General features: G+C 43.6%; 1 long non-coding RNA gene across 1 annotated transcript; it reads right to left on the minus strand.

The window, feature by feature from the left end:
- Nucleotides 1–15,967: 15,967 nt before the first annotated feature.
- LOC137517600 (uncharacterized) lies at nucleotides 15,968–60,532 on the minus strand. The gene is made up of 2 exons (XR_011020589.1): nucleotides 60,160–60,532; nucleotides 15,968–17,140 (listed from the first exon to the last, which is right to left on the minus strand). It is a non-coding gene; the product is annotated as an uncharacterized lncRNA (long non-coding RNA).
- Between the last annotated feature and the right edge of the window lie 11,557 nt (nucleotides 60,533–72,089).

Consider the following 72,089-nt stretch of genomic DNA (forward strand, 5'->3'; position numbering starts at 1 on the left):
AAGTTCGATTCGCCCCATAATGCTCAATGAGGGTCACAACAGCCATCACTTCCCAAAATTGTCAGGACGTGGTTGACTATTTAACACAGAACACCTCATCTCCCACAGCCACCCGCGCTACTAGAAGCACCACATCCGCTGCATTTGACACTTCGCAGGAGTTATTTGGTGTTGAAATCACTGATTCACAGCCAATACTGCTACAACAAGATGAGGGCGCTAAGCAAATTACACCACCTCATAGATCTGAGTTAGGTGACGATCGTATGGACGTAACGTGTGAGGAGGGGGATGATGAAGTACCTGGTGTTGGTGCAGATTTGGAGGTGTCTGAGGAAAGTGAAGCTGGGCAGGAGGATTATGATGATGATTATACGGATGCCACGTATGTTCCCAATAGAGGAGATGACCAGGGGGACAGTTCAGAGGGGGAGTCAGAGAGGAGTAGGAAGAGACGAGTCCATGAAAGAAGCAGAGGGAGCTCGTCCTCAGAAACAGCTGGGGGCATTGTCCGGCACCATTTATCGCCAGCTATGGACAGCCAGCCAACATGCCCTTCAACGTCAGCTGCTGATACCACCATAGTGCCATCATCCCAGGGGGCTCAGCGGTTTGGAAATTTTTTAACGTGTGTGTCTCAGATCGGAGCAAAGCCATCTGTTGTCTCTGCCTCCAAAAACTGAGCCGTGGAAAGGCCAACACTCACGTAGGGACAAGTGCCTTATGAAGGCTCCTGGAGAAAAGGCACAAACAGCTATGGCAAGAACACCTGAGGAAAAGCAGCACCCAAAAGACAAGCCACCCTCCTTCTCCTCTTCCTCCTTCAGGTGCATCATCTTCAGGCACTTTCTCCCTTGCACCTTCACAGCCACCCTCCTCCACACCGCCTCTGCCCTTCAGCGGTTCCTGCTCCTCTGCCCACTGCAGCCAGGTGTCCGTGAAGGAAGTTTTTGAGTGGAAGAAGACAATTTCTGCCAGTCACCCTCTTGCCCGGCGTCTGACAGCTGGCGTGGCGGAACTATTACCATACAAGCTGGTGGAGTCAGAGGCTTTCCATAAATTTGTGCCCATTGGGACACCGCAGTGGAAGATACCAGGCCGCAATTATTTTTGACAAAAGGCCATACCCAAACTGTACCATGCAGTTGAGAGGCAAGTGGTGTCATCTCATGCGAAGAGCGTTAGGTCAAGGGTCCACCTGACCACGGATGCCTGGTCTGCCAAGCACGGGCAGGGCCGCTACATTACGTACACAGCCTATTGGGTCAACCTGGTGACCGATGGCAAGCAGGGAGTACGTAGCTGTGTAGCGGACCAACTTATGACACCTCCACAGCTTGCAGGCAGAAACAGTGTTTGTAGTTTTGAAAGTTCGCCGGCCCATGAAGTCTATTGCGGTTAGCATGGTTCGCGCAAACGCAAACTTTTGCGGAAGTTCATGTTCGAGGTTTGCGAACCCAAAATCAGAGGTTTGAGCCATCTCTACTGCTAACAATCATGCCCATGCAAATGAATATGATAAATATTGCAATCAACATATCATAAATACACCCAATACGCAAGTTGTATATGAGAAACCAATATAAATGAACCAACCTAATGGGTTCCAATAAGGAACCAACAGGTTGATGAACCTGGGTTCAATAAATTGCTAAAACAAGGGATTAGCATATACCCTTCAAAAATATATATTTAGTGTAGCTATGACAATATCCATATAATAGACCATGAATAAAGTGCTATCGCGCAAAGAAAAAACACACAATCCTGTACCAAAATGAGCCAAACTGCATATTACACATATAAATAAACCTATGAGCAGCCTGTATAGATAAAGTGCATAGAGAAATAGAGAGCGTGTAATAGGAGATACTTAGCCCAGGAAGGGTGAGCAGATATGGGCAGTGCAGCAAAGGAGTGACTGGGATCCCCCCAAGACAGTGCTACTAGTTCTGTGGCCTGAGGCTTAGACTCCTCTTCCAACCGCACATCCCATCTCCCATTCCGGGAAACGATATTATGATGGAATGCTTTACTAGTTCCATGGTGTATCCTCTACACAAAAGAAAGTCGCTATTCACACTATTCAGCAGTACTTCAAGCGGAATGAAACCCAGCATTTCTTCTTTGCTCTAACAGATTATTTACAGTATATTATATACAACCAGCATTCAAAGGGTTAAACACAGGCCTTAGAAGCTCCCCTGCAGGGAAAGCTGGACAAATCCGAACTAGAGATAATGTTATCTTGTGTTTAATTATATCAAGTGAGAAATGTAAACAAGCCCTTCTATGACACTGCAAACTCTCCTGAAGACAGCGAGACAATCAGAAAGCATCAGAAAGCATTTCTGCTTAAGTTAGAAGGATAAATAAAGCAGTTATGAATAAAATGCAAAGTCAGCTTTCAGAGCAAAAAAAGTGTACTTTGGGAGCGTATAATTTCTAAATGAATAATAATACTTATGCACAAAAGCAAATATGATAACCGTAAGGCACATAAAAAGTAGGAAAACATGTTTTTATTGAATATTATGTCAGGTATTTATACCGCTTTGAATTCCACTCTTGGATTGCTCACTTCCTCACTGACAGAGGTTTACTTCAAACTGTGATAAACATTACCATGCTTCCATACATATTTTGATTAAGGACCCTTCCCAATATCTTTAGCTTTAACCTCCCTGGCGGTAGCAATTGGTGCTGCGTGGTGGGACTGCAGCCTTCTCTCCCCGGCTGTCAGCTTGTCTCCGGCCGCCAGGATCCCCATGTCCCTGCTCTTCTTCCTGACAGCCAATCAGATCAGAGGAGCGGCGGTGCAGCGTGACATCGTGGGGGAGGTGCAGGAATTTTTAAAATTTTAAAGGTAATTGGCCCTAATTTGCATTGTATTGGATAAAAATGTGTCAAATACATTTGTATCCAATGCATTGTAGCCATTTGGTTCCCAGCTGCTTCTGAGCAAGTACTTGTGTGATCTGCTGATCTCTGCCTTACTCTGATTATCTCTTACAAATTTTTGCCTGGATTTCAACCATTCTCTTTGCCTGCTGCCTGTACCAACCTCTGCTTCGATTTGACTACTCTCTGTCTGTCACCTGCTATGGTGTAAGCCTCAAGGCGTCTCACATCGGAAGTGCTGATGGAGTTTGAGGACAGTGATCCTGAACTGCAGTCACTGGCGGACTCGACTGACAGCAACGCACAGAGATCTGTGATCTGACTCGGGTAGCGAGAGCGACAGTGACTCCGTCACCACCGAGGTTAGTGATGTCCGCATTTGGTGCCTAATTGACACTAATCAGGCTCCGTCACTGCCCCCATGTTTCCTTTTTACTGGGGAGCCTGGCCTTAAGATAGACTGTGAGCACAACCCCCTGGCCTACCTGCAGCTCTTATTCAATGATGCTGTCATTGAAAAAATAGTGATGAAGACAAACTGCTATGACGCAGCAGGACATGGTAGCCGGTCACAAAGGAGCACTTGTGTCTTTTCTTCTGACTAATTACTCTGCAGGGGGTGGTGGGGAAGCCCCTGCAGAAATGGTATTGGTCAACTAACAAGATAACTGCTACCTCTTTGTTTGGTACGGTAATGTCTGAATACCGTTTTGGACTCATAATGAAATATTTGCACTTTTCACTTTCAGACAACTACACCTTCGATGAGTCCACCCACCCTGCTGAAATAAAGGGGTTTATCAGCTGGTAGTGGAAAACTTACGAAACACTTCTGTTCCCCAAAGGGACATAAGTGTTTCTGAAAGCCTGATTGCCTACAAGGGGAGACCGAGTTGGATTCAGTACATCGCATTCAAGAAAGCCTGCTTCGGTGTGAAATCCTACATTATCTGTGAGTCAGCAACCGGATATACAGTGGGTTGCAAAAGTATTTGGCCCCCTTGCAGTTTTCCACATTTTGTCACATTACTGCCACAAACATGCATCAATTTTATTGGAATTCCACGTGAAAGACCAATACAAAGTGGTTTACATGTGAGAAGTGGATCGAAAATCATACATCATTCCAAACATTTTTTTGGTGCCACTGAAGCTTCCCAGGCTAAAAACAGGGTGCATTTGGCCTGTTGAATAGGTGGTGTAAGCTGAGAGGATGGCGAGAGGACTGGAGAATATGCAGTGGTGGGCAACAGGCTAAGGATGCAGGAAGGTGGAAGGAGGAGTGAAAATGTTTTGATGCTTTTTCAATCATGTGTAAGTATATTTTTTGTTATGTTTAAAACTCACCTCCCTCCCGCCTCTCGTAGAATCCCACCAAACCCCCAGCCAAGATTTAAAAGTGCTCTGAACTCCCCCTACACTCTCTCCCAACCTCCAACCTCTATTTTGTTTAACCATTTCAGCCCGCAGGGATTTTTCACCTTATGCAACAGAGCAATTTTTACCTCCCATTCATGCGCTAATAACTTTATCACTAATTATCACAATGAATTGAACTATATATTGTTTTTTCCGCCACTAATTAGGCTTTTTTTGGGTGGTACATTTTGCTAAGAATTATTTTTTTCTAAATGCATTTTAACAGGAATATTAAGAAAAAATTGAAAAAATTCATTCTTTTTCAGTTTTCGGCCATTATAGCTTTAAAATAATGCATGCTACCATAATTAAAACCTATGTATTTTACTTGCACATTTGTCTCGGTTATTACACCATTTATATTTTGTTCCTATCATAATGTATGGCGCCAATATTTTATTTGGAAATAAAGGAGCATTTTTTCAGTTTTGCGTCCATCACTATTTACAAGCTTATAATTTAAAAAAATGTTCGTAATATACCCTCTTCACATGCATATTTAACCACTTCGGGACCAGCACCCTCTGCCCCCTTAAGGACCAGAGGGTGCTGGTCCAATAAAGCGCCGCTTCCCGACGAATCGCCGCTAAAATCCGCCGCTCCCGACAGTCACGCCGCTCTGTACCCGCCGCAGGCTGCTCTCACTGCCGTCGGTACGACGGCAGAGCGCTGTGCGACAGTCAGGAGCCACTTTCATTAGCTCCTGACCCTGTCACTCCATGTAACCTAATGGGAACGGCTTACATAAATGGCTCACAGTGCTCTGCCGTCATAGAGGCGGCAGAGCAGCTGATTTCGCCGCAGATCGAGCCCGGACAGTGGCAGGGACGCGCGGTCAATGGGACGTAGAGATTACGTCCGGTCAGAACTGCAGCGCCCCCTGCCCCCCGTAGTTTTTTTTTTTTTTTATTAAAACATTTTTTTCCATTCAAAATTTTATTTGGGTAATTTTTGGTGTGGGAAATAAACAGTTAATCTTAAATGTAATAATGTGTGTTTATTGTATTGAAAAATGTATGTAGATGTAGTTTTACAATTTGGCCACATTCAGATTTTTTTTTTGGTCCTTCTTGCTTCCAGAAAGCAAGGACAGGAACCTTTTTTTTTACAGAAAGACCGCGGCCTCTCATAAGAGGCCGTCGGTTTTTCTGCTGGGGACTCAAATCAATGAACGGGAACCATGTACCGATTCATTGATCTCTAGGCTTCCGGGACGGCACAGTGTGCATCAGCAGCACAGCAGCCGCCTGGATGTGAGGATCACGTCGAGGCGGCATAAATGGTTAAGTTAAAGTCCTTCGAGCCCCCTCCCTACACTCTCTCCATGACCCCCAACCTCTAGGTAAAAGTGCTAGCCTCAATTTTGTTTAAATAAGTAAAATTGCTCCGATCCCCAATACACTCCCTCTTGATCTCCCCCCCCCCTAACTTGATCCCCTGTAAAATGTGCATCGGTACTACTACCCACTGCTCTCACCTGCATTAATCACGCACACTCCTCCTCTTCATTACAGCTACGGGCTACTGTTTACCGTATCTGGGCTGCGGCTTGATGACGTCATCAAGCCGCGTCCCCGGTAGGGTGAACAGTAGGCCGGAGCTGTACGGAGGAGGAGGGTGCACGAGCAACACTGGAGAGGGCCATGACGGTGAGTAGTACCGATGCCTATCTCACAGCGATGAACTGGGATCGAGTGGCAGGGGCGGACAAACAGGGCTCTTAGGGCCCATTTACACTTAATCAGTTGGTGTGTTAGTGTGCATTAGTACGCATTGGTATGTGTTTTTTCTTAGCAGTGCATTGTGAAAAAGATTTCAGTTAAAACTTGTTAAGTGTGAAAGGTGCCATAGGAAAACATGAGCATTACTTTGAAAATCAGTTTTCTTTCAGTTATTACTGAGAGCAACTGATTTCGTGTAAAAGGGCCTTAGGCCTCAGAGGCAACAAAGAGCCCCCAGTGGTGTGGGGATGCCTGCACAGAAGTACATGAATTGGGGAGGTGAATGGACTTCTATATTATAGTGCAGTGGTGCAGTGCAGTCTCCGAAGCGCTATCTTGCTAGGGGGTGAAGTGCAATGCATGATTTTAAGTTGATGTTGTACTCTGGTATTTATTCCTTCTTATTTTATAAGGGTTGGTGCAATACTTAGGGATCATATTTGTCATTTGTGTGTAATGATTGTTATTTGTACAGTACACAGCATTGAAGCAATGGATTGATCTCTGAGTCATATGCTTTTAGGAATTGTTAGTTGTGTCAGGCACAAAAACTAGGAAATATTATAATATACTATTCCAGGCTACCTATAATGGGGGCAAATATTCCAGGCTACCTATACAGGGGGCAACCATATTATGCTGCGTATACTGGGGGTCAACTATTCTAGGCTACCTATACTGTGGGCAACTATTCCACGCTACCTATATGGGGCACCTATACCTGGCATTACCCATCGTGGCTCAGCACGCCACACCCACTCCTTTTCATTTTTTTTTGGGGGGGGGGGGGTGGTTTCATTTAATACTCAGTACCCGGTGTCAAATGCCCTAGGTAATACCTCCCTTAGCTATACTGCATACACCTATACCTGTCTTAGCAATGATAGGGACACTTATACCAGTCTTAGCTATATTGGGGACACTTAATACCTATCTTAGCTAAAGTCTTAATCACAAAAATACATTTACCGTAGAGGTAGGTCTAATTATGTGAGGTAAAAGACATGCAAACATGTACCTTATTTCTCTTCAGAATTCAGTAGTGAGGTATTTTACCATTAAATACTGCATATTTTTAGTTGAAAATTACCACATAAATTACCCCATGAAATTAAATGAGGTAAAACTTTACTTAAACTACCAGAATTCAAAAGTTGATTTTCCTCATGAGGTAACAGGCAGAGTTAAGAAACTTCAGTTGTTATCTGTGCAAAAGAGCTTCTCTGAACTCTCCGACCAAGCTTGGTCAGCAACAGGGCTGGTTTCTGAAGCACTTATTTCAACCTGTCTCTCATTGTTTCTTGTTTGTTTACGGTTTTATTACAGGGAAGTTAAAAGGGACATTAGCTCAGCTGTGTTTCATAGTTTAAAATGCAGAGTGTAGCTTGTAAACTGCAAATATTAGAGAATGATGCAATGTTATTAAAAAAAAGCTATATAACTAAAAATTTAAATATTAAAAATATGATACTCTTTTCTTTGCTACTAACATTTTATGAATTATCCGTACTACACATACAATTCCTATCATAATTTTTTTTCTTCAGTGTCACTTTAATAATTGAAAATCACCTGAAATTAGACATTCTAAGTATACAATATGTATAATAACGTCTAAATGTGTCATTTGTCAGCGTCATAGCTATAATTAGTAGGCATGAGCTTCCAAATTCCACAGAATTGAAATTCCCAATCAGAGAATGCAGAATTTTTCTGCAGAAATCGGATTACAGCCATAATTTTAGACCGATCACAAGACTCAGATGCTATTGAGTATTTTTGAGTCTAGTGATTGGCCTTAAATTTTTCCATGGTTCTCCGATTTCTGCGGTATGTCACTACATTCTCTGATTGGTCCAATCAAAATGACAGAAAAGACTTTCATTGGAAACTGGTAATCGGACATCGAATTTCGGAAATCCTTGTAATCGGTAATCGGAATTTACGTGGCAGCGTATTGGAGGTAAGCACTTGGTATGAAACAGTTCAGTTCTTGTTTAGAGACACTAGTAGCAGTGGTTTCATAATCTTAGGAATCCTGCACCAATTGCACAGACCAAATGGACCTGCTCATCTCTCCCAGTCAGCCAGGTATGGTAAGAGATTGGTTAGGTAAAGGTTTGCCCACCAGTACTGGACAGTTTCCATTACTTGTATTAATGCATATTCTGTTATTGTTATGTGCGTTGTTGAGTGCTAAGATGATTCTTTGTCATCAAACTGAACAACAAGATAATGAACATTTTTATAAATATGTATGAATTGATTCAAGTACAAGTTATTGCGTATACCTGTTTTATACCAATACATTTGTATTTGATCTTAAATTTGTTTGAACCTTAGATCTGTTGTTGGTCTTGCTGTGCAAATAAGTGTATATATTGTAACTATTTGCAGTATCATTTATGCTAAGTACCAGAGATGGAGTAAGGGATAATGGGGCCCTAGGCAAGGTTGTAGTTTTGGGATCCCCTTATGGTCCGCTGAAGAGAAGCGGTCAAAGAAAATGGCAGGAGGGCTCCTTGATGCCCACTGGGCCCCAAGCACCTTTCTAGGTTGCCTGGTGAATGATCCTGCTCTGCTAAGTGCTAGTTATATTTCTTTAATCTCCTTAGCGGTAATCCCGTGTCAGGCTCAGGATGGAAAGCCGAAGTACAGGGTGGTAATCCCGTGCCTGAGTGAGTTTCATGCAGGAGCTGCTGCAGACCTCTCTGTAGTATGTTTTTCTTCTTGTTTTTAGGGTGTAAAAGCTTGTGAAAAAATGTTATGGCTTTTGGACCTTAAATCTGGAAATAATCAAAACGCCAGAGAGGTTAAAAAAAAGAAGAGCAATTGTTAAATTGCTGGCAATTATAGTAATAAAAATGGCCAGAACATACCTCCCCCCACCACCAGAGCATGCACAGATCATTCTATATAAGAAATCTTAGGATTTTATTCATAATGCTGTATCTGTGAAGGTTAAGTCTGTGGACTTCAAAAGAATCAATGAGATACACTACTTAACACCTATTATTAGATTCTATGTTAGGGAAAGACTATACTGTCCAAAGAACATTTACCAATATATCTCTGAAACCCTAATACAGTAAATGCAATCTACTATATTGTCACTCAAAGAGAACTAAAATTATAATCAATTTGGCAGAGGGACTGTTTAAAGGGAGAAATTCTGCCATACCAGGTGACCCTGATTATGGTTACATTCCTTCAGAAATTTCAGAATGTTTTGCATCACTTGTTGGAAAAAAATCCAAAAATATGTCAAATGAAGAGGTGAGACATCTCACCAAATAAATTACAGCTGTTCATGAATCCCAATTTTCTACTACTGTTTTTAGGTTTTGTCTATATATAATTTGAATGGAAAATATATTGTTAAATATACATTAAGACAAATTAATGCAAATGAAAGGTGATCAATCTACAATTATTAAAGGTGTCACTAGGTTTGTAACCCAAGTCCACAAATTTTCATTCCATTCTGTTAGGTCTCAAAAAGATCAATGATCACAACGATACAAACAACACAGGATCAACAAATCTCTCAGGCTTATTATACACCTGGTCATAGCACCGAACTGTGCACTCATTTCTAGAACATAGCACTGGCGTTAAATTTAGACCTCTCTCTACTATTGGAAGTATTTTTATTTGTGGAAAACTGAGTTTAAGATGAAATACTTGGAATGTGAACACAATACGTTATTAACTATTACATTTAGGTTTGAAATAGTTTAAAATAGTCTAGTGATTGCTTAATCAAAAATCAGCAAGAAGTTAAAATATCTAGTTTAACAGGAAAAACCAGCAGGATGTTTAAAAAAATGTGTGTATGCATGAAAAGACATATTAGTATGTTTTACTTTTCCAAGTGATTTTTTCAGAACATCCTGCCTTGCAGCCTCTACCTCTGCTGTTTAAAGGGGCCAACGGGGCATAACAAGAAAGAATTTGTCCCCAAGCAAACCTTTTGGTGGTGACCCCACCCTCACAAAAAAAATTTCTTTGATAGTATTCCTTTAAGTGCTGCATTGTAGTTTATTGCTACACCAAGGTCTCCTTTACTTGGCTCATTGGTTGGGTAAGTACTAATATGACAATTTAAACAAACACAATAGCTATTGTGGAAAATACCTGTTGTTTAAAAATGCTGAATGGTGCCCCTGGGTTACTCCCATCTGTTTTTCACCTGATAGTATGTAACCAATGTCACATGGTTTGAACATTATATAAGACATGAATGTTAATAAGGATTAGAAGCATGACTCGGGCTTGTAAATTTGGATATCCATAAGCCAACATCAAAAAGAGGATTGGGATTACTATGTGAAAATATTGGGCCTTAGTCTGCCTTACTATTTGGTATCTACACAGTGGGGATCAGATAAAAAGTTTAATGGAAATCTTAATTTGGAAGAAAAAAAATCAAAGAATATATATATACTTTTTTTTCCATATCCTTCTTTTTATATTTGATCCTATATCCTCATTACTTCTGTATACTTCTAGAAAGAAATAAGAATGATCAATGACATGCAAAACACTGATGCACATTGTATACAAAAGTTTCCATCTTGAAAATGGACTAGTCAAATGCAGCAGGGGTACAACATTTGCTTAATTTGCTATAAGCTTGATGAATGTAGTTAAATTACTGTAAAATCTGAATTGACATTATTTGCCTCTCATTGACCATCCCTGGGAAGTACACATCTTTACCTTTTTATTTATTTCTTCTTCATTGATCTTCAGTTTCTTTTGTTTAACAGTCTTCTGTTCTTCCAGTTTTTTATTTTTCTACTAGTCTACCTAAGCCCATTTAAAAACGGGCTCTAGGTAGTGAAATAAGCCTGCCGCCGCGCGCCCACCTGCCCGCCCTGCTCCCTGGCCTGACCTCCCATCTCAATGTATGTCTGTACTGCGCACATGCACATGAATGATATTAACATCTGGACTCCTAAATAAATATATAGAGGTAAGCAAGTACTGGTCAAACAGGATGAAACGCATCACCCCACAGAGCCTTTTTCTTGTGCCTTTTTGATTTACATCACTCTGAAATTTACATTTTAACCTTCACTGTTTTGTAAATAGCAGTGGAGATTACAATACTAACTGGGGAGTGATGCAAAAGGCAAAGTGCTTAACATGTTGCTTCTTTGTACAGTTTGCTTTTCTTGAGTTTTTGAAGTTTTGAAAAACATTTTATGTTTGCTAGCATTTTAATGAAGAGGTTATTTTGAAGTGGCAGATGAACTTTAACAGAACGGTTTTTTTCTGCTTTCACCATTTACCATTTCTTTTAAAAGAAAAGTTGTTCTGCTCCGGGCAGAGAAATGCATTATTTTTTCAAAGATAAATGTGCTGCATGTCTGAATATTTTACAGTTCATAAATTACAGCTGCTTGGCCTTCCCTAGCTCATTCCTTCAGGAATAAGCCTTTCACTAGCAGATCTCAGTATATTCTGTCTTCCATAGACTTTATGATGATACATAAATGATGTTTCCCTTTTACAGGTGCCACTACTAACAAAGGTTTGTTATATTTAACTGTGTTGAAATTAGTGAGGGTCTGTTTTCTCTGTATGTCTTTTTGAAAAAAAATCTGTCTTTTTAGCCATTTGTATGTTCAGCAATAAATGCCTTATTTTCTGTCCAACAGCATCTGGTAACATTAAGATTAACGTATTTTCCGCCGTATAAGACGCACTTTTTCTCCCCAAAAAATGGGGAGAAAAAGTCCCTGCATGTTATAGGGCAAAGCCATGCCGGGGATTCCCTGCCTTTATGTGCCTGCTCCCTCCCTCCCCCTTGTGACTCCAGCCCCCCCCCTCCCCGGGTGTAGTGTTAATAGCAGCAAATCACTTTAGCCATGCTCCCGCAATGATTAAAGACCTCAGTGCACCCCCCACTAGCCTGCGCTCCCTCCCTTCTGTGTCTCTGCCCCCCCGGTGTTTTTGTGAATAGTGGCAGACGGCAGCTTACCTTCACAATGTGCCCGTATTGACTGCAGACATTAGTCTCCCCTGCACTTCTCACTCTAGTGAGTGGCTTGAACTATGCGTCATCAGTTCAAGCCACTCACTAGAGCGAGAAGTGCAGGGGAGACAGATGTCTGCAGTCAACCCGGGCACATTGCGAAGGTAAGCTGCTGTCTACCGCAACTCACTAAAACACTCGGGTGGGAGGGGGGGCAGAGACCCAAGGGGGAAGGAGCGCAGGTAGGTGGAGAGCTGAGGTCTTTAATCAATGCGGGAGCATGGACAAGGTGAGTTGCTATTAACACTACAGCCGGGGGGCCAGAACTCACAAGGAGGAGAGGGGAGGAAAGGGACACAGGAGGAACCATGGGAAATACATAGGCCATACATGAAGACACATGTAGAGACATGGGGGCGCAGGACAACACATGGGGTGCACAGGGAATGGAAGACACATAGGGAATACATTAGGACATATGGGGGGCACAGAAGGACACATGGTGCAGTGTTCTCCCCAGAATTTTTTTTCAGCTGGGTGACAGAAAAATGTAGCTGGGTGGCGCAAGACAGCGAATCACATCATCTGTGCGTACACACACAGAGGTGTAGTGCCAGATGATGCTGCGGCTATAGCTGCAATAACAATAACAATAATATTTATATAGCGCTTTTCTCCCTGGGGACTCAAAGCGCTGTGACCCTGCATTATGCAGTCTCAAAGGCTAGGGAAAAGAGGTGAGTTTTTAGCCTTTTTTTAAAGCTGTCCAGAGAAGGAGCCTCTCGTACTGATTGTGGAAGTGAGTTCCATAGAGTAGGGGCTGCATAGGAAAAGGCCCGAGCACCAAATGTTAAGTGTATCCTGGGAATAACCAGCTTCATCTTGTTGGCAGAGCGGAGGGTGCGTGGAGGGGCATAAAGTTCCAATAGATCCGCTATGTATTTGGGTCCCATGTGGTGTAGAGCCTTGAATGTCAGCAGGCAGATCTTAAAATTGATTCTCCATTTTACTGGCAACCAGTGAAGAGTTTGCAGTACTGGGGTGATGTGTGAGCTGCGGGGGGCATTGGCTAGGAGTCTGGCTGCAGCATTCTGTACTAGCTGTAAGGGGCGCAGAACCTTATCTGTAGATCCGATTAACAGGGCGTTGCAGTAGTCTAGGCGGGAGGATACAAATGCGTGAACCAGGGCAGGTAGGTCTTCAGCTGGGATAAGGTGTTTTATTTTCGCTATATTTCTTAGATGGAAGGAAGACTTGACGACAGCTGATACCTGCTGTCTGAGTTTTAGATTTCCATCCAGGATCACCCCCAGGTTTCGCACAGAGTCTTTATACTGTACAGTATCTCCCGCAATTGCTAGTTTGAGGTGGTGAGCGTTTTGAACTTTATCCATCATGTGTGGACCACCTACCACCAACACCTCTGTGTTGTCAGAGTTCAGCCTCAGCCAGCTGGTGTTCATCCAATTTTGTAAATCCACTAGACACGCATTTATGGATGCTGATGGGTCTTGGGTGCCAGGCTTGAAGGACAGATACAGTTGTGTGTCATCTGCATAACAATGGTATCCTAAACCATAGTTCTGGATTATTTTGCCCAGTGGGAGCATGCAGACTGCAAAGAGTAATGGTGATAGTACAGAACCCTGTGGAACTCCATAGGCAAGTGGCACTGGATTAGAGTAGTGTGTGCCCAGACATACTTGCTGTGTCCTGCCAGATAGGAAGGTCTGAAACCAGCTAAGAACAGTACCCCTTAGGCCACAGTAATTCTTCAGTCGCTGGATTAGTATTTCATGGTCCACAGTATCAAATGCTGCTGACAAGTCAAGAAGAATCAGAATTGAGCAATCACCCTTGTCCCGTGCAGTAAGTAGATCATTCATTACTCGGACTAATGCTGTTTCAGTGCTGTGCCTTTTCCTGAATCCTGACTGAAAAGTATCAAATATGTTGTTATCTGTAAGCCTGGCTTCTAGCTGGTTGGCGACTGCTTTCTCGATAACTTTTGATAGGAATGGTAAGTTCGACACAGGTCTGTAGTTGGTTACAGAATCAGGATCTAGTGATGGTTTCTTCAGGAGGGGTTTTATGATTGCTTTCTTTAGTTCTTCTGGGAAAAGTCCACTTTGCAAGGAGCACTGAGTGATTTTGTGAAGTGCTGGCCTGAACAGCGCTGGGCACTGCATTAAGGATCCAGTTGGGCCAGGATCCAGGTCGCAGGTAGTGGGGCGGAGACTTTGAATGAGAATTCCAAAATCTTCTACACTCAGAGTGTCAAAGACTTGCCATGGTGGTACGGTAGTAGGCATATGCAACGTCCAGTGGTCAATTGATGTTGTTGGTGTAATGCTGGCACGGATGGTAGACACCTTGTTTGAGAAGAAGGCAGAGAATTCTTCACACCTTTCCCTGGAGTATGTGGTTGGGGCTTTTAGGCAGGAAGGATTGCAGAGTGATTCCACTGTGTGGAAGAGTTGAGCAGCTCTGTTGTTGGCTGTAGATATTTTGTGCGAGATAAAGTCTGATTTTTTCTTGGTTATTGCTTGTTGGTATTGTCTGAGGTGTTGAACTAGGCTAGATTTGTGCTCCCCAGTCCCTGATTTACGCCACTGTCTTTCTAGTCTGCGCCCTTTCTTTTTTAGATCCATGATGGTTTTGTCAAACCAATTAGCTTTCTGCTTTTTGGTTGCTGATTTGGTGCGCCATGGGGCAATACTGTCAAGTGTTTCATATATTGTGTTGTTGTACTGGGTTACTAGAGAGTTTGGGTCCATTTGACTGTGGAGCAGATTTGTAAAATCCAGGTTGGCAGTTATCCTCTCCGGTGTTAATTTACTCAGGGGACGGGTTTTGATTGTTTCTTTAGGGAGCTGCTTGATAGGGTGATGTTCAACAGTAAACTGTATTATGTGATGGTCTGACCACACCACTGGGGTTACTGTTATGTTACTAATGTCCATTCCGAGGTGGAACAGTAAGTCTAGCGTATGCCCTCCTCTGTGAGTAGCTGATTTTACAACTTGTGTGAAGCCTAGTCCACCCATGAGATTTATTAGTTCATTTGCATGCTATAGTCTACACCCTGTGTAAAGGTAATTTGCAGTTCCAGCGATTGCCAGACCCAGAAATAGTTCTCCCTCCGAGTTGCTACGTCTCAGATGGGGAATAGTATTAATGCCACCCAGTGATTCAGCGGCAGCAGGGTGAGTCAGTGGGCTTGCCCTGTGCCCAACTGACCGGGCAGTGTACTAATACATATCTGCGGGACGGAAATGTAGGGCTGGATACTTCCATAAGAGCATTGCCAAGGGCCTCTGACAGGGGGTGCGCGCACAAACACGCACGCACGCATGCATGCACACACATATCCATTCACACAATTCAATGATAGAAAATATAAAAAGGTTGGTTTGGGAAAAAAATGGAATACAAAACAAATCCAGCTGAAATGGAACTGCAATGTAGGTTAGCACTGCTTTATAGAATTTCTGAACATTCCTCGACCTTATAAGAACTAAAATGCTTTGGCTATGAAACATAGAACAAATACTAAAACAAAGGCTTATGCACACAATCCCTAATACTAGCAATAACCAGCAGCATAGCAAAAACTTAATCTTACAGGCATTTTAGCAGCACATGAGGAGGCGGGCCAGTTTGGACTACAGTGAATATTCATAAGGATGAGAGGTTCGCAGCTCAGAACTCTCCTTGCGTCAATGTCAGCAGCATAGAGTGTGAGGAAGATCGTCTGCTGTATTCTGTACAGCTCTGCTGCCATCTAGAGGATCCAGCCTGAATTACAACATTCAAAGTTTCCTGCATTATTGGAAAATAGGACTTTTGCACTCTGCAATAAGTGTGTGCTGGGGCTTTAAGAAACAACAGTATACTTGAGCAAAGTACTATATAGCCCACAAATTAGCACTCCACATGTATATGCATATAACACATTTTATTCCAATACTCAATAGTCACTACAATCATTAAAACCAATTAAAAAGCAAAAAATCCTCTCCACAATTGGCTACATAGGCATCAATTCTATCCCAATATAATCAAGTAATCAATGGCGTATTAATATCACCTAGTAACCTAAGGTGTTCAATTTGAGCTGCCTATAGGTTATGGGTTCACTAGTATTGCATCAGAAAAACAGTGTGTAAATGGTGCATATGAGGAATAGCAACATCATCCATTCTAGTAAACATACAAATAAAGTGCATATAGGAAGCAGTGTGTTTGATAAGGGATTGACAGGTGCAGTGATGAGGTTACTATGATTGCAAGAGCAATAGGTAGTGCAAAAATTAGAGGCAATACTATACCCAGACTAAGCTATATATGGGATTGGCGTGGAGAGGTGAAGGGAGCCCCCAGCAGACAACTCCACCGGTTCTGTCTTTTCCGTGGCGTCCAAGCCGCTTTATCAAGAGATGCTGGGAGTATCTCCTAGTTTGTTTGGCATCTAGCGGCAATATATATAGTGACAGGGATGGTCACATGTGCGCGCTGCCATCAGCCACACATGTGACTAACCAGAAGTGATGTCACCAACCAATCAGAGGCGCTTCCTGTTAGCACGGAACGGAACCACACTGGAATGCAGGAAGTAGGTATGTATATAGATAGCATGCAAAAAAAGTGCTATGTGACACTGTAAATCCCAAATTGGCCACTACTAGATAGAGAAATAATCGTTATGCATAGGTATAGATCATACATATATTTAACAAAGTATATCAAAGACTTTAGAACATATGAATATTTTTTTGCATACAGTGTATTTCAGCATTTAAAGGGACATGCATAATAATGTCCATCAGTCCATAGCAAGATTGCAGTTCCAGTCCATGGATCCTCCAGTGGTAATCAAAAGTGTAAACACTGCAGATAGCGATGCAAATGTCCCAAAAGAGTTTATCTTGTAGAGCTAAAGGGGTCCAGCCTGTTTAAAAGGCCGGCAAAATCATTCCAGAAGATCCAGATTACAGCAGTCCATGACATTACAAACTCCAGCACAAAGATATAAGAGAAGTCCAGCACAGAGGTACATCTCACAATAGGTGGTTATATACATCAAAATCCCCACATCACATTGTATATATGATATCTGAAAAACAAACAAAACAATATTAGGTATCTGGCATTATTATAGAAAAGCAGAGAATTCTAGATCCTCGTTAAGGCCCTAGGGGATTTGGTATCTAGATTGTATATCCATCTGGCCTCTTTTTGTAGCAATTTGGTCTCAATATCTCCCTTATGAATGGAGCTTTTGATTTGTTCCAAACCATAGATTTGTATATTTGCATACGAAGGATTATGTACACGTAAAAAATGGTCAGCAACAGATGTGAGTGTTTTCCCATCATTATAGTCCCTCTCCGCTAATCTGATGTTTGACATTTGTTGTTGTATGCGTTTCTTCAGGGCATTTTTTGTCTGGCCTATATACAGCTTGGGACATGTACATTTGAGAGCATAGATGACTCCAGTGGATTTACAGTTAATGTATTGTTTTAGGGTATAACTTCTAGAGCCAGATGAGTCATTAATAGATTTGTGTTGTCTCACAAATGGACATACGTTGCAGTCCCCACAACCATAACTTCCAGACACCAGGGGACTCTTCCTTTTACCTGTAATGTTTCTAAAGTGGCTAGGACAAAGTTACAGATGGAGAACATCGTTGGTTCGCGTTCGCAACCGAACGCAAACTTTATGCGAGTTTGACCCGCCCCCTATACTACATCATTGGGCTAAACTTTGACCCTCTACATCACAGTCAGCAGACACATGGCAGCCAATCAGGCTGAACCTCACCACACCCCTTATAAAAGGCAGCAGCGTCGTCCATTTTCTCACTCTGCCTACTGCTGTTATTAGTGAAAGAAGGAAGAGAGGTTGCTGCAGAGATAGGGAAAGCTTAGTTAGGCTTTTGTTAGCTTGCTCTTTGCTGATATTTATTGCTAAAAAGCACCACCAAAACAGCTCTTTTGAGAGCTAATGTTCTTGTGATGTGTGTTTTTTTGTGTGTGGCCCACTGACACTTGCATATACAGCCCTGCCTGCCGCAGCTGGCCCTTGCTAATTGCTATACTGTGCCAGCTGCACATTGTACTGTAATACCAGTCACTGTATACCTTTCACTGCACCTGTGTGACAGCACGCAGTTTTATATACCAGTCACTGCATACCTGTTCACTGCACCTATGTGACCACACGCTGTTTTATATACCAGTCTATGCATACCTGTTAACTGCACCTGTGTGACAGCTGCGCATTTTATTGTAATACCAGTCACTTTACAGCTTTCACTGCACCTGTGTGACAGCATACAGTTTTATATACCAGTCACTGCATACCTGTTCACTGCACCTATTTGAACAAACGCTGTTTTATATACCAGTCCGTGCATACCTGTTAACTGCACCTGTGTGACAGCTGCACATTGTATTGTAATACCAGTCACTGTACAGCTTTTACTGCACCTGTGTGACAGCATACAGTTTTATGTACCAGTCACTGCATACCTGTTCACTGCACCTATTTGAACAGACGCTGTTTTATATACCAGTCCGTGCATACCTGTTAACTGCACCTGTGTGACAGCTGCACATTGTATTGTAATACCAGTCGCTGTACAGCTTTCACTGCACCTGTGTGACAGCACACAGTTTTATATACCAGTCACTGCATACCTGTTCACTGCAGCTATTTGAACAAATGCTGTTTTATATACCAGTCCGTGCATACCTGTTAACTGCAGCTGTGTGACAGCTGCACATTGTATTGTAATACCAGTCACTGCATACCTTTCACTGCTTCTGTGACTGCACATTGTATTATACCAGCAGTCAGTGTAAACCTTTCACTGCACCTATGTGACTGTACATTGTTCTACCAACAGTCACTGCATACCTTTTCACTGCACCTGTGTGACTGCACATTGTTCTACCAGCAGTCACTGCATACCTTTTCACTGCACCTGTGTGACTGCATTGTTCTACCAGCAGTCAATGCATACCTTTCACTGCACCTGTGTGACTGCACATTGTTATACCAGCAGTCACTGCATACCTTTCACTGCATCTGTGTGACTACACATTGTATTATATACCAGCAGTCAGTGTGTGTGACCAGTGTGACCAGCAGTCACCTGTGTGACTGCACATTGTTATACCAGCAGTCACTGCATAACTTCCACTGCATTTGTGTGACCACATTATATACCAGGAGTCAGTGCATTTTCACTGCACCTGTGTGACTGCACATTGTTATACCAGCAGTCACTGTATATCTTTTCACTGCACCTGTGTGACTGCACATTGTATTAGTCAAGTCAGTGCATACCTTCCACTTCACTGCCCCCAATATGGACAAAACAACAGGCAGAGGCAGGCCACCCGGCAGGCCTGTTCGAGGTTGTGCTGAGGTGATTTTGTGCGGCCCTGGACCAAAGAACAGTGTTTAGAAGGCACGTGCCATCAACTTCCAAGATCGTCAGGACATAGTTAACTATTTAACACAGAACACCTCATCTTTCGCAGCTACCAGTGCTACTACAAGCACCACATCTGCTCCATTTGACACTTCGCTGGAGTTATTTGGTGGGGACTTAACTGATTCACAGCCATTATTGTTACAACAAGATGAAGGCGCCAAGCAAGATACACCACCTCATTAGTGTTGATCGAACAGTGTTTGCCACTGTTCGTTATTCCCCGAATATCGGGGTGTTCGGGTTCGGCTCAAGCTCAGCCGAACACCTCATGGTGCTCGGCTGTACTGTTTCGGGGGCCCGCTCAGTGACATTTTGGGGGGTCTGGAGGAGATGCAGCATGAGGGGAAAGCCATGGCCACAGTCGGCGGGGGAGGGGGACGGCCTCCAGCTTAAGTTAGTGCACTGTGCGGGGCAGGCAGCGGCGGGCAGATACATGTGTGGGCAGCAGGCAGCGGCGGGCAGATACATGTGTGGGCAGCAGGCAGATACATACTTTCCGCGTGTTCCACCGCGTACTCCTCGCTGTAGCGTCTGACGTCACATCTGGCAGATACATACCTTCCATGCATTCCACTGCATACTCCTTGCTCTAGCGTCTGACGTTACTTGCCGGAAGTGAAGTCAGACGCTACAGCGAGGAGTATGCGGTGGAACGCACGGAAGGTATGTATCTGCCTGCCGCTGCCCGCTGCCCACACATGTATAACCAATGCCCTTGTGAGCTTATTATCTAAAGGAATGTGTATCTTTTGCAGGTTTTACTATTTGTATGTGAAAGAGGAAGTTTGAATGGTAAAAAATAAAAATGTATGGAATATTTAAATTCCAACAATTTAGTCTTGAAAACTTGCTAAAAACATCAGCTTTTTTAAAACCAACTCTTGCAGCTTTATTTCTACTTCTTTAAGTTCAAGTGCCTCCTCACATGCATGGCCTCCTCCATTTCCCTCAATAGCCGTGCCAAACCTCAACAGATTGCTAGATTATACGATTACTTTACAGCAACCTCAAATGTAAAATAAATGAACCTAAAAATATCTCCAGACGGCAAAAAAATGCCCACATAAGCGGTTATAACAACATCCAATACTTATTGTTTCTGGAGATTGTGTTAAGATCACATGGAATATTAGTCAAAAGATACAAAATTATTCCTGCACTTACACATATTAAACATGTGGTTGCTGTATATTTTACAATATGCAATGGTTATAGCTCTCTTTGTTACTTTAGTTCTCTCATAATGATATACCAGACTGGATTCAAAGATACTTTCTTCTGCATCTGTTTGAATAACATATGTATGTTTATAATACCTCAATAAATACTAGTGTGGGGGGGAAACAATGACAGGCTACAGAAATTGAGCTGTAGGAACAAGTGAGAGCCACGAGGAAGTATAACCACCAAGGACTGCTCTTCCTACATACCAGAAGAAGGTAAATAACCAAAAAAGCATACACTCATTTGCTTTAGAGGGAAAGACTTTTCTCATACATTTTCCTCTTGTCATTGTTTTATCTTCTATAAATACTATAAACAAAAACAACACTCAAAGAAATCTATAGATAATGACCTTAGGGAGCTTTTCACACTGGGCTATTGCGTTGCGGTAAATTCATTGCACCACACCACCGGGCAATAAGGGTGTATGGGAGGGTTCACACTCCCCACATTGCGGTGTGCTGCTCCGGAAGTGCTCTATCTAACGCAAGCGCATACCGACATTACTGGGCAGCTCCTGCAGTGATCTGCGTCGGACCAGATGTCATGTAGGTCTATGGTCATGCGCCTGAAAAAGACCTGCCTAAAGACTAAGACAAGTGTAATGCACAAATAATAGACAGTAAAACAAGTCAAAATGACAAATCCATAGCAAGGAACCAAAATGAACAGTAACTAAAGACACCAAAGAGAGATAACCAATGCCCCTGTGAGCTTATTATCTAAAGGAATGTGTATATTTTGCAGGTTTTACTATTTGTATGTGAAAGAGGAAGTTTGAATGGTAAAAAATTAAAATGTATGGAATGTTTGAATTCCAACAATTTAGTCTTGAAATCTTGCTAAAAAAAATCAGCTTTTTTAAAATCAACTCTTGCAGATTTATTTCTACTTCTTTAAGTTCAAATGCCTTCTCACATGCATGGCCTCCTCCATTTCCCCTCAATAGCCATGCCACCCCTCACCAGATTGCTAGATTATATGATTACTTTACAGCAACTTCAAATGGAAAAAAGATTAACCTAAAAATATCTCCAGACAGCAAAAAAATGCCCACATAAGCGGTTATAAAAACATCCAATACTTATTGTTTCTAGAGACTATGTTAAGATCACATGGAATATTAGTCAAAAGATACAAAATGATTCCTGCACTTACACATATGAAACATGTGGTTGCTGTATATTTTACAATATGCAATGGTTATAGCTCTCTTTGTCACTTTAGTTCTCTCATAGTGATATTCCAGACTGGATTAAAAGATACTTTTTCTGCATCTGTTTGAATAACATATGCATGTTTATAATACCTCAATTAATACTAGTGTGAAAAAAAACAATGAAAGGCTACAGAAATTGAGCTGTAGGAACAAGTGAGAGCCACGAGGAAGTATAACCACCAAGGACTGCACTTTCTACATATCAGAAGAAGGTAAATCACCCAAAAAAGCATACACTAATTTGCTTTAGAGGGAAAGACCTGTTCTCATACATTTTCTTCTTGTCATTGTTTTATCATCTATAAATACTATATTCAAAAATTACATACAAAGAAATCTATATATAATGACCTTAGGGGCCTTTTAACACTGGGGCGTTGTGGTGCGGTAAATTTATTGCACCACGCCACCGGGCAATAAGAGTGTATGGGGGACTTTACACTCCCCATATTGTGGTACGCTGCTCCGGAAGTGCTCTATCTAACACAAGCGCATACCTTCATTACTGGGCGGCTCCTGCAGTGATCTGCGTCGGACCAGAAGTCATGTAGGTCTATGGTCATGCGCCTGAAAAAGACCTGCCTAAAGACTAAGACAAGTGTAATGCACAAATAATAGACAATACAACAAGTCAAAATGACAAATCCATAGCGATGAACCAAAATGAACAGTAACTAAAGACACCAAAGAGAGATTACCAATCCCCTTGTGAGCTTATTATCTAAAGCAATGTGTATCGTTTGCAGGTTTTACTATTTGTATGTGAAAGAGGAAGTTTGAATGGTAAAAAATTAAAATGTATGGAATGTTTGAATTCCAACAATTTAGTCTTGAAATCATGCTAACAAAAAATAAGCTTTTTTAAAATCAACTCTTGCAGCTTTATTTCTACTTCTTTAGGTTCAAACGCCTCCTCACATGCATGGCCTCCTCCATTTCCCCTCAATAGCCATGCCACCCCTCACCAGATTTCTAGATTATATGATTACTTTACAGCAACCTCAAATGGAAAAAAAATAACCTAAAAATATCTCCAGACGGCAAAAAATGCCCACATAAGCGGTTATAACAACATTCAATACTTATTGTTTCTGGAGACTATGTTAAGATCACATGGAATATTAGTCAAAAGATACAAAATTATTCCTGCACTTACACATATGAAACAGGTGGTTGCTGTATATTTTACAATATGCAATGGTTATAGCTCTCTTTGTCACTTTAGTTCTCTCATGGTGATGTACCAGACTGGATTCATAGATACTTTTTTCTGCATTTGATTGAATAACATATGTATGTTTATAATACCTCAATAAATACTAGTGGGGGGGGGGGGGGACAATGACAGGCTACAGAAATGGAGCTGTAGGACCAAGTGAGAGCCACTAGGAAGTATAACCACCAAGGACTGCTCTTCCTACATACCAGAAGAAGGTACATAACCCAAAAAAGCATACACTCATTTGCTTTAGAGGGAAAGACCTTTTCTCATACATTTTCCTCTTGTCATTGTTTTATCTTCTATAAATACTATATACAAAAATAACACACAAAGAAATCTATAGATAATGACCTTAGGGGCCTTTTCAGACTCGGGCGTTGTGGTGCGGTAAATGTATTGCACCACGCCACCGGGCAATAAGAGTGTATGGGGGAGCTCACACTCCCCACATTGCGGTGCGCTGCTCCGGAAGTGCTCTATCCTACGCAAGTCCATACCTTCATTACTGGGCGGCTGCTGCAGTGACCTGCGTCGGACCAGAAGTCATGTAGGTCTATGGTCATGCGCCTTAAAAAGACCTGCCTAAAGACTAAGACAAGTGTAATGCACAAATAATAGACAATAAAACAAGTCAAAATGACAAATCCATAGCGAGGAACCAAAATGAACAGTAACTAAAAAGACACCAAAGAGAGATAACCAATGCCCCTGTGAGCTTATTATCTAAAGGAATGTGTATATTTTGCAGGTTTTACTATTTGTATGTGAAAGAGGAAGTTTGAATGGTAAAAAATTAAAATGTATGGAATGTTTAAATTCCAACAATTTAGTCTTGAAATCTTGCTAAAATAAATCAGCTTTTTTAAAATCAACTCTTTCAGCTTTATTTCTACTTCTTTAAGTTCAAACGCCTCCTCACATGCATGGCCTCCTCCATTTCCCCTCAGTAGCCATGCCACCCCTCACCAGATTGCTAGACTATATGATTACTTTACAGCAACCTCAAATGAAAAAAAAATTAACCTAAAAATATCTCCAGACAGCAAAAAAATGCCCACATAAGCGGTTATAACAACATCCAATACTTTTTGTTTCTGGAGACTGCACTAAGTTCACATGAAATATTAGTCAAAAGATACAACATTTTTCCTGCACTTACACATATGAAACGTGTGGTTGCTGTATTTTTTACAATATGCAAGTTATAGCTCTCTTTGTTACTTTAGTTCTCTCATATTGATATACCAGACTGGATTAAAAGATACTTTTTTCTGCATCTGTTTGAATAACATGTATGTTTATAATACCTCAATAAATACTAGTGGGGAAAAAAACGACAGGCTACAGAAATGGAGCTGTAGGAACAAGTGAGAGCCACGAGGAAGTATAACCACCAAGGACTGCATTTCCTACATACCAGAAGAAGGTAAATCACCGAAAAAAGCATACACTCATTTGCTTTAGAGGTAAAGACCTTTTCTCATACATTTTCCTCTTGTCATTGTTTTATCTTCTATAAATACTATAAACAAAAATAACACACAAAGAAATCTATAGATAATGACCTTAGGGGCCTTTTCACACTGGGGCATTGCGGTGCAGTAAATTCATTGCACCACACCTCCAGGCAATAAGAGTGCATGGGAGAGTTTACACTCCCCACATTACGGTGCGCTGCTCCGGAAGTGCTCTATCTAACGCAAGCGCATACCTACATTACTGGTTGGCTCCTGCAGTGATCTGCGTCGGACCGGAAGTCATGTAGGTCTATGGTCATGCGCCTGAATAAGAGCTGCCTAAAGACTAAGACAAGTGTAATGCACAAATAATAGACAATACAACAAGTCAAAATGACAAATCCATAGCGATGAACCAAAATGAACAGTACCTAAAGACACCAAAGAGAGATAACCAATGCCCTTGTGAGCTTATTATCTAAAGGAATGTGTATATTTTGCAGGTTTTACTATTTGTAAGTAAAAAAGGAAGTTTGAATGCTAAAAAAATTAAATGTATGGAATGTTTAAATTCCAACAATTTAGTCTTGAAATCCTGCTAAAAAATCAGCTTTATTTCTACTTCTTCAAGTTCCTTCTTCAAGTTCCTCACATGCATGGCCTCCTCCATTTCCCCTCAATAGCCATGCCACACCTCACCAGATTGCTAGATTATATAATTACTTTACAGCAACTTCAAATGGAAAAAAAATAACATAAAAATATCTCCAGACGGCAAAAAAATGCCCACATAAGCAGTTATAACAACATCCAATACTTATTGTTTCTGGAGACTGTGTTAAGATCACTTGGAATGTTAGTCAAAATACACAAAATTATTTCTGCACTTACACATATGAAACAGGTGGTTTCTGTATATTTTACAATATGCAATGGCTATAGCTCTCTTTGTTACTGTAGTTCTCTCATACTGATATACCAGACTGGATTCAAAGGAACTTTTTCTGCATCTGTTTGAATAACATATGTATGTTTATAATGCCTCAATAAATACTAGTGGGGGGAAAAAATGATCACAGGCTACAGAAATGGAACTGTAGGAACAAGTGAGAGCCACGAGGAAGCATAACCACCAAGGACTGCATTTCCTACATACCAGAAAAAGGTAAATCACCCAAAAAAACATACACTAATTTGCTGTAGAGGGAAAGACCTGTTCTCATACATTTTCCTCTTGTTATTGTTTTATCTTCTATAAATACTATATACAAAAATAACATACAAAGAAATCTATAGATAATGACCATAGGAGCCTTTTCACACTGGGGCGTTGTGGTACGGTAAATTTATTGCACCACACAATACGAGTGTATGAGAGGGTTCACACTCCCCACATTGCGGTGCACTGCTCCGGAAGTGCTCTATCTAACGCAAGCGCATATCTTTATTACTGGGCGGCTGCTGCTGTGACCTGCGTCGGACCAGAAGTCATGTAGGTCTATGGTCATGCGCCTGAAAAAGACCTGCCTAAAGACTAAGACAAGTGTAATGCACAAATAATAGACAATACAACAAGTCAAAATGACAAATCCATAGCGATGAACCAAAATGAACAGTAACTAAAGACACCAAAGAGAGATAACCAATGCCCTTGTGAGCTTATTATCTAAAGCAATGTGTATCGTTTGCAGGTTTTATTGTTTGTATGTGAAAGAGGAAGTTTGAATGGTAAAAAATTAAAATGTATGGAATGTTTGAATTCCAACGATTTAGTCTTGAAATCTTGCTAACAAAAAATCAGCTTTTTTAAAATCAACCCTTGCAGCTTTATTTCTACTTCTTTAAGATCAAACGCCTCCTCACATGCATGGCCTCCTCCATTTCCCCTCAATAGCCATGCCACCCCTCACCAGATTGATAGATTATATGATTACTTTACAGCAACCTCAAATAGAAAAAAAATGAACCTAAAAATATCTCCAGACGGCAAAAAAATGCCCACATAAGCTGTTATAACAACATTCAATACATATTGTTTCTGGAGACTGTGTTAAGATCACATGAAATATTAGTCGAAAGATACAAAATTATTCCTGCACTTACACATATGAAACATGTGGTTGCTGTATATTTTACAATATGCAATGGTTATAGCTCTCTTTGTCACTTTAGTTCTCTCATAGTGATATACCAGACTGGATTCAAAGATACTTTTTTCTGCATCTGTTTGAATAACATATGTATGTTTATAATACCTCAATAAATACTAGTGGGGGGAACAATGACAGGCTACAGAAATGGAGCTGTAGGAACAAGTGAGAGCCACTAGGAAGTATAACCACCAAGGGCTGCTCTTCCTACATACCAGAAGAAGGTAAATAACCCAAAAAAGCATACACTCATTTGCTTTAGAGGGAAAGACCTTTTCTCATACATTTTCCTCTTGTCATTGTTTTATCTTTTATAAATACTATAAACAAAAATAACACACAAAGAAATCTATAGATAATGACCTTAGGGGCCTGTTCAGACTCGGGCGTTGCGGTGCGGTAAATTTATTGCACCACGCCACCGGGCAATAAGAGTGTATGGGGGAGCTCACAAACCCCACATTGCGGTCCGCTGCTCCGGAAGTGCTCTATCTAACGCAAGTCCATACCTTCATTACTGGGTGGTTCCAGCAGTGATTTGCGTCAGACCAGACGTCATGTAGGTTTATGGTCATGCGCCTGAAAAAGACCTGCTTAAAGACTAAGACAAGTGTAATGCACAAATAATAGACAATAAAACAAGTCAAAATGACAAATCCATAGCGAGGAACCAAAATGAACAGTAACTAAAGACACCAAAGAGAGATAACCAATGCCCCTGTAAGCTTATTATCTAAAGGAATGTGTATCTTTTGCAGGTTTTACTATTTGTATGTGAAAGAGGAAGTTTGAATGGTAAAAAATTAAAATGTATGGAATGTTTGAATTCCAACAATTTAGTCTTGAAATCTTGCTAACAAAAAATCAGCTTTTTTAAAATCAACTCTTGCAGCTTTATTTCTACTTCTTTAGGTTCAAACGCCTCCTCACATGCATGCCCTCCTCCATTTCCCCTCAATAGCCATGCCACCCCTCACCAGATTGCTAGATTATATGATTACTTTACAGCAACTTCAAATGGAAAAAAGATTAACCTAAAAATATCTCCAGACAGCAAAAAAATGCCCACATAAGCGGTTATAAAAACATCCAATACTTATTGTTTCTGGAGACTATGTTAAGATCACATGGAATATTAGTCAAAAGATACAAAATGATTCCTGCACTTACACATATGAAACATGTGGTTGCTGTATATTTTACAATATGCAATGGTTATAGCTCTCTTTGTCACTTTAGTTCTCTCATAGTGATATTCCAGACTGGATTCAAAGATACTTTTTCTGCATCTGTTTGAATAACATATGCATGTTTATAATACCTCAATTAATACTAGTGTGAAAAAAAAACAATGACAGGCTACAGAAATTGAGCTGTAGGAACAAGTGAGAGCCACGAAGAAGTATAACCACCAAGGACTGCACTTTCTACATATCAGAAGAAGGTAAATCACCCAAAAAAGCATACACTAATTTGCTTTAGAGGGAAAGACCTGTTCTCATACATGTTCTTCTTGTCATTGTTTTATCATCTATAAATACTATATACAAAAATTACATACAAAGAAATCTATATATAATGACCTTAGGGGCCTTTTAACACTGGGGCGTTGTGGTGCGGTAAATTTATTGCACCACGCCACCGGGCAATAAGAGTGTATGGGGGACTTTACACTCCCCATATTGTGGTACGCTGCTCCGGAAGTGCTCTATCTAACACAAGCGCATACCTTCATTACTGGGCGGCTCCTGCAGTGATCTGCGTCGGACCAGAAGTCATGTAGGTCTATGGTCATGCGCCTGAAAAAGACCTGCCTAAAGACTAAGACAAGTGTAATGCACAAATAATAGACAATACAACAAGTCAAAATGACAAATCCATAGCGATGAACCAAAATGAACAGTAACTAAAGACACCAAAGAGAGATTACCAATCCCCTTGTGAGCTTATTATCTAAAGCAATGTGTATCGTTTGCAGGTTTTACTATTTGTATGTGAAAGAGGAAGTTTGAATGGTAAAAAATTAAAATGTATGGAATGTTTGAATTCCAACAATTTAGTCTTGAAATCATGCTAACAAAAAATAAGCTTTTTTAAAATCAACTCTTGCAGCTTTATTTTATTTTCTTTAAGTTCTAACGCCTCCTCACATGCATGGCCTCCTCCATTTCCCCTCAATAGCCATGCCACCCCTCACCAGATTTCTAGATTATATGATTACTTTACAGCAACCTCAAATGGAAAAAAAAAATAACCTAAAAATATCTCCAGACGGCAAAAAATGCCCACATAAGCGGTTATAACAACATTCAATACTTATTGTTTCTGGAGACTATGTTAAGATCACATGGAATATTAGTCAAAAGATACAAAATTATTCCTGCACTTACACATATGAAACAGGTGGTTGCTGTATATTTTACAATATGCAATGGTTATAGCTCTCTTTGTCACTTTAGTTCTCTCATGGTGATGTACCAGACTGGATTCATAGATACTTTTTTCTGCATCTGTTTGAATAACATATGTATGTTTATAATACCTCAATAAATACTAGTTGGGGGGGGGGGGGGGGGACAATGACAGGCTACAGAAATGGAGCTGTAGGACCAAGTGAGAGCCACTAGGAAGTATAACCACCAAGGACTGCTCTTCCTACATACCAGAAGAAGGTACATAACCCAAAAAAGCATACACTCATTTGCTTTAGAGGGAAAGACCTTTTCTCATACATTTTCCTCTTGTCATTGTTTTATCTTCTATAAATACTATATACAAAAATAACACACAAAGAAATCTATAGATAATGACCTTAGGGGCCTTTTCAGACTCGGGCGTTGTGGTGCGGTAAATGTATTGCACCACGCCACCGGGCAATAAGAGTGTATGGGGGAGCTCACACTCCCCACATTGCGGTGCGCTGCTCCGGAAGTGCTCTATCCTACGCAAGTCCATACCTTCATTACTGGGCGGCTGCTGCAGTGACCTGCGTCGGACCAGAAGTCATGTAGGTCTATGGTCATGCGCCTTAAAAAGACCTGCCTAAAGACTAAGACAAGTGTAATGCACAAATAATAGACAATAAAACAAGTCAAAATGACAAATCCATAGCGAGGAACCAAAATGAACAGTAACTAAAGACACCAAAGAGAGATAACCAATGCCCCTGTGAGCTTATTATCTAAAGAAATGTGTATATTTTGCAGGTTTTACTATTTGTATGTGAAAGAGGAAGTTTGAATGGTAAAAAATTAAAATGTATGGAATGTTTAAATTCCAACAATTTAGTCTTGAAATCTTGCTAAAATAAATCAGCTTTTTTAAAATCAACTCTTTCAGCTTTATTTCTACTTCTTTAAGTTCAAACGCCTCCTCACATGCATGGCCTCCTCCATTTCCCCTCAGTAGCCATGCCACCCCTCACCAGATTGCTAGACTATATGATTACTTTACAGCAACCTCAAATGAAAAAAAAATGAACCTAAAAATATCTCCAGACAGCAAAAAAATGCCCACATAAGCGGTTATAACAACATCCAATACTTTTTGTTTCTGGAGACTGCACTAAGTTCACATGAAATATTAGTCAAAAGATACAACATTTTTCCTGCACTTACACATATGAAACGTGTGGTTGCTGTATTTTTTACAATATGCAAGTTATAGCTCTCTTTGTTACTTTAGTTCTCTCATATTGATATACCAGACTGGATTAAAAGATACTCTTTTTCTGCATCTGTTTGAATAACATGTATGTTTATAATACCTCAATAAATACTAGTGGGGAAAAAAACAACGACAGGCTACAGAAATGGAGCTGTAGGAACAAGTGAGAGCCACGAGGAAGTATAACCACCAAGGACTGCATTTCCTACATACCAGAAGAAGGTAAATCACCGAAAAAAGCATACACTCATTTGCTTTAGAGGTAAAGACCTTTTCTCATACATTTTCCTCTTGTCATTGTTTTATCTTCTATAAATACTATAAACAAAAATAACACACAAAGAAATCTATAGATAATGACCTTAGGGGCCTTTTCACACTGGGGCATTGCGGTGCAGTAAATTCATTGCACCACACCTCCAGGCAATAAGAGTGCATGGGAGAGTTTACACTCCCCACATTACGGTGCGCTGCTCCGGAAGTGCTCTATCTAACGCAAGCGCATACCTACATTACTGGTTGGCTCCTGCAGTGATCTGCGTCGGACCGGAAGTCATGTAGGTCTATAGTCATGCGCCTGAATAAGAGCTGCCTAAAGACTAAGACAAGTGTAATGCACAAATAATAGACAATAAAACAAGTCAAAATGACAAATCCATAGCGATGAACCAAAATGAACAGTACCTAAAGACACCAGAGAGAGATAACCAATGCCCCTGTGAGCTTATTATCTAAAGGAATGTGTATATTTTGCAGGTTTTACTATTTGTAAGTAAAAAAGGAAGTTTGAATGCTAAAAAATTTAAATGTATGGAATGTTTAAATTCCAACAATTTAGTCTTGAAATCCTGCTAAAAAATCAGCTTTATTTCTACTTCTTCAAGTTCCTTCTTCAAGTTCCTCACATGCATGGCCTCCTCCATTTCCCCTCAATAGCCATGCCACACCTCACCAGATTGCTAGATTATATAATTACTTTACAGCAACTTCAAATGGAAAAAAAATAACATAAAAATATCTCCAGACAGCAAAAAAATGCCCACATAAGCGGTTATAACAACATGCAATACTTATTGTTTCTGGAGACTGTGTTAAGATCACTTGGAATGTTAGTCAAAATACACAAAATTATTTCTGCACTTACACATATGAAACAGGTGGTTTCTGTATATTTTACAATATGCAATGGCTATAGCTCTCTTTGTTACTGTAGTTCTCTCATACTGATATACCAGACTGGATTCAAAGGAACTTTTTCTGCATCTGTTTGAATAACATATGTATGTTTATAATACCTCAATAAATACTAGTGGGGGGGAAAAATGATCACAGGCTACAGAAATGGAACTGTAGGAACAAGTGAGAGCCACGAGGAAGCATAACCACCAAGGACTGCATTTCCTACATACCAGAAAAAGGTAAATCACCCAAAAAAACATACACTAATTTGTTGTAGAGGGAAAGACCTGTTCTCATACATTTTCCTCTTGTTATTGTTTTATCTTCTATAAATACTATATACAAAAATAACATACAAAGAAATCTATAGATAATGACCATAGGGGCCTTTTCACACTGGGGCGTTGTGGTACGGTAAATTTATTGCACCACACAATACGAGTGTATGAGAGGGTTCACACTCCCCACATTACGGTGCGCTGCTCCGGAAGTGCTCTATCTAACACAAGCGCATATCTTTATTACTGGGCGGCTGCTGCTGTGACCTGCGTCGGACCAGAAGTCATGTAGGTCTATGGTCATGCGCCTGAAAAAGACCTGCCTAAAGACTAAGACAAGTGTAATGCACAAATAATAGACAATACAACAAGTCAAAATGACAAATCCATAGCGATGAACCAAAATGAACAGTAACTAAAGACACCAAAGAGAGATAACCAATGCCCTTGTGAGCTTATTATCTAAAGCAATGTGTATCGTTTGCAGGTTTTATTGTTTGTATGTGAAAGAGGAAGTTTGAATGGTAAAAAATTAAATTGTATGGAATGTTTAAATTCCAACAATTTAGTCTTAAAACCTTGCTAAAAAAATCAGCTTTTTTTTAAAACCAACTTTTGCAGCTTTATTTCTACTTCTTTAAAGATACACTGAAGCGAAAAAAATATGATATGATGAATTGGTTGTGTACTATGAATAATTACTTGAAGTTTAGCAGCAAAGAAAATATTCTCATATTTTTATTTTCAGGTATATAGTGTTTTTTCTAACATTGAACAATTCTATAATATGTGCAGATTACACAACACTCAGCATTCAAAATGATTCTTTCAGAGCAGTCTGTGAACTAATGACCTCTCCTCTGGCAGAAAAAAAGTAATTAGTTCAATAACACTTGAGATAATAAAAGTCAGAAAACAGCCCTCTCCACCACTTTGAAAGTCGTAGAGCTCAATTGCTTTTTTGCATAGAGATAACAACTGGAGTTTCTTAACTCTTCCTGTACTGGAAAAAATTAGACTGATGTATCTGATCTTAATGTTTTATTTCTTAGCTGTACTACACATACAAATCATAATATCACAATTTTTTTTTCGCTTCAGTGTCTCTTTAAGTTTAAACACCTCCTCACATGCATAGCCTCCTCCATTTCCCCTCAATAGCCATGCCACACCTCACCAGATTGCTAGATTATATAATTACTTTACAGCAACTTTAAATGGAAAAAAATTAACCTAAAAAATATCTCCACATGGCAAAAAAATGCCCACATAAGTGGTTATAGCAACATCCAATACTGATTGTTTCTGGAGACTGTGTTAAGATCACATGGAATATTAGTCAAACGATACAAAATTGTTCCTGCACTTACATATATGAAACATGTGGTTGCTGTATATTTTACAATATGCAATGATTATAGCTCTCTTTGTTACTTTAGTTCTCTCATACTGATACACCAGACTGGATTCGAAGATTCTTTTTTCTGCATCTGTTTGAATAACATATGCATGTTTATAATACCTCAATAAATACTAGTGCTACAAATCCTTAAGCAAGCTATTTTTTCTCTTGGATTGATCATAATGGTACAGTGGAGGAAATAATTATTTGACCCCTCACTGATTTTGTAAGTTTGTCCAATGACAAAGAAATGAAAAGTCTCAGAACAGTATCATTTCAATGGTAGGTTTATTTTAACAGTGGCAGATAGCACATCAAAAGGAAAATCGAAAAAATAACCTTAAATAAAAGATATCAACTGATTTGCATTTCATTGAGTGAAATAAGTTTTTGAACCCCTACCAACCATTAAGAGTTCTGGCTCCCACAGAGTGGTTAGACACTTCTACTCAATTAGTCACCCTCATTAAGGACACCTGTCTTAACTAGTCACCTGTATAAAAGACACCTGTCCACAGAATCAATCAATCAAGCAGACTCCAAACTCTCCAACATGGGAAAGACCAAAGAGCTGTCCAAGGATGTCAGAGACAAAATTGTAGACCTGCACAAGGCTGGAATGGGCTACAAAACCATTAGCAAGAAGCTGGGAGAGAAGGTGACAACTGTTGGTGCGATTGTTCGAAAATGGAAGGAGCACAAGATGACCATCAATCGACCTCGCTCTGGGGCTCCACGCAAAATCTCACCTCGTGGGGTGTCAATGGTTCAGAGAAAGGTGAAAAAGCATCCTAGAACTACACGGGAGGAGTTAGTGAATGACCTCAAATTAGCAGGGACCACAGTCACCAAGAAAACCATTGGAAACACATTACACCGCAATGGATTAAAATCCTGCAGGGCTCGCAAGGTCCCCCTGCTCAAGAAGGCACATGTGCAGGCCCGTCTGAAGTTTGCCAATGAACACCTGAATGATTCTGTGAGTGACTGGGAGAAGGTGCTGTGGTCTGATGAGACCAAAATAGAGCTCTTTGGCATTAACTCAACTCGCTGTGTTTGGAGGAGGAAAAATGCTGCCTATGACCCCCAAAACACCGCCCCCACCATCAAGCATGGGGGTGGAAACATTTTGCTTTGGGGGTGTTTTTCTGCTAAGGGCACAGGACAACTTAATCGCATTAACGGGAAAATGGACGGAGCCATGTATCGTGAAATCCTGAACGACAACCTCCTTCCCTTTGCCAGGAAACTGAAAATGGGTCGTGGATGGGTGTTCCAGCACGACAATGACCCAAAACATACAGCAAAGGCAACAAAGGAGTGGCTCAAGAAGAAGCACATTAAGGTCATGGAGTGGCCTAGTCAGTCTCCGGACCTTAATCCAATAGAAAACCTATGGAGGGAGCTCAAGCTCAGAGTTGCACAGAGACAGCCTCGAAACATTAGGGATTTAGAGATGATCTGCAAAGAGGAGTGGACCAACATTCCTCCTAAAATGTGTGTAAACTTGGTCATCAATTACAAGAAACGTTTGACCTCTGTGCTTGCAAACAAGGGTTTTTCCACTAAGTATTAAGTCTTTTATTGTTAGAGGGTTCAAAAACTTATTTCACTCAATGAAATGCAAATCAGTTGCTATCTTTTATTTAAGGTTATTTTTTCGATTCTCCTTTTGATGTGCTATCTGCCACTGTTAAAATAAACCTACCATTGAAATGATACTGTTCTGAGACTTTTCATTTCTTTGTCATTGGACAAACTTACAAAATCAGTGAGGGGTCAAATAATTATTTCCTCCACTGTACATGCTAGGCTGGCTTCAGCATGTAGTGTTGGTGGTGATATAGAGGTTAAGTGAGTTACCTACCACACACTCAGACCTGGGTTCTATTCCCAGCCAATGTGAGTTGGCTTTTGACATGCTACAAATCCTTAAGCAAGCTAATTTTTCTCTTGGATTGATCATAATGGTACATGCTAGGCTGGCTTCAGCATGTAGTGTTGGTGGTGGTATAGTGGTTAAGTGAGTTACCTACCACACACTCAGACCTGGGTTCTATCCCCAGCCAATGTGAGTTGGCTTTACATGCTACAAGTCCTTAAGCAAGCTAATTTTTCTCTTGGATTGATCATAATGGTACATGCTAGGCTGGTTTCAGCATGTAGTGTTGGTGGTAGTATAGTGGTTAAGTGAGTTACCTACCACACACTCAGACCTGGGTTCTATTCCCAGCCAATGTGAGCTGGCTTTTGACATGCTACAAATCCTTAAGCAAGCTATGTTTTCTCTTGGATTGATCATAATGGTACATGCTAGGCTGGCTTCAGCATGTAGCATTGGTGGTGGTATAGTGGTTAAGTGAGTTACCTACCACACACTCGGACCTAGGTTCTATTCCCAGCCACAGTATATAATCTGGCTTTTGAAATACTACAATTCCCTGGAAGATGAGATCCTCCTCCCTCCGGGGTGAGGGAAATATAAGGAATAACAATCAGCAAGGAACAAGCCTACACGAGCCTAACTAAACTCTCCCTAGCAGAGTCTGTCAGCAGCTGTCCCTTTAATTACTGTAGGCAGACAAGTGAGTAAAATGACAGGAGAACCTTGCCTTTTATAAGGGGGGTGGGGCTCCAAGAGTGAGTGTAGTCTGATTGGTGATAATGTGCCTGCTGACTGTGATGTAGAGGGTCAAAGTTCTGCTCAATGGAGCATTATGGGGCGAATCAAACTTTCGCAAAAGTTCGCCGTTGAAGGCGAACCAACCGAAGTTCGCCGGCGAACCGTTCGGGACATCTCTATTTATATGTGAAAGAGGAAGTTTGAATGGTAAAAAATTAAAATGTATGGAATGTTTGAAGTCCAACAATTTAGTCTTGAAATCTTGCTAAAAAGAATCAGCTTTTTTAAAACCAACTCTTTCAGCTTTATTTCTACTTCTTTAAGTTCAAACGCCTCCTCACATGCATGGCCTCCTCCATTTCCCCTTAATAGCCATGCCACACCTCACCAGATTGCTAGATTATATGATTCATTTACAGCAACTTCAAATGTAAAAAAATGTACCTAAAAATATCTCCAGACGGCAAAAAAAAATGCCCACATAAACGGTTATTACAACATCCAATACTTATTGTTTCTGGAGAAAGTGTTAAGGTCACATGGAATAGTAGTCGAAAGATACAAAATGATTCCTGCACTTACACATATGAAACATGTGGGTGCTGTATATTTTATAATATGCAATGGTTATAGCGCTATTTGTTACTTTAGTTCTCTTATACTTATATACCAGATTAAAAAATAGCAGGCTACAGAATTGGAGCTGTAGGAACAAGTGAGAGCCACGAGAAAGTATAACCACCAAGGACTGCACTTCCTACATACCAGAAGAAGATAAATCACCCCAAAAAACATACACTAATTTGCTTTTGAGGGAAAACCCTTTTGTCATACATTTTCCTCTGGTCATTGTTTCTTCTTCTAGAAATACTTTATACAAAAATACCATACCTAGAAATATACTTCACAAATGTACCAATTAAAGACTGGGGTAAATTTACCTAAGCCAGGACAAGGAAAACCAAAGTGGAACTGGTGTGAAATGTGGAAAAGGGGAACAGAAGAGAAGAACAACCGATCTGAGCACTTTACCAATATCACAATATTTCACAAATCTGCTCAAATAGTTTGCGCCTAACAAATATACTGTTTCATCAGATGCCGACAGTTTAGTCTCTTGCCAGCAGTGTAAGCAGTATATGGGGCACACATGGAAACATAAATCAGCAATGTGAAGAAGAAAGCCAAGTCGCCTTTCTTGCACAGGCTTATCATCCATGTGACAAACTATTGCAATATCCTCTGACAAATATCACAAAGAGGAACTGAAATACACATCCCTGGCTTAGCTGGCCAGTCTCCATATCTCAAATGAAAGACTCAATGGGTGACAGTGCTGACTAAGTACATGACATTTTTTTTATTAAAAACAAATTGTACTAGACAAAATAGCTCCAACATACATGTAAAGATACACTGGGAACCAGTAAATGTAAAAACGCATACATTTGTCAGTGTGTTTCTGTGCATTTCATTTGTGTTTCCATGCGTTTTACTGCATTGTCTAACCACTGCAGTGACAAAGAGGGAAAGTAAAGCAGCTGATTCAGCTGGTCTTATCTGCATGATCCATGCGCTGCAACACACAAAGCCTGCATTTCTTTGTGCTGCCCATAGACTATTAGTGTGCGCTGGGCCTGCATAGTGCATGTTAATGACGCCCCACACACTGAAATGCAAAACTAATGCACAAAGGGCTTGATTCACTAAGCTGCACAGCTAAAGCAGTGAAGCTTAGTTTGAGCAACGTGCACTTCTAACTTATGCGCACTCCCTTGTATTTAGTGGCCACTCCCCCCCTGAGCCCTATTGCGTCCTGTAGCTGTTTAGGATGTGATCTCCCCACTTTGATTGGCCCAATAGGTTGCCTCAGCAACACTTAGTGAATTAAGCATACAGCGTGCATGAGCCCTAAGCAATTAAAAGCACATAACAGAATGATTGTTGTCCATAGCCACGGCCGTCACAACAGCTTAAAGAGAACCTGTACCAAAAAAACCCTCTGAGGGATGCTCACCTTGGGAGGGGGAAGCCTCAGGGTCCCAATGAGGCTTCTCTTGACCTCTGAAGCTTGGAGGAATCCAGTGCTGGCTCCCCCGACAAGCGGTAATATTGTTACCTCTCCATGATCCTGTGCAGGCGCATTAGTGGCTCTTTTGGCTTGGTGGAAATAGCTGAGCCCGATCGTATCTGCTCTACTGTGCAGACGCAAAGGACTCGCGTCTGCTGGGATATGATCGGGTTCAGCTATATCCACCTTACCCAAACAAAGAGCCGCTAGTGCGCCTGCATAGGATTGGTAAGTGAATATTTACCTCGCTGCACTTCAGGGGGGAGGACCCGGCGCTTGAATGGAGGGATGGAGGACGACGGGGGAAGCCTCGTTAGGATACAGAGGAGTCGTCGTCAAATCAGCCAACCCCCCCCCCCCCCCCCCCGACGTAAGTATGCCCCAGAGGGTTTTTTTTACATTACAGATTCTCTTTAGTCTTTTCTACAGAGGTGAAGGGAAACACAGAAAAATCCACCCTGTTTATATTTAGAGATAACAGGCTGTTTAATCCCCTCCTTATCGTCTAGTAATAAATCACTGTAATTTGACCTGACACCTCTGTCTGGTCTGTGCCTCTATGACAGGCTATATGTAAACGAGTTAACCCTATATGTGTTTCCATGAAACCAGGAAGTAAATGTTGCTGGTTACATATCTCCAGAGATGCTTCTGTTTAAAGAAATGTTTTTTCTGTAAAGATTATTATGCTGTTGCTTATCTTTTAGAGCAGAGAGTAAGTCTTGGGTTTGGGTCTGCTTTAAACCGCAAGACAATGTATTAGATTGAGTAGCATGAATAAATTCCATAGCCAGAGATAGTAATACTTGTATAAATTTACCCACACTTTCACATCACTCACATCCTTGAAAGCATCAATATGTGGGGGGGACCATTAAACAGCAATTGTCCGCTTGTTCCACCATAAGATGTATGCTTAATGAACAGTGAATCATCCAGGACTCTGTGCATTACCATCTACAAATTAGCTGAGTGTTTAGGAAGTCAGTAGCAATAAACTGGGTGAGCTCACCCCATCAGTTGATTCCCTTAGCTCACATGTCCTCCGGTGTCTCCAGGATCGTCTTCACATAATCGTGGCATTGCCATATAGGTATTGCGTGTCAACAGCTGATCCCACCCGAAAGTGAACACAGTATTCCGGACACCAGGACCGCCCACACGAGATGCTGGTGATGGATGGTAGCTGGCAGAGCGGCTGGCCTGGACCCCAGGACTTACCATCACTGGCCAGAAAATTAATTCTTGCTACTCAATCTAATATGTTACCTTGCAGTTTACACTGTTTTGACAGCTGCGGATGCAGGTTAAAGCTGGATACATGCATGATATGCAAGAAATGTCCTCTGAAGCAATCATTTCATGTAACAGTGTGTCAGTGAACCTCATACAGGCATACACTTAAAGTCTGGCAAGCAGCGTGTATGTTACTATGCAAAGAGCAGAATACACATACATGGGAAACAATCAGACCAATCAAGAATGATTGTTTGGGTAACAACATATCTAGGCAGAATATTGATACATTCCTTTGCAAAACAGTACAATGTTAGCTTAAAGGACAACTAAAGTGAGAAGAATATGAACGCTGCCATATGTATTTCCTTTTAAACAATACCAGTTGCCTGGCAGTCCTGCTGATCTATTTGGCTACAGTACAGTCTGAATAACACCAGAAACAAGCATGCAGCTAATCTTGTCAGATCTGACAATAATGTCAGAAACACCTGATCTGCTGCAAAGGCAGAGGATTAGCAGAATAGTAAGGCAACTCCATATCCTTCAGTGTTCTCCCCAGAGCCTTTTACCAGGGCGCGCCGCCCGTCTGGTCTCTTCTGAGCGCCCGGCTGATCTCCCCCGAGCGCCCGGGTAAAATTATCCCATTCTGTGCGGCTCATCAGTGATCAGCGGTGGCTGTATCATTGCAGCCAGCCGCTGTCACTCAGAGACACTATCTCCGCCCACCTCCTCAGCTCCCGGCAGTTGTGTGGAGGGGCGGGGAATGCAGGAGACGTTACGCAGCTCACACATGAGCTCTGAGTAAAGAGAGGAAGCAGGGCTCTCGGAAGGTCCTGCAGACGCTGTCCTGTCGTCCTCCTCTCTCTGTACGAGCAGCTTACATGAGCTAGGAAGCGCGGCTCTGGAATGTCCAGCCAGACGCTGTCCTCCTCTCCCTGTGCTTGTCCCAGCAGCAGCGTGTATGTAATCTCTGTGTAATCTCGCTGGCTACTATACACTAACCCCCCCCCCCAAGAACCTTAGGATGCTTAACCCTTTGACTCCACAATTCTCCAGTTCTACCACTGCCTTCCACAGCCCTGATTGATGCCAGAAGTGAGTGTCACAGGTGTTAGGGAGCTGCAGTTTGGAGGGGGGGGGGGGGTGAGCCAGAGTACAGATAGCCACAGACTCACCCAGGGCAATGGCAGACAGAGGCACAGAGTGATTACCTGGGGCTTCTTCCAGCCCCTTTAGTTGTTGTTCTCCCTTGCAGTCATTCCGCACCGCTGTGTTCCTCTCTGAACGCTGCATGCACAGCCACATGTCACTTGCCTCCTCCACCACATTCCCGTTACCGGCAGCGTTTTGCACTTGCGCGGTAACTAAAAATTGCTACTGCGCATGGGCAAAACACTCCTGGTCACAGGAGCATGATCGAGTAGCTGCAGGGCTAAGGAACAGAGCAGTGTGGAATGGCGATCATGGAGCAGGAGGACTTTAGGGGGCTATAAGAAGCCCCAGGTAAGTAACTAGTCTAATTTTTTTCAGTTTAGTATCCCTTTAAGAGATTCCAGTACAAAAGAAAGAGCCTAGCCTGTCAATTTATTGGGGGGGGGGGGGGGCGGGCGCGCGCGCGCGATTCCCCACCTAGTGGCGCCCAACCTAACCTTCCACCACCCGGCTACTTTTTCATACCACCCGGCTGGAAAAAATTTCTGGGGAGAACACTGTCCTTCTTGCTTCAGTTGTCCTTTAAAGTAAACCTGTAAAGAGAAAAAGCCTGTTAGCTACTTACCCAAGTAGTGGGAGGCCTCCGGATGCTGCAGAGACTTCCCAGAGCCCACCGCCGCTGCCAGGGAGCTTCTTCACCTCCATGGTCACCCTCCTATTACTGCAGGTGAAAGTGTGGTTTATGCATGCCCAGCAGCATGAAGTTGCTCATACACAAAGGGTAAATCTGTGCACGAGTAGATTTGAGCTATTGGCCAGAACAATCACTCCCATACACAAACAGGAGCACGGCCACAAAAGCATATTCCACAAATCCTTGTTAAATATACTAAGAGGGACCTTGCGATTGTGTGGTGGGCCACAAGATGAACAATGGGAATGCTCGGGGACTACCTCTACTGAGGTAAGTATCTAATCTACTTTTTTTTTTTTCCCTGGTTCAGGTACACTTTAAGATTAGTTTGGGGAATTCCTAGCTGGCTGCAAACAGCCATGGATATAGGCCTGAACGATTTATCGTTTTAAGATCGAAATCGCGATTTCGGAAATGACGATCTTGAGATCGTCACAGCGGCGATTTTTTTTGAAGATATCCCCCCGGGCGGCGCAGTCCTTCTCCTCGCTGCTCTGTGCACAGTAGCGAGTGGAGGCTCAGTGACTCACGTCTGTTTCCTGCGTTCCGCGGCTCAACTCAGTGACGTGTTCTGCAAGCGGCAGGTTCCGGAAGTACATGCCGGTCTGCGCTAATTGTGGTTCTCCCGGCGGGGCCCGGCAGGGCTATGAGAGACTGGTGCGGCCCGTGCAAGGCCTAACAGGGCAGAGGGAGAGCCACTTCCGAAACGGAAGGCCGGTGCGTCTCCAGCAGGGGCCTCCTGAGGTTACTGCAGTGCCAGACTAGGGGAGTCAGCCGGGATCTTTTGATACCAGGAGAGTGCGGGGGGCACAGAGTGGCATCTAGTTGGGCGGATGCAGTAAGTTTCAGCAACATTTTCAGTCATCTGTTATGACAGCTTAAAATAAGTGTTAGTATGTATATGTATATGAATAATGTATTTAATTTATATACCTGTGTGTCTATTCATTTATTTTTAATAATTTGTCCTCATGCTTCTGAGTGCCCCTCGCTAATCTGTCACTCGCAATCTCCCTCCCTTTTCATAGCAAGTCTGTACTGCACTCATTCACAGAGCTGCCATCCCGAATAATCACCACAAATGGATAGTACAATGTCATTTTCTGTTGATGTGCTTTTGTAAATGTTAATGTACATGGTGAATAGTGCTAAATCTTGATTTAAATAAAATCGTGAATCGAATCGAAATCGCAATTTCTGACAGAAATCGTGCGATTCAATCTTTTCCTAAAATCGTTCAGGCCTACATGGATAGATCATTTTAAAAACAATAAATTATTAAAGGACGTGCAATAGTGATATATTCTTATTGCAATTTATGAAATAAAGTATATTTTGCACACATCAGACTGGTGCTTGCATAGCATCTCCCACAGTTGTGCACATTCAGTATAGCCTATGCAGAAACACTATAAGGCTTCCAACTGCTGCTTCTGAGATCACTGAACCTAAAAGGCAAGTTTCACACTGGGCTGCTGTGTTGCACATCCTGTAAAAGCTGGATTGCAATGCTACAGAGGGGAAAGGTCGCAATACATTGTGCGCATGATGTGACGCATATAGTAAAGTATACAGTACATAAGAAGTATGCTTTACTGCAACTTCAAAAAAAAATAGCATTTGCATATTTTACCTCTTAAAAAGTTTCTTTCATCCAAACGTACATCAGGTTTAGATTTTCAACACTCTCTGGACAGCTGATGGGTTTGTCAGGAAATCAGTAGAGGAACAGATTAGTTTGTATTAAAGCTTCAAACTATATTTAAAGTACAGATCTGAGGTAATTAAAACAAAAATCTACTTACCCAGGGCTTCCTCCAGCCCCTGGCAGCTGTCCTGTGCTCTGGTTGCAGCTCCGCTCCCAGTCGGTGGCCCGGTCCCCTTCAAAGCAGATGCCGATGGGCATCTACTGCACCTGTGCGAGAGCCGCTCACGGTTGCGCTGACGTCATCTGGAGTGTTCTATGCAGGTGCAAAACTAATGCGCCTGTGCAGTACACTCCAGACCACGTCATCGCTACCCCTGGCGGCTCTCACGCAGGTGCAGTAGATGCCAAACTGGTGAGGTCGGCATCTGCCACGGAGGGGACCCCAGGCTACCAGCTGGATGCAAAGCTGTGGCCTGAGCACAGGATGGCTGCCAGGGTCTAGAGGAAGCCCCAGGTAAGTAGATTTTTGTTTCATAATTACCTTGGACCTTCCCTTTAGAAATTACAAAAATAATGCCACAATTCTGGAAAAGCTGCTTTTCTGTGTCAACATAAAGGAGTGTGAGTTCACTTCAACTCACTCCACAATACACTGTTTTACAGAGTATTCCATTAAGTAATATTTAAATGGAACTGATAGCATTTTGTAAGGGACTAGAGATGACCATACACTGGTCAATATGGCCAGCAGATCGATCCCTCTCCAATCATTATCTGATCAGATAATTGATCAGGGATCAATCTACACACAGATTGTCAACTGATTTCAGCATAAAATCTTTGAAAATCTGTTTGACAGGTGAGAGTAGCTCCATTGGTTGCGGAATCGAATGAACGCCACTAGTGACGAGCGTCAGATCCGCTGCCCATTGACCAAAATTTTCCATTTGAACTAATCAACCTAACTGAGCGATTTTGCCCAGAAATGGCTTAACCACTTGAGGACTGGCATCTAAACCCCCCTTAAGGACCAGTTTGAATAATTTATAAGTCCCCCGTTTAGATAGCCAGGCATAGGTATCCCCAAGTATAAATAGCTAGGCATGGGTGTCCACAGTATAGATAGGTGTCCCAAGTATGGCCAGCGGGCATTACTCACCTCGCCAGCTCCAGTGAAGAGCAGCTCTCCCCACCATCCAGCCTCGCACTACTGCTAAGTTCCAGTCCTGGCTTGATGACCTCATCAAGCCAGGACCTGACACTTCCTTCTGCTGCCGCTGCTTCAGTGGTCACTACAATCAGCGTTGATCGTAGTAATCACATGATCAGGAGCCAATCGCTATGGCTCCTGATCAGTGAGCGAGGGGAGATGTCAGCTGTCACATGACAGCTTAATTTCCCCTTTCAGGTGCGTGCGATCGCATCGGGAGTGTTGGGACTTTAAGGACGTTACAGTTATGTCCTATTACCAGCAGGCAGCCACACAGAGGACATAACTGTAACATCCTTGGTGCCTAAGGGGTTAATAAGCACATCAATCAGGCAAAATGCTACACAGATTTATCACTGATTCGATCAAAGCAATCAAATTGGCCATATATCATCTCAAGAAATCAATGAGTATATGTCCTGCTTAAGGCTACTTTTACAATCATACGTTGGACAATATACGGTAATCACATAGCAAATTCTATACAATTATATTGCTATGGTACAATCATATTGGCAAGTTAGCAAAGCAGTGTGGTCTAGTCCATCGTAATATTGCAAGAAATCATGTTTGCAGTTGTAGTGAAGCATACTTTTTTTGTACTCTATGTGTTGTACCACATTCTAAATGCACATTGTAACTTTTTACCTCTGTTGTGATCCACAGAGTATGCAATACAGTGCCCAGGGAGAAATGAACCTGAAAGAAGCCTAAATATCCCCTTGTGTGGCGTTGGGCAATGTACAGTATATACCCGAGAATAAGCAGACCCCCCATCTTTTACATAGAAAAATGGGAAAAATGCTTCACCCAAGAATTAGCCGAGGGTGAGAAATGCCATGGCCCTATGGTGCAGAACAAAGCATTGTGTGATTGCAATCACATACATACAGTCATAGATACAAACTTTAGTTGCCAGTAGTTGTTTCTATATTTTCCTGATCAGCGTCTGCACTGTCTCTGAGTGCTACTGGTAAACTTTGGTGGTCCTGTAAACCCCTGCCTGCCAGAGCAGAAGTTGCAGCATACCACTTTGTGGTCCCCGAGTGTCCCAGTATCCCCCAGCATAACGGTATGTACAGTACTTGTGCTTCTGTTGCTCCTGGTTACTGGCCTGCACTGTGGTGATTGCGTATAGTAAACCCCAGCTGGCCAGAGCAGATGTTCTAGCATACCTCTTTCTGGTTCCCCCTTGAGTGTCCCATCCCCTGGCATATGTACAGTACGGTACTTGCCATTCCTTCTCTCCTGGTTACTGGCCCGTGCAGTAGTGATCAAGTACAGTAAAACTCCCATTCACAAGACCAGGCGTTCTAGCATACCTCTGTGTGGTCCCCCCGAATGTCCTATCACCTGGCATATGTACAGTATGGTACTTGTAGTTCCAGCTCTCCCTTTTACAGGCCCATGCTGTAATATTTTCCCTCTCGTTGCTATGACCTCACAGATGCGCACGTGATAAGAGGCGCCACTAGAGGGTGTCATAGCGATGAACATGCGGTTAACAAACTGCTTACAAAATTTCACAGCATGGGTCGGTAACCAGGATGGAAGAAACCACAAGTGCCATACTTTACATATGCCGGGGATAGGACATTCGGGGGACCACAGAGGTATGCTGCTAGAACGTCTGCTCTGGCAGGCAGAAGTACCCAATGTATGCGATCACCACAGCATAGGCCGGTAACCAGGAGACATGGAACCACAAGTACCATACTGTACATTTGCCAGGAGATAGGACACTGGGGTGGACCACACAGAGGTATGATAGGACATCTGGTCCCGTGAGCGGGAGTGTTACTGTATGCGATCATCACAGCACGGGTCAGTAACCGAGAGGAACAGAAGTAATATACAGTGGTGCGAAAAACTATTTGCCCCCTTCCTGATTTCCTATTCTTTTGCATGTTTGTCACACTTAAATGTTTCTGCTCATCAAAAACCGTTAACTATTAGTCAAAGATAACATAATTGAACACAAAATGCAGTTTTAAATGATGGTTTTTATTATTTAGTGAGGAAAAAAAACTCAAAACCTACATGGCTCTGTGTGAAAAAGTGATTGCCCCCCTTGTTAAAAAATAACTTAACTGTGGTTTATCACACCTGAGTTCAATTTCTGTAGTCACCCCCAGGTCTGATTACTGCCACACCTGTTTCAATCAAGAAATCACTTGAATAGGAGCTATCTGACACTGAGAAGTAGACCAAAACCACCTCAAAAGCTAGACATCATGCCAAGATCCAAAGAAATTCGGGAACAAATGAGAACAAAAGTACTGTAATTGAGATCTATCAGTCTGGTAAAGGTTATAAAGCCATTTCTAAAGCTTTGGGACTCCAGCGAACCACAGTGAGAGCCATTATCCACAAATGGCAAAAACATGGAACAGTGATGAACCTTCCCAGGAGTGGCCGGCCGACCAAAATTACCCCAAGAGCGCAGAGAAAACTCATCCGAGAGGCCACAAAAGACCCCAGGACAACATCTAAAGAACTGCAGGCCTCACTTGCCTCAATTAAGGTCAGTGTTCACAACTCCACCATAAGAGACTGGGCAAAAACGGCCTGCATGGCAGATATCCAAGGCGCAAACCACTTTTAAGCAAAAAGAACATTAAGGCTCGTCTCAATTTTGCTAAAAAAAACATCTCAATGATTGCCAAGACTTGTGGGAAAATACCTTGTGGACCGACGAGACAAAAGTTGAACTTTTTGGAAGGTGCGTGTCCCGTTACATCTGGCGTAGAAGTAACACAGCATTTCAGCAAAAGAACATCATACCAACAGTAAAATATGGTGGTGGTAGTGTGATGGTCTGGGATTGTTTTGCTGCTTCAGGACCTGGAAGGCTTGCTGTGATAGATGGCAGGGCTGTGGAGTCGGAGTCGTGGAGTCGGAGTCGTGGAGTCGGGCAATTTTGGGTGCCTGGAGTCGGAGTCGGGAAAAAATGCACCGACTCTGACTCCGACTCCTAATGAATTTGTAACTGTAATTAAAATAGAAAATATGATAAAATGTTCTATTTCTCAGATAATAGTCATTAAAAATAATGTATATATACAGTATATATACAGTAAAAGCTGTGCTTTGTCCACAAAAATGAAATAAACCAATCAAAATTAGTTACTTGTGCTGCTTCAATAAAGCAGTCCCCGTATTTTTAAGGTCAGATATACATATCTGATTGTGACTGTAAAGGTGGCTGGATAGTGTACTGGTTAAGGGCTCTGCCTTTGACATGGGAGACCAGGGTTCGAATCCTGACTAGGTCAAGAACCTATTCAGTAAGGAGTTCAAGGCAAGACTCCCTAACACTGCAGGGTGGCCTCTTGAGCGCGTCCCAGTGGCTGCAGCTCTTGAGCGCTTTGAGTCCGACAGGAGAAAAGCGCTATACAAATGTTCGGATTATTATTATTATTATATATGATGTGTACACAGGAATCTCTTATATATACTAAATAACATCTATGCTGTAAGAATAAAGCCTGATGTGTAGCCATGTCACTAATAGAGATGGTCAACGAGATGGAAATAATTCCGCATTGATGCTGATTTATGCAAATGTACACACTCCCTTTGCTGATGAAATCAAATAATTTGATATGTTATTAAAATTTGGTTTAGTGACTACAAATTAAAGGGTAACTGAGACGGATGAAAAGTAAAGTTTTATACATACCTGGGGCTTCCTCCAGCCCCCTTCAGGCTAATCAGTCCCTCGCTGTCCTCCACCACCCGAATCTTCTGCTATGAGTCCTGGTAATTCAGCCAGTCAGCGCAGTCCGGCCGCATGCCGCTCCCACAGCCAGGAACATTCTGCACCTGCGCAATAGTGCTGCACAGGTGTAGTATGCTCCTGGTGGCGGAGTGTGTGCATGCGCACTACGCCTGACTGGCTCAAGTACCTGGACTCATAGCAGAAGATCCAGGTGGTGAAGGAGTACAACGAGGGACTGATTATCCTGAAGGCGGCTGGAGGAAGCCCCAGGTATGTATAAAACTTTAATTTCATCTGTCTCAGGTTTACTTTGTTACACAGTAGTACTATACTCTACATATGCACTCCCCACAGAGCTGCAGGGAATCCACTGAGAATGCTGTGCACATTGAACACAGAGGTGTTGTCTGTTTACAATCTCCTCATTCCCCTGCAGAGTACCTGCACATCATTCTTACATGTACCCACACTTACATTGCCTAGGGCCTGATAGATGTTCTTTGTTCCGGTTTGTACCTTTTACAAGTACTCTTACCAAGGACTAGTTTTAGTCTAAAGGGAATAAATATAGTAGTCTACATATCCTTCTCACTTCAGTTGTCTTGTAAAATTCCTAAGCGTTGGCAGTTAAGAGACGAATTTCATGTTACATACTTTTAATCAACAAAATTGTAATATGCAAATTAGAGGAGTCGGAGACGTGGAGTCGGAGTCGGTGGAATCCTAAACTGAGGAGTCGGAGTCGGTGGATTTTTGGACCGACTCCACAGCCCTGATAGATGGAACCATGAATTCTACTGTCTACCAAAAAATCCTGAAGGAGAATGTCCGGCCATCTGTTCGTCAACTTAAGCTGAAGCGATCTTGGGTGCTGCAGCAGGACAATGACCCAAAAGACACCAGCAAATCCACCTCTGAATGGCTGAAGAAAAACAAAATGAAGACTTTGGAGTGGCCTAGTCAAAGCCCTGACCTGAATCCTATTGAGATGTTGTGGCATGACCTTAAAAAGGCAGTTCATGCTAGAAAACCCTCAAATACAGCTGAATTACAACAATTCTGCAAAGATGAGTGGAACAAAATTCCTCCAGAGCTCTGTAAAAGACTTGCTGCAAACGCTTGTTTGTAGTTCTTGCTGCTAAGGGTGGCCCAACCAGTTATTAGGTTCAGGGGGCAATTTCTTTTTCACACAGGGCCATGTAGGTTTTGAGTTTTTTTTTCTCACTAAATAATAAAAACCATCATTTAAAACTGCATTTTGTGTTCAATTATGTTATCTTTAACTAATGGTTAACGGTTTTTGATGAGCAGAAACATTTAAGTGTGACAAACATGCAAAAGAATAAGACATCAGGAAGGGGGCAAATAGTTTTTCACACCACTGTATATATGCTGGGGGATACTGGGACACTCAGGGGAACCACAAAAACGATGCTAGATTATCTGCTCTGGCAGGCAGGAGTTTACAAAACCACCAGTTAATAAGTAGCATTTGGGAGACAGTGCAGACACTGATCATAGAGGCACCACCGCTCTGCATATGCAGCAGCTGTGGTCTTTTATGTTGAGGTGGAGGGTATGGAAAGGGTGGGAAATCTGCTTATGACTCGAGTATAAGCCGAGACCCCCACCTTTGGGTCACGTGTGTGGTCTCAAAAATGTGTCTTATACTCGAGTCTATGCTGTAACCCCATAGCAAATGCGATAGGCCTGAACGTTTTTAGGAAAAGATTGAATTGCACAATTTCTGTCAGAAATTGCGATTTCGATTCGATTCACGATTTTCTTCAAATCAAACCTTAGCACTAAATTCCCAGTGTACAGTAACATTTACAAACATGTAGTATCAGAAAATTACATACTATCAAATTGATAGTATGATGTCATTTTCTGTTATGTTTGTAAATGTTACTGCAGTGCATTGTGAATTTATCTAATGCATAATTGCAATGATGAAAACTTAAGGCAGAAACTTAGAGCCCTTCCTTAGCTCTCTGAGAGTCCGCAGGCCTGCAGCACTACATATGTGATAAGAGCTCCTGCATCCTCCCAGCACTACACAGGTGAAACCTCCATCTCTGCAGCACTACACAGGTGAGACCGCCTGCATCCCTGCAGCACTACACATGTGAGACCGCCTGCATCCCTGCAGCACTACACATGTGAGACCACCTGCATTGCTCCAGCATTACACAGGTGAAATTGCAGTCCAAAGAAACAGATCATTTCAAGTCTGAGGTGGACTGGTACAAAAGTATACGGAAATTGAATATATTGGTGTGGCAGAACAAGAAGGACAGAGAGGAACCTATTGAGATGAGACTTAACAGTCACACTACCATCAGCAACCTGGGGTATATGACACCTAAATTGGACAGTGCAAGAGACTTGGAAGCATTACAGAATTTGCAGGAACTATTGGCAGAAAGCCATATAGTAGAACAGGAAATCCCAGAAAGTCCAATTAGAGAGGTGTTTAGGCCATGCAGGTCTGTTAGGGACTTTTCCACAACACCAGGATCAGCAGTGGACATTTTCAACAACCTGGTACTGGCAGACCTGCAGGCTCTAGTTTTTCCCAAGGATCCACCAAATATTACTCCTGCTGAGAAAGAGGGCCTGGACTGGTTAAAGGACAATAAAAAGATTGTTCTGAAAAAGGCAGATAAGGGTGGGAATCTAGTGGTCATGTCAACTGATTACTATATTAAAGAAGTCCTTAGGCAGTTAGAAGGCCCAGATGGTTTTACACCAAATTAACCAGTGACCCCACTAGTCATTATAAAGTGGCCCTACAAACTCTACTCAGACAAGGAGTGGAAACAGGTTTTATGTCTAAACAGTTGGGGGAGGGACTTTTACCAGAGTTCACGATTAAACCGGTGAGGTACTTCCTCCCCAAGGTTCACAAGGACCCACTCTGCCCCCCGGGGTGCCCGACTGAGTCAGCCAGGGGTTCGTTAACAGAACCTCTGTCGAGGTATCTGGATTACATCCTTAAACCCTTTTTGAAAGTGGTTACGGCACACCTGGCTGACACCTTGGACGTCCTGGGAAGGCTGGAGGGGGGAGGAAGTAAAACTGGCATCAATTGATGTCGTCAATTTGTACACAGACACGAATCCCACAAAAACTGGGGGTCCAGGTTATAGGAGGAATACTTGAAAGCCAGGGAAAAGATGAGAAATGGGTGCAGTACATATGTGAATGTTTGCATTTTATCATTTCGCATAATGCATTTTTGTTCAACAACCGGTGGTACTCCCAGTGCTCTGGTGTTGCCATGGTAACACTGGTGGCGCCAACTCTCTCAAACCTATTTTTGTGGGGATGGGAGAGTACAGTGATCCTCAATGGTGAGAACCCATTCAGAGCACTGATAGGCCACTGGTATAGGTTTTTGGACGACATATTTCTCACATGGAAGAGAGCTGATCTACAATTTGCAGAGTTCCTGACATCCTTGAACTCCAATGATATCAACATGCAGTTTACTGGCATGTTGGGTGGTGATCGGTTGGAGTTCCTGGATCTCGAGATGTTTATTGAAGGAGGACATCTCACTAAAGGACATAGAAAATCAACTGCCACAAATTCAGTACTCTTGAGTGCCAGTTACCACCCAGTTCACACTGTTAGGTCCATCCTATACGGCCAGTTTGTCCGCCTAAAGCGAAATAATTCCAAACAATGTGATTTCCTGAAACAAAGTCGGGACTTGGCGGCTAGACTGGCCAGTAGGGGTTATGACCTGCAAAATATAAACGCAGCCTTTCAAAGAGCGGACGCTCTTCAAAGAGAAACACTAATTAGGAACAGAAATGAGAAACGATCCAGAGGGGATCATACCTTGGAATCTCAATCGAAATCTAAACAGAGATTTACATGTGTCTTTGATTTTTCACCAATGGCAGAACGTATTAGGGCAATAGTCTACAGACATTGGCATGTCCTGCGGGACGATCCCAACCTAGCCGAGGTGGCAGCCAACAGGCCCCTCATCTCGTTCAGGAGGGCACGGACCATAGGGGATGCAATAACAAGTAGTAAATTTAGGATGAAGGTGGATGAAGAGGTGCGCATTGCCTCTCAGGAGAGCGAAACGGTCGTAAGGCGGCCCCCATCGCTCCCACCTCACCCCACAGCCATCAAATATCGTGTAGGACTACATGTACAACTATACGCATTGCTGATTGCTTTTTGCATTTTGCATTAGCCAGAAAAATAAAGCTAATTTTATGCTGAACATTTTGCAAGTGCCGACCTATTTTCTCTACCTATACCATATTGAATTGTTTTGTCTTCAAGGCCTGAGCACGCAATACTTCAGCCTATATACCCGATATTTCCTCCCTGAAAGCATCTAAATGCTGATGACACCCTTACACTGAGATCTGCAGTGCCGGTTTTTTGTATCTACTCTGTGATTGAATTTAGGATGAAAACAGAATCCAATTAATTACAGAAATGTATTCCTATGGGAGGCTTTAAATGTGGTACCTGCAATCATTGTTATCAATATAAAGCAGGGCGCAGTATCCAATTGGGAGACCATACGTTAAAAATTAAGGAATGTATGCATTGTCGGAGTGTGTTCGCAGTGTACTGCGTTGTCTGCATATGTGGCAGTTTTTATATAGGCAAAACAACTCGCATGATATGCACCCGCTTTCAGGAGCATTGCAACTCAATAAAAACAGGATTGGGAGCCGGCAGGCTGATAAGACATGTGAGGGAATGTCATAATGGCAATGTTGGTTGTTTAAAATTTGCAGGTATCCTAACTGTAGGAATTCCCCACAGGGGTTGTTATCGAGAACAGTTGCTATTACAGCAGCAAGCTGTCTCAATTTCAAATGCATGTAGCCCGCTGGGATAAAATGACAGGAATGAGCTACACTGTTTTCTTAGCAAACATAATTGAGAGTTAGATCCCCCCTTTACGATGCTCGTATTATATGTCCATACAGTTGTTAACCTTTCCTCTTTTTTCCTCTTTTACATTTTCGTGTATACTAAGAGTATAAATAATGAATTTATGGAATGTATTACGTTTGCATAATCTTGTATCATAGATATGTATTGGCCAGATGATCGCCATAACAACGTACGCTGCCTATTCCTGTGTACACTGTGCCACCCAATGAAAGTATCTCAGCAGGGTCACGTGAGCTGGGAGACTTGCAATGATGGCTCGTACGAGAGGAGGGCGGCGTGGCGTATGATAATGGAGTGGGCGGCGTGCCTCAGCAGCAGGAAAGGGTTGCTATGGCAACCAGATACGCCCACACCTGCTGAATGGCCACTCCCCCATCACATAGCACGCAAGGGTGTTGTGATAGGCGGGGAGACTCGCAGCTTGCCAATTGGTTAGAGGTATCCACCAGATGTGATGCTGGAGATGGAGAGGGGGCTGTGTCAGAATCAGTGTGGTGTGCGTTCCAATCCAGCTGCTGGGCGGAGTTGAGTGAGATGAACACTATTTAAAGGATTGTATGTCATTGTATATGTTTGTCTCTGAAGTGGCAGAGTTCATCTCTGCGAAACAGCTGCCCCCCCCCACTGCTGTAACCACTGTGTCTACCCACCACAATAAAGGGTTTTTATGCAGCAGATGCCCATCATCTTGTTTCTTTGGACTGCAATTTGAATGTTTGTGGAGCACGCTGCAGGTAAGACCATTTGTGGTTATAGCCTCCCTGCTGCATTTAGTGCCGGTGCTTTTTTCCTCACTTTGTATGGATTACACAGGTGAAAGCTGTGTTGCTGGGACCCCTGCCCTGCTGGTATCTGGTTACAGATCATGCCTGCAGATTACAGCAATGTACACGAGGGAGGGGGGTGTCAGGGTGTTGGCAATGCAAAGGCAGAAGCAGCCTGTGGGGAGGGAATCCCAAATTCTAGGGAACATGGGGTGTTTTGTGTACTAGTGTATTGCACAAATCAGATTACTAAGAAAACAAAAAAGGGGTTTCATTTTATAATAAACTAGAAATTTAAATAGTGCAGATAGCCGTATAGTTTTCATATTCCACCTGCACCTCCTTCAGTATTGTTTTTAACTTAGCATAAATGGAAATGTGGTGATTGCTTGGGATGGCAGAGCTGTGAATGAGTGCAGTACAGACCTGATATGATAAGGGTGAGAGATGGTGGGTGACAGATTAGAAACGGGCAACCAGAAGCATGAGGATATACATACATATACTAACACTTATTTTAAGCAATCTATCATGACAGATGACTACAAATGTTGCTGTAACATAACTATTAACACCACTAGATTTTGGTCCAAGATGCTCTCAAACAATGACAGGTTTTAACTCTTACATCAAACCAAGTCTATAAAAGCTTCAGCTGAAATCGCCTGCAACACATGGGCTTGGTCAAACAAAATGTTCTGTCCTGTATAGGCAAGGGAGGGGGGTTAGAAGAGTGTGCCCACCTACACTAGTGAGATTTACTACATCCGCACACTACATGCGGATATCTGACACACATTACGTCGTAACCAGCCCCCTGCATTCTCCCAGTATCAGAGGAAGTGCTGCACCCCTGCACAAACACAGTGACCCCAGCCTGACTCACCTAGTCTGGCACTGCAGTCACCGCGTGAGGCCACTGCTGGAGACGCACCGGCCTCCTGTTCCAGAAGTGGCTCTCCCTTCACTCTGTCACCTGCACGGGCCGCGTCAATCTCTAGCGGGCCTGGCGGCCCTGCCGGAGCCACCGCTACACCCTCAACGCTGACCCTCGTGCACTTCCTGAAGACTATGCTTGAGGAACAAGTGAGACGTGAGCCGCTACTCGCTACTGTCCACGAAGCGGCGAGCTGTGCAGGGGAAGGACTGTGCCACCCAGGGCGATCTCTTCAAAAAACGCCGCTTTGACGATCTCCAGATCGTCATTTCTGAAATCGTGATTTCGATCGTGAAACGATAAATCGTTCAGGCCTAAAATGCGATGCAACTATTTTGCAATGGTATGTTCGCATCGGGAAGTTAGCAAAGCAGAGTGGCATTGTAATAATTTGAGAAATCGGGTTTACAGTTGTGGTGAAGCACACTTTTTAGTGAGTTAGGATAACATGATCAGTCACAATGCAGCAAGGGGACAGTGAGCTCACATGTGGAATTATTGTGCAATGCAACATATAGGTCCGTACGATTTTAACTTTTCTCTAGAGATTTATTCAAGCAGGTATTTTTTAAACCATACCCATAAAATACTGTTAGGCTGATTTCATAGTGTAAACCAGCGTTGGTGATACCCGACGCACCGCATCGCACCGTCAAAAACAGTCCTTCAGAGAAAACCGCACTATTGCGCGGTGTTCCCTGTTTGGCCACCGGCCAAGCAGGAAGTGATGCGCTCTTGCCATCACTTCCTGCTTTGGGTATGTGGAAGCGTAGTTAATGCGCGTCGCAAAATTGTGTCGGTAACGCGATACAGAAGCAGCACGGTAACGTAGTTCTGGGCCTGCATCGGGGATGTCGGCAAAAACATCACTTCTGTTGCGTTGCGCCGTACCGTGGACATATGAAAGTCTCCATAGACTGCACACCGCCCCTGTGAAAGGGCCCTTAAAAGAAAACCAAGTTGAAAATAAACTGATTTAAAAAAAAATTGCATCTATCCTCCTACTCCTAAAATGACTATTAGAATCCTGCATTTTTTTTTTTCTGCGTATCAGCTATGAAAAGAATGTTTAACATTGTATTGTCTCATATGCTGACATTCTTTCGTTTTCTCAGAAGCTAAATATATAAACTAGTGACCTTTTTTATATATTTCCTGCACTCAGAGGCCATTTTCTGTCAGGAAAGAGTCGAATGGCTATAATTCCTTATCAGTGAGGGTATGGTCCGACATAGTCCCAAAATGAGAGAAACTGTCACTTGCATGCCTAAATGTTACCTTTTTTCATACAGAAAAATAAAAACAAAAGAACACAGTCCAATTATTTGCATGCTTACCACAGTATATACACGTCCATCTCATCATGTTATCGCGGGTATCCTTCAAAACTCCCACTAAGCAAGAAATTGCTAAAAATAAGTTGTTTACCTAGTTTTTAATGTTTTTTTTTTTTATCAGACATTTCTAAAGGTGGCCACTAACAGTCCAATTCCTAGCGAAATATCATTTGAACAATCAAACATTTTGATTGGCTTGGTTGTAAATAATCTCAGTTGATGGGCATAATCGATTATGAACACTTATAAAACAAGTCGTCCGATTACATTTTCGTCAAACCAAAATTTGGATTTTCTTGTTGGTTGTGACAGATAGGAAGCAAAGATTGGTTAGTTAATGGTGTAGTGAATGATTTTTTTATCTGATTGCTCAAATCAGAGGTGGCCTTAAGGTACGCGGGGCCTGGGGCGAGTGTCATATGCGGGGCCTAGAGACCTATGCTGTGGATATACACACACACACACGCTGTGGAAGCACACACTCTGTATAGGTTAGATAGGTAGGTGCCTCCAGTACCGGTTAGATAGGTAGGTGCCCCACAGTATAGATTAGATAGGTAGGTGCCCTGCAGTATAGATTAGATAGGTAGGTGTCCTGCAGTATAGATTAGATAGGTGCCTGCAGTATAGGTTAGATAGGTAGGTGCCCTGCAGTACAGATTAGACAGGTAGGTAGGTGCCCTGCAGTATAGATTAAACAGGTAGGTGCCCTGCAGTACAGATTAGATAAGTAAATAGGTACCCTGCAGTAGGGCTGCACGGTTTTTCGGTTTAAAACCAAAACCGCGGTTCGTGGCAAGACGATCTGCTGATCGTCAGTACCATCGGTTTTTTCGGTCTGCTGTTTAATACTTTGCTTCTGGCCCCGCTGTGCGCGGATTGGCCAGAAGCAGTGAATATGTATGAGAGTTAATGAGCGGGGGGGCGGATCCACTCCAGCGAGCGGCCGGGCACATACAGCATTACCAATCACTGGCTAGCATGGAATGACGGCAGCGGTAGGCGGAGCTGTATGCTCTGTACAGCTCCGCCTACCACTGCCGTCATTCCATCTCTAGCCAGTGATAGGTAATGCTGTATGATGTGCCTGGCGCTCGCTCTAGTGGATCCGCCCCCCGCTCATTAACGCTCATACATATTCACTGCTTCTGGCCCCGCTGTGCGCGGATTGGCCAGAAGCAGTGAATATGTATGAGTGTTAATGAGCGGGGGGCGGATCCACTAGAGCGAGCGGCCAGGCACATCATACAGCATTACCTATCACTGGCTAGCGATGGAATGACGGCAGTGGTAGGCGGAGCTGTACAGAGCATACAGCTCCACCTACCGTTGCCGTCATTTAATCGCTAGCCAGTGATTGGTAATGCTGCATGTGCCCGGCCGCTTGCTGGAGTGGATCCGCCCCCCCTTCCCCGCTCATTAACTCTCATACATATTCACTGCTTCTGGCCAATCCGCGCACAGCGGGGCCAGAAGCAAAGTATTACGGACAGGACCGGGCAGTGCGGACCAACCTCTTCCCCCCCCCCCCCCCCCTAGCATTTGAAAAAAAAAAAAAAAAAATCGGTGAAAAATCGAAATTGCAATTTCTGAAAGAAAAATCGCAATTTGGATTTTTCCCTAAAATCGTGCAGCCCTACCCTGCAGTATAGATTAGATAGGTGCCTGCAGTATACATTAGTTAGGTAGGTACCCCGCAGTATATATTAGATAGGTGCCTGCAGTATAGATTAGATAGGTGCCTGCAGTATAGATTAGATAGGTAGGTGCCCTGCAGTACAGATTATATAGGTGCCTGCAGTATAAATTAGATAGGTAGGTGCCTGCAGTACAGATTAGATAGGAGCCTGCAGTATAAATTAGATAGATAGGTGCCAGCCTGCAGTATAGATTAGATAGGTGCTAGGCTGCAGTATAGATTAGATAGGAAGGTGCCTGCAGTATAGATTAGATAGGTGCCTGCAGTATAGATTAGATAGGTGCCTGCAGTATAGATTAGATAGGTGCCTGCAGTATAGATTAGATAGGTAGGTGCCCTGCAGTACAGGTTAGATATGAAGGTGGCTGCAGCGGTGGGGAGAGCAGGCATAGTAGTTAAAACTCACGTGTCTTCCTCCGATCCTAACAGCTACCATCTATTTCCACTCCCAGCATCTGTGTAGATTAGATAGGTGCCTGCAGTATAGATTAGATAGGTAGGTGCCCTGCAGTACAGGTTAGATATGAAGGTGGCTGCAGCGGTGGGGAGAGCAGGCATAGTAGTTAAAACTCACGTGTCTTCCTCCGATCCTCACAGCTACCATCTATTTCCTCTCCCAGCATCTGTGTATTGGTAACAGCGCCCCCTGTGGTGACATGCGGTCACGTCATCATAGGGGGCGCTGTTACTAATACACAGATGCTGGGAGAGAAAAAAGATGGTAGCTGTGAGGATCAGAGGAAGACACGTGAGTTTTAACTACTATGCCCGCTCTCCCCACCGATGCAGAGGGTGCGGGGCCTCTTCAGGCGCGGGGACAGGAACGATTGCCCCACTTGCCACCCCCAAAGGCCAGCTCTGGCTCAAATGATTTATTGCTAGAAATTGGACTGTTAGTGGCCACCTTGAGACTGCATTCAACTTTGTTCAGGCAGCTGAGGACCAGACATTATGCACATTGCATTGCACACCAACACTGCATGTCAACTAACTGTCCATACAACTGTATGGGATGCGAGTTCATATGCTGTATTAGGGCTCAAACCCACTAGCAGCCTTTTCTAAGCGCTAGTGATTTGAAAAAGCTCCTGCTAATGCAATGCTATGTGGGTTTTTATAATAGCTCAAGTAACATTACATCCATACCATTAGATTAGCAAGAACTTTTGAAATCACAAAGTGCTCAGAAAAGCGCTCCTAGTGGGTTCCAGACCTTAATGTGCAACGCAACACACATAGTGTGAATGCACCCTTGGGGTAATTTCATTGAAGTTGCATTCACAGTGGGGACGTTGTGGTTTAATGCGACGTTAAAGTCGCAGTGTGTCTGTGCTTAGAGGTAACGCACTGCAAACAGTGAGTTACCACAACGCAACATTTTTTTCAATGCGACATTAAAGTTGCACTGTGAGCGACCCATAGGATTAGCACTGCAGTGCGGAAAGCTGCATTATAAGACTTTATTTTAACGCAGCTCTGCAACATGGCACTGTGATGTGACCTCACACATTTCAAATTGCCTTGCACATCACAAAAACAGTATAGCAACACACTGAATAAAAACAAAGGATGGAAATGACTAAGGTGTGATGAATGAAAGTAGAGGATGAGAATGACAGCTACAGGGTAATGAAAGCAGAGGATGAGAATGACTGCTAGGGGTAAAAAAATGAAAGCAGAGGATGGGAATGGCAGCTGGAGGGTGATGAATGAAAGCAGATGATGGAATGACTGCTAGGGGGTGATGAATGACAGCAGATGATGGAATGCCATCTAGGGAGTGATAAATGAAAGCAGAAGATGAGAATGATACCTAGGGGGTGATGAATGAAGGCATAGGGTGGGAATGACAGCTAGGTGGTGATAAATGAAATCAGATGATGGAAGGACAACTAGGGAGTAATGAATGAAAGAAGAGGATGGAATGACAGGTAAGGGGTGCTAAATGAAAGCAGTGGATGGGAATGACAGCTAGGGGGTGATGAATGACAGCAGAGGATGGGAATGACAGCTGGGGGGGATGAACAACAGCAGAGGATAGGAATGATGGCTACGGGGGGGATGAATGAAAGCAGAAGATAGGAATGACGGCTAGGGGGTGAAGAATGACAGTAGAGGATAAGAATGACAGCTAAGGGGTGATGAATGACAGCAGAGTATAGGAATGATGGATAAGGGGATGATGAATGACAGCAGAGGATAGGAATGACAGCTAGGGGGTGATGAATGACAGCAGAGGATAGGAATGACAGCTAGGGGGCGATTAATGACAGCAGAGTAAAGGAATGATGTTTAGGGGGTGATGAATGACAGCAAAGGATAGGAATGACAGCAGAGAATAGAAATGACAGTAGAGAATAGGAATGACAGCTAGGGGGTGATGAATGACAGCAGAGGATAGGAATGACGGCTGGGGGTGAAGACAGCAGAGGATAAGAATTAAAGCTAGGGAGTGATAAATGACGGCAAAGGATAGGAATGACAGCAGAGGATAGGAATGACAGCTAGGAGCTGATGAATGACAGCAAAAGATAGGAATGACGGCTAAAATGGTGATGAATGACAGCAGAGGATAGAAATAAAGGCTAGGGAGTAATGAATGACAGCAGAGGATAGGAATGATGGCTAGGGGGTGATGAAAGCTGAGGATAGGAATGACATCTAGGGAGTGATGAATGAGGATGAGAATGACAGCTGGCAATTAGTGGGTGACTGACAAGCTGTAACAAGCAGGGGTGATGGAATCAATATCATGCAAGTGAGGAGTTGCTAGGAGACAACACGCAGGAACTTACACAGTGGATGAACCATCTGGAACGCCCTCCTGGTCAGCGGCACCTTCCCTCTGGGGTCTCCTCCTTCCTGTCAGCGATGCACATGCTGGGGCAGGACCTGTACATTCGACAACCGAGGCTCCTCCCTTAACTCCTGCCATCCGCCTGGAGTACAGCGGGGCTTCTGTAGGCTTCCCACGCGCGGCTCCTCCCTCTTCTGTCATCTGCCTCGAATACAGCGGGCCTCTTCCGTCGCGCGGGTTCTAGCGCTCGAGCAGAAGCGCTAGATTTCACCCTGACCCTCGAGCCAGTGGCCGCAGCTCTGGCCTTGTCAGCGGTACTGCAGCTCTGGCCTAGCCTCCTTCCTTTCCGGGACGCTCATGCTGAGGGCACCTGTACAGCCGCCGCTCCTCCCCGGCTCCAGACTCCACTCCCGCCATCTGTGGCTCCTCCCCTCACTCCTTCCATTCGCGGCTCCACACTTCAGGCATCTGCGCCTCCTCCCATCACTCCCGCATTGCGCGGATCCTCCGATCACTCCAACGATCCGCAGCTCCTCTTGTCTGTAGACAGCCGCATCTGACGTCATTTGCCTCGCAGCGGGGCTTCCATAGTGACGCGCGGCTTCCGGCGCTGGTTCCGCACTCTTCCTTCCTCATGGGGTATGTGTGCGGTGCACGTGGCCGCAGCTGTAGGCGGGGCTAGCCCAGAGGCTGCTACTAATGTGCCAATGGAGAAGTAATGGTGTTTGAAACACCTTTTACTTTTGTTTGGTAATGTAAGCCAGTCTTTAAAGGCAAGTACCAGGCAAGTACCAGGTAGCACACAGCACTAGTCTAGTGTGGCGTTATGCACAGCTATGCATTGTAGTCTGGCCGGCACAGCCTTTATCATCACATGGGCTGCCATTCATTTGATGAGGCAGCATCTGCATTCAGGCAGAGTGGTATGCTGCAGATGTGTGTGTGGAGCTGCTATTCAACAAACTGACTAATATAGCACACCAGTACTGGGAAAATGAGTGTAGATAACAGTCACCTTCAAGAATACATGCAGATAATGGAAGAAGAAAAAGGTGCATGGGACAAGTTGACCAAATGGGCGCTGCCATAGGCACCAATAGAAAATATTGCTATTTGGGTGCTGATATAGCTTCCACTATATCTTCCACTATATCTATCGGTCACCACAGGCGCCCAAATGCCAATATTTTTTTGGTGCCCAGGACATTACGTTGGCGGGGAGTTTCCTGTTAGGTAGGTAGCGTGTGGGGAAGGGGAAGTTTAGTATTAGGTAGGTAGTGTGTGTGGGTGGGGAAGTTTAGGTGTTAGACAGGTAGTGTGTGAGGGGGGGTTAGGCAGGTAGTGTGTGCAAGGGGTGGAGTGTAGGTTTAGGCAGGTAGTGTGTTGGGGGTGGAGTGTAGGCTTAGGTAGGTAGTGTGGGGGAGTGTAGGTTTAGGCAGGTAGTGTGTTGGGGGTGGAGTGTAGGTTTAGGCAGGTAGTGTGTTGGGGCTAGACATTGGGTGGGAGGGTTCTGTGTGAGAGTAGGATTAGGTTTGGCCATAGTAAAATATAAATATTAAATACAGACACTTTCTATTTAAAACCAATATATTGTTATCGGCCTTCCTGGGCCCCCAAATTTACAGGCGCCTTTATTTGCCATACGTGCAGAAAACTGCCAATGTTTGTGCAAAAATTACAAACAGCATATACTGGATGTTTGTTGGCACTAACATGTATTTACTGTAACTAAAGCCCTAGGCCATGTTTACAGTGGGAGGTTGTGTTTCCTGTATAACAGAAACACAACGGAAAGAAAAAAGTCATACCGCATGTTACAGCCGTGTTATGTCTCATACAGTCAATGAAAAGTATGGCTTACTGCACCTGCTAATGTGCATTTGCGACGTGTTACCATACCACAACACGTTTAACCACAACGCTACTGCATTGTAGGTGTTGCATGCGTTTCAAAGCGGCTGTAATGCTGCACGACTGTAATGTGACAGACAGGCCTATGCTATATCCTGTATATGTGTGTGTGTATATATATATATATATATATATATATATTATTTTTTTATTTTTTTTATGACTGAAACCTCTTAGGCTACATTCACAGTGGTGTGGTGCTGCATGGTAGCCACTTTGTAACGCGTCTTGCTGCACCGCAATGCACCACCTATGTGATGTTCACAGTTTAGCGAGTGCATTGTGGTATAACAGCATGTGACAATACGCATTAACAGTAAAAGTGAAGCATACTTTTCATTGACTGTATGCTTAACTGTAATCAACGCAATGCATGGGTAAAGTGTGGCACAGCTTGCGTTCTCACTGTTACAATGAATGCAACACAACTTCCACTGTAAACATAGCCTTAAAGGATACCTTAGAAAATTTTAAAACAGGGCATGTGTAGTGAGCACTCCTCATGCTCACTGTTCCCCCGGGTTCTCCTCCAGCACCCTTCATTACTCTGTACTGACCCTCCGAAGCTGCTTCCCGGTCGGGAAGGTCAATAGAAGACTGCACTAGTGCTGCCCGGCGAAGTGCATCCTTATCTGGCCAGGAGTGCTCTGCGCATTCGCACTACGTCAACTACGTAATGCACAGAGTGCTCCAGCCCGCTGGAGCGTGATTTGCCGGGAAGTGCGTTGGCAGTCTTCACCGACCATCCTGACCAGGAAGTAGCTTCAGAGGGTCGGTACACAGTAACGGAGGTTGCCAGAGGAGATCGGGGGAGCGGTGGGCATGAGGAGAGTTCACTACACATGCCTGCTCCCCCCGTTTTTAAATGTTCTTTTGGACTAAGGTATCCTTTAAAATGCCTATTTTAAAATCCATATTGCACTATTAAAGTTTCTGTATTTATGAAGGGGCAATCTTATTTTTTACAGCGGTGACCATAAGCATCCTAAAATATGATGTAAAGTGAATCTGAAGTAAAAATTAAAAAAAAAAACATACCTAAGGAGAGGGAAGGCTCTTGCTCCTGTAGGTCCCCGCGTTTCAGTGCGGGCTCCCCTGTCAGCAGTCTCTGACTGTTGGATTTAGAGACTGCTCTCTCTGCTGCTGCAGGAGGCTTCGGGAGCTGTAGTGCTGTTGAAGACATGGCGCTCCATACTATGCATGAGCAAGCACGCAGGGACTGTAGGAGAAACAGGAGGGCTCTAGGACCCAGAGCTTTCCCTCTCTTTCGGTTAGTATCTGTTTGAAGTCAGTGGTCTCTTTTATACGGACATTTACCCAACTGTTATTGAAAACACTATTCAAAAAAATTGAGCGCTTAAAGGGAGTCTGAAGTTAAAATTTAAAAAGTTAAAAGGCTATCCTGTAAGATGGAGACAGATATATTCTCTTGCACATCACCCTTGTCCAATTTCCAGGATAAGGGGCTTATCCACACATCTAGTACCAGGGAGGAAGTGGTGGAATCTGCCTTTAATAATGGGTCAAAATGTGTCCCCTGCTAGAGGAATAAGTTTTGTACTCCGTACCTATTTTTCACAAATATTGTAGTTAAGGGGGAGGGGATTATAGATAACTCACTTTTAAATATATTAAAGAAAACCTGAACTAAAAATTAAAAGTCAAAATAAACATACACAAGTCATACTTACCTCCTGTGTAGTCTACTCAATCTCTTTTTCCTCTCCTGCATCCTGTTTGTCCACTGTGATCAATGGAATGCTCTGTCCTCCATTTTGTAAATGGCCATTACACCATAACAGCTTTCTGGTCAGCACACAGTTAACCTGTAACATCGCCCACTTGAGCCATAGGGAAACATGGACACATCCGTTCTCCTCTCAGCTGTAACTGACAGCAACTGATATATAACTGACAGCAACTGATATATTTCAGTTCTGACAAAATGTTGTCAGAACTAGAAGGGATCCTTGTCAGAAGAAAATGGTGAGCTTCTGAGAGGAACTGATGGCAAGGTAACTATGTAATGTTTATTTGAAGTTACCTCATGTGTTTATTTTAAATATTTTTACTCAGTACATGTTCTCTTTAAACTTAAAGTGGAACTGTAATGAAAATAACATAATTGCTTGTTTGGCAGTTGGAAAAAGCCATAATTTGCCATAACGCAATGAGGTTCACAGACAGCAAACTGTCAGGACCATGGTCATTACACCACACTTTGGGAAGGGTTTCACCACAATATCAGCTATAAAGACCCTCTGATGATCTATTAAAGAAAAGGTAAAAATTTCCTGTGGGGAAATGGGGTATCAGCTACTGATTGGAATGAAGTTCAATCCTTGGTTAAAGTAAGGTATACAGAGGCATCAACAGAATAAAAGTATCTAAAAAGTTTAAGGGCTCGTTTCCACTATTGCATCACGATTCAGTCGCAAAAAATGCGTCAACGAATCTGCATGCAGTTGCGGATTCGTTTGTGTTTGTATGCAGATTTTAACACAGATTCGCTCGCGGTTTGCGCTATGAGATTTTAACCAGGTCAATGCAGGTAAGCAAGGACCAGCATTTGTTTTTTTTTGCGAAAATGCAAGGAAAACCGCAAGACTAAAACGCTTGTGGTTTTCCTATTAATTACATTATCAACAAATTGCGTGCGGTTGTGCGGCATGCGAATTCTGATGGGTCTGCTGTGCAGATTTTTATTGCACGACAAACCGCACAGAATACCAGACAAGTTGAAACAGGCCCATCAACTTCTATTACATATGCGAATCTGCATGCAGAAAACATGCAGATTCGCTGTAGTGGAAATGGGCCCTAATAATAGAGGAGGCTCCTCCAAACAGACACAAGATAATATTGATGTACAGCATTATCAATAAAGCAGTTTATTTATACACTCCAAAAGATCATACAACGAGTTTTGCAGGATTGGCCCCGCGCTTGGCTATATTTCAGACCTGTTTGTATATGCTACATTCTAATTGCCTAAAGAAGCGGGGTCGACCTTGTGAAACGGCTTGTATGATCTTTTGGAGTGTATAAATAAACTGCTTTATTGATATTACATCAATATTTTCTTGTGTCTGTTTGTAGCAGGTAAGTCCACCACGGCCTCCTCTATTTTTAAACTTTTTAGATACTTTTATTCTTTTGGCGCCTCTGTATACCTATAACATTGTAGAAGTCTACCCTTGGTGGACGGGTGTTTTTTCCCCCTTTTTTCCTATCTACAGAGAGGGATTTCTTAATCCTGATTGGGGTCAGGCCTAAACTCCCCACCTGCGTTATCAGTGGTTTCCTGAGAGGTAACCCTGAGTATATTGTATTTACTCTATTATGTCTTCCTCTACTACCAGTGTATACCACCCCATATTGGGCTTTTGGTGTCCCTCTTTTGTTTTATATTACAAGCTCTTTAAGAAATGACACTTCCCAAACAAAGTAGAATAGCAAATACTAGTGCTTAGGACATTAGGACACAACTCGAACAAGCCAGGTATAAACTATAAGAGCTGCCAGAGGATTCCATTCCACCAGGGCCGGATTAACCCACTAAGCACCTCAAGCAGCTGCTTGGGGCCCCAGAGTTTAAGGGACCCCATCAGCAGGTAATCCAGCCCTGCACTGTTCCTCCTTCTTCTTTTTGGGCAGGCAAGAAATCATACTCTGACTCAGCAGCTGCTGGAAAGTTCACCTGCAGCCGCATGCTTTCCTATGCACAGAGCCTGTCGCTGGTAGAGAGTGGGCGGCTATAAAGAAGCTGGAGGGAGCTCGGTAGTGTGATCAGCTGTTCAGATCAGCTTGACAAAAGACGCACAGAGGTCTCACTGAGCTAAGGGACAAGTCAAGATCCCTAGGGCTGCATGAGAGTAGGGCAAGACCTCCTTGCACAATGTACTCGGGGGAGGAGGAGGAATGTAGGAGCAAAAGCAGCTAATTTTAAACTTCCCTCCCTTCCGATGGCAAAACAAGGGAGGGAGAGACAGTGCTCAACAAACGTTCAGACAGTAAGAGGGCTCACAGTGCCGCATTCCCGCCCTCCCCCTAATGTCAGCTCACTGCGTGGGGATGGGGAGTAGAGAAGCTTCCTGCTACTGGCCGCTGCAGAATACCATGCCAGCAGTGAGTGCAGTCACCTTGGTTGAACTCCTGCCCCTATGGCCAGCACCTCAATCATTGCCTTTTCCTACCCTTATTTACTTCATCCTGATCACAACCTCCCATTTGACTAGTGGGTAGCAACTCGTAATCGAAATTTAAATTAGCGCTGCCTGTGGTAGAGGAGAGATTTAACCTACCCATGCTGCTGCCTTAGCTGATGCGCTCCACATCATGTTCCATGTAACTCCTTTGCTTCTTTTTTCAACCCGGAAAAGGAAAGCACAGGAGCGACGTGGAGCTCATGGGTAAGTTAACCCCCCTCTGCCGCAGGCAGGGCTGTCTAATTTACATTCCGATTATGAGTAGCTATCAGAGTTGGGCCGAACCTCCGATTTTCGGTTCGCGAACCGGGTTCGCGAACTTTCGCGAAAGGTTCGGTTCGCGTTAAAGTTCGCGAACCGCAATAGACTTCAATGGGGATGCGAACTTTGAAAAAAAAAATTAATTATGCTGGCCACAAAAGTGATGGAAAAGATGTTTCAAGGGGTCTAACACCTGGAGGGGGGGATGGCGGAGTGGGATACATGCCAAAAGTCCCCGGGAAAAATCTGGATTTGACGCAAAGCAGCGTTTTAAGGGCAGAAATCACATTGAATGTTAAATGACAGGCCTAAAGTGCTTTCAAACATCTTGCATGTGTATACATCAATCAGGTAGTGTAATTAAGGTACTGCTTCACACTGACGCACCAAACTCATCGTGTAACGCACCGCAAACAGCTGTTTGTGTAGTGACGGCCGTGCTGGACTGGTGCGCACCATGGCGAGAGTGCAGGTTTTGGTGGCTTTACAGCCCATATGGTCAGTCACCTGGCTGATGTAGCTGAATGACAGAACAGTGACTGTCCAGCTGATCAAATTTGGTCTGACCACAATGAGGCAACGACCTTATTATCGTGGGTGTGCCCCCCGAGACACTCATCTAGGCGCCGGTCATTGCTCCATTGTGATACGCAAGCCCCTTCACCACGGCAAGGTAATGATCACGAAGGGGAATGGGCGCATGTTCATGCCTTTTCTTTTGTTGTTGCAGCTGCCCGCAGTGCAGCCAGAAAAATTAGGCAGTCATGTACACGCACCCGAAAAATTATTACAGCGGCCGCTGCTAGCAGCGGCCTAAAAAATTCAGCAATCCGCCTGGAGTCCCGGACCCTGTTGGTGGTGGCGGAGAAGGTAGTGAAGCGGCCTGCAGGCAGACATGCTGTGTGGAGGGACTGGGAGCGACTTAGTCTTCTTGGGGCAGGCCAGGCAGCCAGTCACACGGCGTGCAGGCAGAGATGCTGTATGTGCGGGGACTGACTTAGTCTTGGGGCGGGCAGCAGCCCTCCGGGATCCATGCCTCATTCATTTTTATAAAGGTGAGGTACTTAACACTTTTGTGACTTAGGCGACTTCTCTTCTCTGTGACAATGCCTCCAGCTGCGCTGAAGGTCCTTTCTGAGAGGACGCTTGCGGCAGGGCAGGAGAGAAGTTGGATGGCAAATTGGGACAACTCTGGCCACAGGTCAAGCCTGCGCACCCAGTAGTTCAAGGGTTCCTCATCGCTGTTCACAGCAGTGTCTACATCCACACTTAAGGCCAGGTAGTCGGCTACCTGCCGTTCCAGGCGTTGGTGGAGGGTGGATCCGGAAGGGCTACGGCGAGGCGTTGGACTAAAGAACGTCCGCATGTCCGACATCACCATGAGATCGCTGGAGCGTCCTGTCTTTGACTGCGTGGACACGGGAGGAGGATTAGTGGCAGTGGTACCTTGCTGGCGTTGTGCCGTCACATCACCCTTAAAGGCATTGTAAAGCATAGTTGACAGCTGGTTCTGCATGTGCTGCATCCTTTCCACCTTCCGGTGAGTTGGTAACAGGTCCGCCACTTTGTGCCTGTACCGAGGGTCTAGTAGTGTGGCCACCCAGTACAGCTCATTCCCCTTGAGGTTTTTTATACGGGGGTCCCTCAACAGGCAGGACAGCATAAAAGACGACATCTGCACAAAGTCGGATCCAGTACCCTCCATCTCCTCTTGCTCTTCCTCAGTGACGTCAGGTAAGTCAACCTCCTCCCCCCAGCCGCGAACAATACCACGGGAAGGTTGCGCAGCACAAGCCCCCTGCGACGCCTGCTGCGGTTGTTCTCCTGCCGCTGTCCCCTCCTCCTCCTCCTCCTCCCCCAAAGAAACACCTTGCTCATCATCCTCTGAGTCTGACTCATCTTCTGCACATGACCTCTCTTCTTCCTCCTCCTCCCCCCTCTGTGCTGCCGCAGGTGTTGAGGAAACAGCTGGGTCTGATGAAAATTGGTCCCATGCCTGTTCCTGCCGTAACGGTTCCTGGTCACGCTCATTCGCAGCTTCATCCGCCACTCTACGCACAGCACGCTCCAAGAAGTACGCGTAGGGAATTAAGTCGCTGATGGTGCCCTCACTGCGGCTCACCAGGTTGGTCACCTCCTCAAACGGCCGCATGAGCCTGCATGCATTTTTCATCATTGTCCAGTTGTCGGGCCAGAACATCCCCATCTTCCCAGACTGTTTCGTTCTACTCCAGTTGTAGAGGTACTGGGTGACGGCTTTCTTCTGTTCTAGCAGGCGGGAGAACATGAGGAGGGTCGAGTTCCAGCGAGTGGGGCTATCGCAAATGAGGCGTCTCACCGGCATGTTGTTTTTACGCTGAATTTCTGCAAATCGTGCCATGGCTGTGTAAGAGCGCCTCAAATGCCCACAGAACTTCCTGGCCTGCTTCAGGACATCCGCTAAGCCAGGGTACTTTGCCACAAATCTTTGAACCACCAGATTCATGACATGTGCCATGCAGGGTATGTGTGTCAGCTTCCCCATATGCAAAGCGGCAAGCAGATTGCTGCCGTTGTCGCACACCACGTTGCCTATCTCCAGGTGGTGCGGGGTCAGCCACTCATCCACCTGTTTCTTAAGAGCAGCCAGGAGAGCTGCTCCAGTGTGACTCTCCGCTTTGAGACAAGCCATGTCTAAGATGGCGTGACACCGTCGTACCTGGCATGCAGCATAGGCCCTGCGGAGCTGGGGCTGTGTAGCTGGAGAGGAGAACTGCCACTCAGCCAAGGAGGAGGAGGAGGACAGCGAAGAGCATGTAGCAGGAGGAGAGGAGGTGGCAGGAGGCCTGCCTGCAAGCCGTGGAGGTGTCACAATTTGGTCCGCCGCTTTCTGCTTGCCATCGTTCACCACCAGGTTCACCCAATGGGCTGTGTAGGTAATGTAGCGGCCCTGCCCGTGCTTGGCAGACCAGGCATCCGTGGTCAGGTGTACCCTTGACCCAACGCTCTTCGCAAGAGATGACACCACTTGCCTCTCAACTTCACGGTGCAGTTGGGGTATGGCCTTTCTGGAAAAATAAGTGCGGCCTGGCATCTTCCACTGCGGTGTTCCGATGGCCACAAATTTACGGAAGGCCTCAGAGTCCACCAGCCGGTATGGTAACAGCTGGCGAGCTAACAGTTCCGCCACGCCAGCTGTCAGACGCCGGGCAAGGGGGTGACTGGCCAAAAGTGGCTTCTTCCGCTCAAACATTTCCTTCACGGACACCTGACTGCTGCTGTGGGCAGAGGAGCAGGAACCGCTCAAGGGCAGAGGCGGAGTGGAGGAGGGTGCCTGTGAAGGTGCAAGGGAGAGAGCGGCATAAGCAGATGATGCACCTGAAGGAGGAAGAGGAGAAGGAGGGTGACTTTGCTTTTGTGTGCTGCTGCTGCTTTTGCTCAGGTGGCCATCCCATTGCTGTTTGTGCCTTTTCTGCAGGTGCCTTCGTAAGGCACTTGTCCCTACGTGAGTGTTGGCCTTTCCACGGCTCAATTTTTGTTGGCAGAGCGAACAGATGGCTTTGGTCCGATCTGAGGCACACACATTAAAAAATTTCCACACCGCTGAGCCACCCTGGGATGTGGGCACCTCAGCAGCTGATGCTGAAGGGCAAGTTGGCTGGCTGTACATAGGTGGCGAATCTGGCGATACATGGTGCCGGACTCTGCCACCAGCTGTTTCTGACGAAGAGCTGCCCCAGCTTCTTTCAGCAACTTCTATCCTCCTACTACTCTCTGACTCCCCCTCTGAACTGTCCCCCTCTTCATCTCCTCTATTGGGAACATACAGAGGATCCCTATCATCGTCATCATCGTAATCATCCTGCCCAGCTTCGCTTGCCTCAGAAAAATCCAAATGTGTAGGTCCTTCATCCTCCTTACACGTTACATCCATAGTGTTGTCGCGTAACGCAGACATATGAGCTGGTGAAAATTCATCTGGCTGTAACAATGGCTGTGCATCAGTGATTTCACCACCACTAAATAATTCTTGCGAAGTGTCAAATGCAGCGGAAGTGGTGCTAGTAGTAGCGCTGGTGGCTGAGCAAGATGAGGTGTTCTGTGTCGCTAAATACTCAACCACGTCCTGACAATCTTGGGAGGTGATGGGACGTGCCTTCTTCCGAGCACTGTACTGTGGGCCAGGTCCACACGAAATTACATTTACACGACCTCGCGCAGACCTGCCGGGTGGCCTTCCTCTGCCTCTGCCACTACCTCTTCCTCTTCCTCTACCTGTTTTGTCCATATCGGGTATGCACGGAGTGGTATATCACACTGCGTGCACTCACGTAGGTAGGTGGGTTCACTTAACTGCACAGGTATGCGCACTGATGCGGTGGGTTCACTGAACAGTACAGGTATACAGTGGCGGGTTCACTGAACACAACAGGTATGCAGTGGCGTGTTCACTAAACAGGTATACAGTGGCAGGTCCACTGAACAGAACAGGTATACAGTGGCAGGTCCACTGAACAGAACAGGTATACAGTGGCGGGTCCACTGAACAGAACAGGTATACAGTGGCGGGTTCACAGAACAGGTATGCAGTGGCAGGTTCACTGAACACAACAGGTATGCAGTGGCGTGTTCACTAAACAGGTATACAGTGGCAGGTCCACTGAACAGAACAGGTATACAGTGGCGGGTTCACAGAACAGGTATACAGTGGCGGGTCCACTGAACAGAACAGGTATACAGTGGCGGGTTCACAGAACAGGTATGCAGTGGCAGGTTCACTGAACACAACAGGTATGCAGTGGCGTGTTCACTAAACAGGTATACAGTGGCAGGTCCACTGAACAGAACAGGTATACAGTAGCGGGTTCACAGAACAGGTATACAGTGGCGGGTCCACTGAACAGAACAGGTATACAGTGGCGGGTTCACAGAACAGGTATACAGTGGCGGGTCCACTGAACAGAACAGGTATACAGTGGCGGGTTCACAGAACAGGTATACAGTGGCGGGTCCACTGAACAGAACAGGTATACAGTGGCGGGTTCACAGAACAGGTATACAGTGGCAGGATCACTGAACAGGTATGCAGTGGCAGGATCACAGTACAGGTATGCAGTGGGCTGAGGGCTCACTGAACAGAACAGGTATGCTGTGGCAGGATCACTGAACAGCTATGCAGTGGCAGGATCACAGTACAGGTATGCAGTGGGCTGAGGGCTCACTGAACAGAACAGGTATGCTGTGGCAGGATCACTGAACAGGTATGCAGTGGCAGGATCACAGTACAGGTATGCAGTGGGCTGGGGGCTCACTGAACAGAACAGGTATGCTGTGGCAGGATCACTGAACAGGTATGCAGTGGCAGGATCACAGTACAGGTATGCAGTGGGCTGAGGGCTCACTGAACAGAACAGGTATGCTGTGGCAGGATCACTGAACAGGTATGCAGTGGCAGTATCACAGTACAGGTATGCAGTGGGCTGAGGGCTCACTGAACAGAACAGGTATGCTGTGGCAGGATCACTGAACAGGTATGCAGTGGCAGGATCACAGTACAGGTATGCAGTGG

This window comes from Hyperolius riggenbachi, chromosome 5, assembly GCF_040937935.1.
Source record: "Hyperolius riggenbachi isolate aHypRig1 chromosome 5, aHypRig1.pri, whole genome shotgun sequence".
NCBI classification, from domain to species: Eukaryota; Metazoa; Chordata; class Amphibia; order Anura; family Hyperoliidae; genus Hyperolius; species Hyperolius riggenbachi.